The sequence below is a fragment of the Amblyraja radiata genome, chromosome 47, assembly GCF_010909765.2.
Source record: "Amblyraja radiata isolate CabotCenter1 chromosome 47, sAmbRad1.1.pri, whole genome shotgun sequence".
Lineage (NCBI taxonomy): Eukaryota > Metazoa > Chordata > Chondrichthyes > Rajiformes > Rajidae > Amblyraja > Amblyraja radiata.
The window spans coordinates 1,007,475-1,073,522 of record NC_046002.1 but is presented as its reverse complement, the minus strand read 5'-3'; the positions used below and the strand labels follow the sequence as shown (position 1 = coordinate 1,073,522).

Here is a 66,048-nt window from a genome sequence, read left to right as displayed (position 1 = left end):
AGAAACAGGGGGGAGCAACAGGGAGGGAGGGAGGGGGACATGAGAGTGGGGAGGGTTGTGGGGACGAGGATTGGACGACCCGGACAGGGTGGGCCGTGCGAGACTGGCACAGAGGGGCCGAGTGGCCTGCGGGGCAACTACACAGAAGCGTGTCGCTGAGCCAGGCACACAGGCTCCTGCTGCCTCGTACCTCGCTCTCTCTGCCTCCCCTCGTCCTATTCCACCACACCCACCCCCCTCCCCTCCCCGTCCCATCTACCAAGTACATACTCACCTGCTAGTGAGGATGGGGCTCTCGATGTATGACCTGCAATGTCAGGCAGCAGGTTTATATAGTCACCACCCCCCCCGCCCCGCCCTGTTCCCCCCCCGCCCCGCATCCCCCCCCCCCCCCCCCCCCAACCCACATCGTGACGTTAATCACACAGTGACACCTCCACTGCTGTATCTCATCTGTGGTTACGATCTCTCACGATCTCTCACGAACTGCTCAGAAACGGTGCCGCCTGTTTTCTCACCCAGTGTGGAAATGTCAAAGACCAGCTCCAAGGTGAAAAGAAGGGGGGGGGGCAACGTTTAAAAGGGGGTTTGAGCTAGGTTTTAGCTTTCGAGGGACGGCGAGGAAACAGGCCCTTCGGCCCACCGATTCCGTGCCGACCGGCGATCCAAGTCAAGTCAGGTTTATTCGTCACATACACATACGAGATGTGCAGTGAAATGAAAAGTGGCAATGCTTGCGGATTGTGCAAAAAAACTACACAACAGAATGGAACAGAATCACATATTCACATATTACATATTTGTGGGAGAAAAAATGAAAAAACAGCAATTTTTAAAAGACACCACACAACAGTCATTTGGTTCAGTAAAGTTAGTCCCTGGTGAGATAGGAGTTTACAGTCCGAATGGCCTCTGGGAAGAAACTCCTTCTCATCCTCTCTGTTCTCACAGCATGGCAACGGAGGCGTTTGCCTGACCGTAGCAGCTGGGGGGGTAGGGGTCCCCCATAATGTTGCTGGCTCTGGATCTACACCACCTGGTGTATAGGTCCTGCAGGGAGGGCGAGTGTAGTTCCCATAGTGCGTTCGGCCGAACGCACTACTCTTTGCAGAGCCTTCTTGGCCTGGGCAGAGCAGTTCCCAAACCAAATCGTGCTGTTTCCGGACAAGATGCTTTCCACAGCCCCAGAGTAGAAACACTGGAGGATCCTCAGAGACACTCTGAATTTCCTCAATTGCCTGAGGCGGTAAAGGGGCTGCCTTGCCGTACTCACCAGTGCTGCGGCGTGTGATGTCCATGTCAGATCCTCTGAGATGTGGACTCCCAGGTATTTAAAGTCCACATCTCAGAGGATCTGACATGGACATCACATGCTGCAGCACTGGTGAACCCCGCACATTGACACCACCCTGCACACACCTGGGGACAATTTCACACTTGCACCAAGCCAATTAAAATGGGAGTGTGGGAAGAAACTGAAGATCTCGGAGAAAACCCACGCAAGTCACGGGGAGAGAGTACAGACTCTGGACAGACATCACCCGCAGTCGGAATCGAACCCGCTGCGCCACCGTGCCGCCCTTAATGTATAAGGAGCATCGGGTGGATAGTCAGAACAGAGGGATCTAGGAGAGTGCAGGGGGGCAGAGAGATTCACCTACGCTAGTCCCACCTGCCTGCGTTTGGCCCATATCCTTCTAACCTTTCCTATCCATGTTCCTGTCCAAATGTCTTTTAAACATCGTTATAGTAACTCCTACATCCTCTTGCAGCTCGTTCCATACACCCACCACCCTGTACTTTGGGTGTGAAAAAGTTGCCCCTCAGGTTCCTATTGAGTTTCCCCTCATCTTAAACTGACGTCCCCTGGTCTTGATTCCTCTAGCCTGGGATAAAGACTGTTGTGACCTAGATAGAGATAAATAAAATAAAGAGCATGGCTACGATGTATGTACAGAATCTTTTATCTAGAATGGTACAGTGAAAAGCTTTTGTTGCGTGCTAACCAGTCAGCGTAAAGACTACATCATTACAATCTGGTCTGAATCATAATCATATTTTATTAGCCAAGTATGTTTTGCAACATACGAGGAATTTCATTTGCCATACAGTCATACCAATAAAAAGCAACAGAACACACAAAATACAGAAACATAGAAACATAGAAACATAGAAATTAGGTGCAGGAGTAGGCCATTCGGCCCTTCGAGCCTGCACCGCCATTCAATATGATCATGGCTGATCATCCAACTCAGTATCCCGTACCTGCCTTCTCTCCATACCCTCTGATCCCCTTAGCCACAAGGGCCACATCTAACTCCCTCTTAAATATAGCCAATGAACTGGCCTCGACTACCCTTTGTGGCAGGGAGTTCCAGAGATTCACCACTCTCTGTGTGAAAAAAGTTCTTCTCATCTCGGTTTTAAAGGATTTCCCCCTTATCCTTAAGCTGTGACCCCTTGTCCTGGACTTCCCCAACATCGGGAGCAATCTTCCTGCATCTAGCCTGTCCAACCCCTTAAGAATTTTGTAAGTTTCTATAAGATCCCCTCTCAATCTCCTAAATTCTAGAGAGTATAAACCAAGTCTATCCAGTCTTTCTTCATAAGACAGTCCTGACATCCCAGGAATCAGTCTGGTGAACCTTCTCTGCACTCCCTCTATGGCAATAATGTCCTTCCTCAGATTTGGAGACCAAAACTGTACGCAATACTCCAGGTGTGGTCTCACCAAGACCCTGTACAACTGCAGTAGAACCTCCCTGCTCCTATACTCAAATCCTTTTGCTATGAAAGCTAACATACCATTCGCTTTCTTCACTGCCTGCTGCACCTGCATGCCCACTTTCAATGACTGGTGTACCATGACACCCAGGTCTCGCTGCATCTCCCCTTTTCCTAGTCGGCCACCATTTAGATAATAGTCTGCTTTCCTGTTTTGCGACCAAAATGGATAACCTCACATTTATCCACATTATACTGCATCTGCCAAACATTTGCCCACTCACCCAGCCTATCCAAGTCACCTTGCAGTCTCCTAGCATCCTCCTCACAGCTAACACTGCCCCCCAGCTTAGTGTCATCCGCAAACTTGGAGATGTTGCCTTCAATTCCCTCATCCAGATCATTAATATATATTGTAAATAGCTGGGGTCCCAGCACTGAGCCTTGCGGTACCCCACTAGTCACTGCCTGCCATTGTGAAAAGGACCCGTTTACTCCTACTCTTTGCTTCCTGTTTGCCAGCCAGTTCTCTATCCACATCAATACTGAACCCCCAATGCCGTGTGCTTTAAGTTTGTAAACTAATCTCTTATGTGGGACCTTGTCGAAAGCCTTCTGGAAGTCCAGATACACCACATCCACTGGTTCTCCCCTATCCACGCTACTAGTTACATCCTCGAAAAATTCTATAAGATTCGTCAGACATGATTTACCTTTTGTAAATCCATGCTGACTTTGTCCAATGATTTCACCACTTTCCAAATGTACTGCTATCCCATCTTTAATAACTGACTCTAGCAGTTTCCCCACTACCGATGTTAGACTAACTGGTCTGTAATTCCCCGTTTTCTCTCTCCCTCCCTTCTTAAAAAGTGGGGTTACGTTTGCTACCCGCCAATCCTCAGGAACTACTCCAGAATCTAAAGAGTTTTGAAAGATTATTACTAATGCATCCACTATTTCTGGAGCTACTTCCTTAAGTACTCTGGGATGCAGCCTATCTGGCCCTGGGGATTTATCGGCCTTTAATCCATTTAATTTACCCAACACCACTTCCCGGCTAACCTGGATTTCACTCAATTCCTCCAACTCCGTTGACCCGCGGTCCCCTGCTATTTCCGGCAGATTATTTATGTCTTCCTTAGTGAAGACGGAACCAAAGTAGTTATTCAATTGGTCCGCCATATCCTTGTTCCCCATGATCAACTCACCTGTTTCTGACTGCAAGGGACCTACATTTGTTTTAACTAATCTCTTTCTTTTCACATATCTATAAAAACTTTTGCAGTCAGTTTTTATGTTCCCTGCCAGTTTTCTTTCATAATCTATTTTTCCTTTCCTAATTAAGCCCTTTGTCCTCCTCTGCTGGTCTCTGAATTTCTCCCAGTCCTCCGGTATGCTGCTTTTTCTGGCTAATTTGTACGCATCATCCTTCGCTTTGATACTATCCCTGATTTCCCTTGTTATCCACGGATGCACTACCTTCCCTGATTTATTCTTTTGCCAAACTGGGATGAACAATTTTTGTAGTTCATCCATGCAGTCTTTAAATGTCTTCCATTGCATATCCACCGTCAACCCTTTTAGAATTAATTGCCAGTCAATCTTGGCCAATTCACGTCTCATACCCTCAAAGTTACCTTTCTTTAAGTTCAGAACCATTGTTTCTGAATTAACAATGTCACTCTCCATCCTAATGAAGAACTCAACCATATTATGGTCACTATTGCCCAAGATGGCACGTACAACAAGACTGCTAACTAACCCTTCCTCATTACTCAATACCCAGTCTAAAATAGCCTGCTCTCTCGTTGGTTCCTCTACATGTTGATTTAGATAACTATCCCGCATACATTCCAAAAAATCCTCTTCCTCAGCACCCCTGCCAATTTGATTCACCCAATCTATATGTAGATTGAAGTCACCCATTATAACGGTTTTGCCTTTGTCGCACGCATTTCTAATTTCCTGTTTGATACCATCTCCAACTTCACTACTACTGTTAGGTGGCCTGTACACAACACCCACCAGCGTTTTCTGCCCCTTAGTGTTTCGCAGCTCTACCCATACCGATTCCACATCCTGCAAACTAATGTCCTTCCTTTCCATTGCGTTAATCTCCTCTCTAATCAGCAACGCTACCCCACCTCCTTTTCCTTTCTCTCTATCCCTCCTGAATATTGAATATCCCTGGATGTTCAGCTCCCAGCCTTGGTCACCCTGGAGCCATGTCTCCGTGATCCCAACTATATCATAGTCATTAATAGCTATCTGCACATTCAACTCATCCACCTTATTACGAATGCTCCTTGCATTGAGACACAAAGCCTTCAGGCTTGTTTTTACAACACTCTTACCCCTTAAGAAGGGTCTTAACCCAAAACGTCATCCATTCCTTGTCTCCAGAGATGCTGCCTGTCCCGCTGAGTTACTCCAGCACTTTGTGTCTATCTTTGGTTTAAAACAGCGTCTGCAGTTCCTTCCTACACATGATTAGAAGGATGAAAGTGGATCTTATAAAAACATATAAACTTCACAAGGGATTGGACAGGCTAGATCCAGGAATAATGTTCCCCATGTTGGGGGTGTCCAGAACCAGGCGTCACATGTTTAAAAATAAACGGTAGGCCATTTAGGATTGAAACTTTTTCACCCAGAGAGTTGTGAATCTGTGGAATCCTCTGCCACAGAAGGCAGTTGATTCCACAGATTCCAATTCACTGGATGTTTTCGAGAGAGAGTTAGATTTAGCTCATAGGGCTAAAGTAATCAAGGGATATGAGGAGAAAGCAGGAACGGGGTACTGATTATGGATGATCAGCCATGACTATAATGAATGACGGTGCTGACTCGAAGGGCCGAATGGCCGACTTCTGCACCTGTTTTCTATGTCTCTAAAAGGGAACACTCGCCACCTGCCTGGGTGAAGTTAGTCCATGCAGTCTACATCCGCCACATTACCTCTCCAGCACCAACGTTTGTACGTTCTTCCTGTGACTGCGTGGGTTTCCTCCGGGTGCTCTGGTTTCCGGAATCAAGGGGGACCAACATCCTGGGGGGAAGGTTTGCTAATGTCACACAGGAGGGTTTAAACTAGATTGGCAGGGGGGTGGGATCTCATACAGGAAAGAGGCAGGTGAGAGGCTAGAAGTTGGTATGGAGGGTGGTGAGAGAAATGTTAGTGGACAGAATAGGCAGGTGAAAGGTGGAGAGCGAGGAAGGAGGGTTGGTTTGAACTGGACGTATTTTAATGCAAGGGGCCTGACAGGTAAAGCAGATGAGCTTAGGGCGTGGATAGGTACGAGCGACTAGGATGTTGTAGCCATGACTGAAACCTGGTTAAGGTAAGGGCAGGACTGGCAGCTCAATGTTCCGGGGTACAGGGGCTTCAGGAGGGACAGGAATGAGGGAGAAAGAGGAGGGAGGGTTGCACTGTTGGTTAAGGAGGCAGTGGTCAGATGTGACATAACGGATGGTTCGTCTAGTGAGGCTATAGGTGGAGCTGAGGAACAAGAAAGGGATGATCACCTTGTTTTGGGGTGTACTACACACCCCTGAATAGTCAACGGGAATTAGATGTCCACCGGGTGGCGCCAGCAGTCTGCTGTCCTTTCATTCTTTATGTTTAAATAATTCAGGGTTGCCAACATTGGGTGAGAGATGAGAGTGAGAAATTGCGAGGGAGTGCAGTGACCACCGAGGGGGGGGGGGGGGGGGGGGGGGGTTGTTGGGTGTGGGAGGGGGGGGGTGGAGGATGTGGGACGGGGGTGCCCCCCCTTCCACGGTTGGGAGCTTTTGCATTTTTCAGCTTGAAATTGTGCAATCTGGTGCATACCGTAGCGGGTCTTTTAACTTACATGGTTGAATGCATCATTTATGCTTCAAATTGGATTAGTAATGAATAAGGTTAGGCTAAATTACATTCCTAATAACATTCCACAGTAGAGCCAGGCTCCGATCAACAGGTGCAGCACATGAATGACCTTAGTATATTCATAGAAACATAGAAAATAGGTGCAGGAGTAGGCCATTCGGCCCTTCGAGCCAGCACCGCCATTCAATATGATCATGGCTGATCATCCAACTCAGTATCCCATCCCTGCCTTCTCTCCATACCCACTGATCCCTTTAGCCACAAGGGCCACATCTAACTCCCTCTTAAATATAGCCAATGAACTGGCCTCAACTAACTTCTGTGGCAGAGAATTCCACAGATTCACCACTCTCTGTGTAAAAAATGATTTTCTCATCTCGGTCCTAAAAGATTTCCCTCTTATCCTTAAACTGTGACCCCTTGTTCTGGACTTCCCCAACATCGGGAATAATCTTCCTGCATCTAGCCTGTCCAACCCCTTATGAATTTTGCGAGTTTCTATAAGATCCCCCCTCAATCTTCTAAATTCTAGCGTGTACAAGCCAAGTCTATCCAGTCTTCATATGAAAGTCCTGACATCCCAGGAATCAGTCTGGTGAACCTTCTCTGTACTCCCTCTATGGCAAGAATGTCTGTCCTCAGATTAGGAGACCAAAACTGTACACAATACTCCAGGTGTGGTCTCACCAAGACCCTGTACATATTATATTCAGATATAATTATATTACATTCATAGTATATTCAGATAATTCATGCTGCTATGCATATATAGAGAGAAACAAAAACATAGAAACCAGGCAAGAGGAGTCAGACTTCCATCACTGTTCTGTGCACAAATAAATCAATCAACCTTACCCTTTGACTATAGAAACAAGACGAAAATAATGCCATATATTAGCCGTATATGGTTAAATGAAATTAAGATATAATGTAAAACATATATATATATAGAAACAGGCCATTCGGCCCACCAAGTCCACACCAACCAGCAGTCTACCATACACCAGTTGTATCCAACACGCCAGGGACAATTTACAGAGACCAGTTAACCTACAAACCTGCCCTTCTTTCGGACGTGGGAGAAACCGGAATATCCAGAGAAAACCATGTGGTCATAAGGAGAATGTACAAATACTGTACAGGCAGCACCCGTAGTCAGGATCCAATCTGGGTCTGTGGTGCTGTAAGGCAGCAACTCTACCGCTGCGCCACCGTGCCACCCCATTCAATTATTTTTTCTGTAATATATTTATTATGGTGTCACGTGAATAAAGATGAACACATGATTCTGATTTCTGCCCTTAGTTGGATAACACACCTCTCCAGTCATTGTGTTTTATGGCTGGTTTTCAACCTCTTCAGTCTGAAGGTCTCGACCCGTAACATCACCTATTCTTTCTCTCCAGAGATGTTGCCTATCCTGCTGAGTTATTCCAGCTTTTAGTGTCTATCTTCAGTTTAAACCACCATCTGCAGTTCCTTCCTACACTCTTTGTTAAGCAAAACAGGTCCTATTCTCATATTATTCACCTCATCTAAGTCTTTTCTTGTTGTTCGTTGCTGCAGAGAATTCAATCCCAGTTATCAAATCTTTCTTCAAAGTGAAAAAAAAATTCCAGCCCTGCCAATATGTTCATAAATCACCCCTGGATCCTCTCCAGAGCAATTGCAGTGTGTCATAGTCTTACAGCATGGAAACAGGCCCTTCATCCCAACATTGCAGATCAAGATGCCCCATCTAAACTAATCCCATCTATCCACATTTGGCCCGGCGTGACATCAACCGTCTGAACTTTTCCGCTCTGCTTACCTACTCGAACCTCACCCCCTCTGAACGTATAGCCCTCCGCTCACTATGCAGCAACCCTGACATTATAATCAAGTTCGCCGACAAGGGAGATGCCGTGGTAGTCTGGCGCGCTGACCTCTACTGGGCTGAGGCCAGGGGACAACTCTCAGACACCTCCTCCTCCTTATCCTTGGACCATGATCCCACAGACGAGCACTGGGCCTGAATCTCACACGCCGTTTCTGATTTCATCACTTCTGGCTGTCTGCCTTCCACAGCCTCCAACCTCATCGTTTCCTTCTCCCCAAAATCCACAAACACAACTGCCCTGGCAGACGCATTGTTTCTGCCTGCTTCTGTCCCACGGAAATGATTTCCATGTACCTCGACTCCATCCTATCCCCCCCCCGGTCCAATCTCTCCCAACCTATGTCCAAGATACCTCACATCCCCATCGTCTCTTTAATGACTTCCGCATTCCGGCCCCCCGCTCCCTCATCTTTACAATGGACATTCAGTCACTCTACACCAAAATGTTCGCCACCTCCAACGGGATCCCACCACTGGCCACATTTCCCCATCTCCACCCCGTTCCGCCTTCCGCAGAGACCGTTCCCTCCGCAACTCCCTGGTTAACTCATCCCTTCCCACCCAAACCACCCCCTCCCCAGGCACCTTCCCCAGCAACCGCAGAAGATGCAACACCTGTCCCTAGACCTCCTCCCTGACAGCCCTTTCAGGTGAGGCAGAGGTTCACTTGCCCCTCCTCCAACCTCATCTACTGTATCCATTGTTCAAGATGTGGACTCTTGTACATCGGTGAGACCAAACGCAGACTGGGCGATCCAACCTGATCTCCCGGTTGCCAAACACTTTCATTCCCCTTCCCATTCCCACACTGACATTTCTGTCCTGGGTCTCCTCCATTGTCAGAGTGAGGCCCAACACAAATTGGAGGAACAGCATCTCATATTTTGCTTGGGCAGCTTCCAGCCCAGTGGTATGAATATTGATTTATCTCACTTCAGGTAGCCCCGGCATTCCCTCTCTATCCCTCCCGCACCCAAGTCACACCAGCTTCTCGTTTTCACCCAACAAACAGCTGACAATGTCCTGTTCCCTTTATCATTGTTACTGTTTTGCATCTTTCATTTATTGTTCTTTATCTCTCCACATCACCGTCTATATCTCTTGTTTCCCTTATCCCTAACCAGTCTGAAGAAGGGTCTCGACCCGAAACTCCATAGTCTGTCCTGCTGAGTTACTCCAGCTTTTTGTGTCTCTCTCCCTCGCTCCCCCTGCTCTCCCCCCCTCCCCCCGCTTTTTCTATCCCACCCCACCCGGGCTCTCTCTCACCAGCCACACTCTCCGCCCTACCTCCTCCCCCCCCCCCCCCCCCCCCAGCACTCTAGTCTCCCCTTCCACCACCACACCACCCCCGCTCTCCCTCTCTTCCCTGCACTCGTCCCCTACACAAGGGCCCGGTGTGTGGGGGGGGGGACCGCTGTGAAGGAGGGGGACGGGGGGGAACAAGGGTGGAACCGGCACGGGATACATGGTAATTTTGTCGCTGCCCTTTCTGTGGCGAGTATAGGGCGACTCTTTGCATACCTTGGGCCTGCAAACAAAGAACATCACTGTGACTTCTCACATGTGACTATAAGGTATTCCATTCAATTCAAACCTGCATTCTTCCGTTTCTCTACCCTTTCCCCCCCCCCCCCACGTCCACCTTGCCCTCCTCGTCATCCACCCCCCCCCCCCCCCGTCATCCACCCCCCCCCCCCGTCATCCACCCCCCCCTCCCGTCATCCACCCCCCCCCCCGTCATCCACCCCTCCCCTCGTCATCCACTCCCCCCCAGAAAAACGACAGGCAGCATTTGTCCGGCTAAGTTCTCAAAGCTTTATTTATTGACGGTGAGCGGAGGGAGAGAGTGGAGGGGAGGAGAAGGAGAGAGGGGATAGATGGGGGGGGGGGGAGAGAGGGAAGTGAGGCAGGGGATGGAGGGGAGGGGAGGGAGAGAGGGAGGGAGAGTGGAGGGGAGGGAGAGGGGAGGGGAGGGAGAGGGGAAAGGGTAGAGAAACGGGAAGGAGCAGGGGAGGGAGAGGATAGATGGGGGAGGGAGGAGAAGAGAGAGGGAGAATTAGAGAGGGGCTGGAGGGAGGGGGATAGAGGGATGGGAGGGGGTGAATGGGGGTGAGGGAGTGTGTTCCCGCCGGTATGAGCTGAGCTGCTGACTCATGTGGACTTTGCACATCCACTGGATTGTTGGCAGTCTCCACTGGATTTGTTGCAGGTGGCCAAGGCAGCGAGAATTCTCATAAACTCCGGAAAGTCGATGTCTTTACTTTTGTCATGTTCTATGACCTTATCCGCAAACTGCTCCAGTTTTTCCTTCTGCGGAAGCAGAGAGAGGGACAATCAGAAACAGTTAGACAGGTACGTGGATAGGATAGGTTTGGAGGGATATGGGCCAGGTGGGACTAGTGAAGCTGGGGCATTGTTGGCCGGTGTGGGCGTTGGGCCGAAGGGCCTGATTCCACACTGTATCACCCTATGACTCTATTCCCCTGTCTTTAGACCTCCTCTCTCCCCCCCCCCCCCCCCCCCCCCTCCCTCCCTCCCTCCTCATTCACACCCCTCCGCTCCTGTCTCTCTTCCCTCCTTTCTGGATGTTCTTTCAGGAAGGAGATGAGGAGGGATTTCTTCATTGAAACGTATCGAACAGTGAAAGGCCTCGACAGAGTGGATGTGGAGAGGATGTTTCCACTAGTGGGAGAGTCTAGGACCAGAGGTCACAGAATTAAAGGACGTTCCTTTAGGAAGGAGATGAGGAGACATTTCTTTGGTCAGAGGGTGGTGAATCTGCGGAATTCTTTGCTACAGACGGCTGTGGAGGCCACAAGTCAGTGGATATTTTTAAGGCAGAGATAGATAGATTGTTGATTAGTGCGGGTTTCAGGAGCTATGGGGAGAAGGCAGGAGAATGGGGTTAGATGGGAGAGATAGATCAGCCATGATTGGATGGTGGAGTAGACTTGATGGGCCAAATGGCCTAATTGTACTCCTATCCCCTATGACAACCCCTTTCCCCTCATCCACCACCACCACCCCCCCGCTCTCCCTCCACTCCTGTCTCTTTCCCCCCACCCCCCCCCCCCCCCCCGCTCTCCCTCCGCTCCTGTCTCTTTCCCCCCTCCCCCCCCCCCCCCCCCCCCCCCCCCCCCCCCCGCTCTCCATCTGCTTCTGTCCTCCCCCCCCCCCCCTTCTCCATTTCCCTTTAAAGCTGAAATAACTCATCTTTGGAGAACAGGGATAGGTCACATTTCGAGTCGGGACCCTTCTTCAACCCAAAACATCACTTATCCCATCTTTCCAGGGACGCTGCCTGACCCACTGAGTTACTCCAGCTTTTTGTGTCTATCTTTGGTTGAGACCAAAGATCCTATAGCAGAGCATGGGGGGGGGAGACATTGTAGTGTGGGGGGAGGCGAGGGAGTGTGCGGGGGGGGGGGGGGGGGGTTGAGGGGTGGGATAGGGCCTAGTGTGTGTGACGTTGCGGGGAGGTTTACAATGTTTCTTATTTAATGTCCCTTGTCTAGTCTGAAATAATGTTCATCATTGGATATAAAGATCAGAAGAAATATAATTGTGTGTGTGTTATATGATTATATACATTTATATCACATTCATGTATGTGTGTTAATAAACATTTTATTCTTTAACAAGAATTAACAGAAGAACTAACAGAATTATGAACCCTATATCACGCACAAAAACTGTTCCCCTGCAATTTGATTACACTGCGAGTCGGGTCGGGTCGGGTCCGGTTACTAAAATGGACGGGGAAAAATGCCCAGGATCCCCTCCGTAGCGTACTACACGTCAGCCCATTGCATTTCGCAGGAGTGGGCTATCTTGCTCCGCTATAGGATCTTTGGTTTAAACCAGCATCTGCAGTTCCTCGCTACGCATTTCTTGTCTTTAGTTTACTTTCAAGATACAACGCTGAAACAGGCCCTTCGGCCCACCGAGTCCGTGCCGACCAGCGATCCCCACACACTAGCATCATCCTACACAGACGAGGGACGATTTACAATTTTACAGAAGCCAATTAACCTACAAACCCGCACGTCTTTGGAGTGTGGGAGGAAACCGGAGCACCCAGAGAAAACCCACGCAGGTCACAGGGAGAGCGTGCAAACTCCGTACAGACAGCACTCGTGATCAGGATCGAAACCTAGTCTCTGGCGCTGTGAGGCAGCAACTCTACCGCTGCACCACCGTGCTTGCCCGCATTCCATTCGGCCCATTGCGCCCATGCCAGCTGACAGTAACCCTCCCTCACAAGAATGCGTTATAACCCCCTTGCCCCGTCGCTCTGCCCAGCTTTGGGTGTGTTCCACAGTTCCAGCAACCCACACGGACGTGTACGCAGCCCATCCCGCCCCGCATGTGTCTGTGTGACCGTGAGCCAGTGTGTCTGCATGTATATCTGCATGTGAGGGTCTGTATCTGTGTGTGTGAGTGTGTGTACCTGTGTGAGTGTGTGTATGTGTGTGAGTGTGTATCTGTGAGTGTGTGTATCTGTGTGTGTGTGTGAGAGCGTGTGTGTATCTGAGTGTGTGTGAGAGTGTGAATATGTTTACGTGTCTGTATCTGTGTGTGTGTGCATCTGTGTGTGTGAGAGTGTGTGTATGTTTACGTGTGTGTATCTGTGTGTGTGAGTGTGTACTTGTGTGTGTGAGAGAGTGCGTATGTTTACGTGTGTGAGTTTGTATATATGTTTGCGTGTGTGTGTGTGAGAGAGTGCGTGTGTCTGAGTGCGTGTATGTGTGTGAGTGTGTGTATATGTTTGCGCGTATGTGTGTGAGTGTGTGTATATGTTTGCGTGTGTGTGAGTGCGTATATGTTTACGTGTGTGTATCTGTGTGTGTGAGTGCGTGTATCTGAGTGTGTGTATATGTTTGCGCGTGTGTGTGTGTAAGTGCGTGTATCTGAGTGTGTGTGTATATGTTTGCGTGTGTGTGTGTGAGAGTGCGTATATGTTTACGTGTGTGTGTGTGAGTGCGTGTATCTGAGTGTGTGTGTGTATATGTTTGCGTGTGTGAGAGTGCGTATATGTTTACGTGTGTGTATCTGTGTGTGTGAGTGCGTGTATCTGAGTGTGTGTATATGTTTGCGCGTGTGTGTGTGTAAGTGCGTGTATCTGAGTGTGTGTGTATATGTTTGCGTGTGTGTGTGTGAGAGTGCGTATATGTTTACGTGTGTGTGTGAGTGCGTGTATCTGAGTGTGTGTGTATATGTTTGCGCGCGTGTGTGAGAGTGCGTATATGTTTACGTGTGTGTATCTGTGTGTGTGTGAGTGCGTGTATCTGAGTGTGTGTGTATATGTTTGCGCGTGTGTGTGTGTGAGTGTGTGTATCTGAGTGTGTGTGTGTATATGTTTGCGCGCGTGTGTGTGAGAGTGTGCGTATATGTTTACGTGTGTGTATCTGTGTGTGTGTGAGTGCGTGTATCTGAGTGTGTGTGTAGATGTTTGCGAGTGTGTGTGTGTGAGTGCGTGTATCTGAGTGCGTGCGTGTGTGTGAGAGTGAGCGTGCTGGCTGGGTGGGGACGGTACTCACATCCAACATTGTTATCTCCTCGCGGAGCAGTTTTTTAAGCTCGGCTAGATCCAGTGTGTCTTTTTTTCCGGTTGGCTTGGCGTATTTCTTGAAGATGTCCTTGATGTTCGTTAGCGCTTCCTCCAGTGGAGTTCCCATGACTGTGCGGCTAGCTGAAGAACAAGAGAGGGCAAGAGTTTTGTCTACTTTATTTTATTTGAGTTTAGTTCATCATCACACCTGCTTTCCTGTCAGCATGAAGACTCCACATGATTACAAGGGCACAGCAGTAGAGTTGCTGCCTCACCGTGCCAGAGACCTGGGTTCCATCCTGACTACGGATTCTGCCTGTACGGGCAGGCTTGCCACACACTGTGCCGCTCTCTGTCTGTCTGTGTGGAGTTTGCAGGTGCTGGGGATGATGGATTAAATCCCCACCCCCACCAACTTTCCTCTCCCTCTCCCCCTCCCCACTGTCAATCGCTCCTCTCCTCCCCCGGGATTAAAGGTGTCAGGGTTTATGGGGAGAAGGCAGGAGAACGGGGGTTTAGAGGGGAAGATAGATGTTCATGTGATAGCAGAATTAGGCCATTCGGCCCACCACGTCTACTCCGCCATTCAATCACAGCTGATCTCCACCATTCAATTAAGACCAGCACTCATTCGGAGTTTGGGAGGAATCCGCAGGTCACGGGGAGAGGGGTAAACCCACGCAGGTCACGGGGAGCCCCTGCCCAGGCTTTCCCTCGCGGTAGGGCAGCCCTATCTGCACCCTGACAGCGAATGCAGCAACTGCGGGCAACGCCACCCAACCCGTCACCTACTCACCCTCTCACTCACACGTGCTGCATCGCTGCCCCTCTCAAGCACACTCACTCTCACACCCACTCACACACACACACACACACTCTCACACCCAGACACCACAACCCTGCCGCTCTCTCACACGCCACATCCATGCCTCTCTCACGTACACTCTCACACATGCTCACATTTTCACACACACACGCTCTCACACTCGCTCACTCTCACACCCACTCACTCTCACACTCACCTGCAGACCATGTCCCTGCCTCTCACCCGCTCTAACACTCACACACACCCACACGCCACAATGCTTCCTCTCACACTCACATACACTCACTCTCACACCCACCCACATACACGCTCTCATTCACACACTGTCTCACTCACCAAGCCGTCTCACTCACTCACTCACTCACTCACTCACACATTCTCTCATTCACTGTCTCACTCATTCTTCCACACACACTCGCTCACTCTCTCTCTGTCTGTCTCACTCACACTCACTCACTCACACTCTGTCTCACTCACACTCACTCACTCTCTGTCTCACACTCACTCACTCACACTCACTCTGTCTCACTCACTCTCTCTCTGTCTCACTCACACTCACTCACTCACACTCTGTCTCACTCACACTCACTCACTCACACTCACTGTCTCACTCACACTCACTCTGTCTCACTCACGGTCTCATTCACTATACAAGTCACTTCTCATTCTTTCTCACACTCTCTCTCACACACTGCCTCATTCTCTCTCTCTCTCTCCCATTCGCACGCGTTCATTCTCTCTCTCACTCACTTGGTCGGGTCAGGTCCGGACTGCTGTGCTGTTGGATGGGTTGGTGAGTAGACAGGTGCGTGAGTCTCAGCCTCCCCTTCCTTTTATCTCCAGCCGGCCTCCCTCATCGCCACCCCCTGCAGGGTGTGGGCCGGGTCCGATTGGAGAGAGGCGAACGGTGGCTCATCGCCAAGCACCTCGGTTGCAGTGGAAGGAGCAATTCTCATTGAGGTGTGCCCTGCACCCTGATGGTGTCCGCCCTTCAACCCTCTCTCACCAAACCTGCTCACCAAACCTGCTCACCGATTAGAGTTAATATCAGAATCACACCACATCCCTGCAGCTCATCCCACCCTATGTAGCAATGTTACAAAATGTTGAGATTTTAAAAATCAAGTCTGCAATTTATCCCATCAGATAAAGCATAAAAAGAAGTTTAATTTGACACCTAATTCACGTTCATATCTTCAGTATTAAAACAGTTATGGCCATTTTCATACTCGGACATTAGCATCTTGTTCCCTATTGCTTTTCCATTGACTTAACTCAAAAGCTGTGATCGAGGACAGTCAAAAGCCCATAACTTTCTTAAAAATTAAGAGAACTGAATGACATTTTCAGTTATTATAGATTGAAGCATTCTGAAACAAATATGAAACAATCTTACTTGGATAACCTGAAATTAAAGCATATAATTAGCTAGTTACCTAATTGTAGCTAATTACAAAATTCAATTACCAGATCTAAACATCTATCCATTTCTTAAGAAAAGGTTAACATTTTTAAATAGCCTAAGTGTCCAAACAACATTCACACAAGAATTCACAATATAACATGATTTTTAAATCCCATTGTCATGAATTTATAGGCCAAATGGAAGGAACTTAGTGTTTAATTCCCGTAAATTAATGGCCATTTAAATCATCTTGCGAGTGGAATTTTGTGGAACGCGATCGATTGGAACGTTGCGGTTTGCGGTGAATTTAAACCCCATATCGGCAGGAAAAACATTTATTGCTGTTTATCAACATGAGGACCAAATTTGTGCCAATGAAAGTCAAATAAGCCATTATGAGACTGAGAAACAAGAATAAAACAGTTAGAGACATCAGTCAAACATTAGGCTTACCAAAATCAACTGTAATGCCCCTGTCCCACTTAGGAAACCTGAACGGAAACCTCTGGAGACTCTGCGCCCCACCCAAGGTTTCCGTGCGGTTCCCAGAGGTTGCAGGTGGTTGCCGGAGGTTGCAGGTAGTGGAAGCAGGTAGGGAGACTGGCAAAAACCTCCGGGAACCTCCGGGAAGCACACTGGAACCTTGGGTGGAGCACAAAGTCTCCAGAGGTTTCCGTTCAGGTTTCCTAAGTGGGACAGGGGCTTTTGGAACAACATTGCATGCAAACGTTTTGCATGCAATCAGTCTGAAGAAGGGTTTCGGCCCGAAACGTTGCCTATTTCCTTCGCTCCATAGATGCTGCTGTACCCGCTGAGTTTCTCCAGCCTTTTGTGTACCTTGCATGCAAACGTTGCTTGTCCAAGGCCAACAGCATTATAAATGACCCCACACATCTCCATCATGGACTGTTCACTCTGCTGCCCTCGGGCTAAATGTATAAGGAGCAGAACGGCCAGGTTTTGCAACAGCTTCTTCCCCCGAGCCATCAGAATCTTGAATTTCATATAATGTGCCGCCACTATTATCTATTTTATCTTTTTATCTATTTTACCTTTTTATCTATTTTATCCTTTTGTTATTTTATGTTGCACGGTGAGCCAGATGCAACAACATTTTGTTCAGACTTGCATTTGTTGGTCTATTTTTGAATGACAATAAAAATCATTATGAAGAAAGAGAGCACCGGTGAGCTTAATAATCGCAAAGGGACTGGCAGGCCAAGGAAGACCTCCACAGCCGATGACAGAAGATTCATAGCAAAAGGATTTGAGTATAGGAGCAGGGAGGTTCTACTGCAGTTGTACAGGGTCTTGGTGAGACCACACCTGGAGTATTGCGTAGTTTTGGTCTCCAAATCTGAGGAAGGACATTCTTGCCATAGGGGGAGTACAGAGAAGGTTCGCCAGACTGATTCCTGGGATGTCAGGACTTTCATATGAAGAAAGACTGGATAAACTCGGCTTGTACTCGCTAGAATTTAGGAGATTGAGGAGGGATATTATAGAAACTTCTTAAGGGGTTGGACAGGCTAGATGCAGGAAGATTGTTCCCGATGTTGGGGAAGTCCAGGACAAGGGGTCACAGCTTAAGGATAGAGGGGAAATCCTTTAGGACCGAGATGAGAAAAACTTTTTTCACACAGAGAGTGGTGAATCTCTGGAATAATCTCTGGAACTCTCTGCCACAGAAGGTAGTTGACGCCACACAGTTCATTGGCTATATTTAAGAGGGAGTTAGATGTGGCCCTTGTGGCTAAAGGGATCGGGGGTATGGAGAGAAGGCAGGTACGCGATACTGAGTTGGATGATCAGCCATGATCATATTGTATGGCGGTGCAGGCTTGAAGGGCCGAATGGCCTACTCCTGCACCTATTTTCTATGTTTCTATGTAAGAATTCTCTCTGTAATAAAGAAAAATCCCCAAACAAGTGCCCCAAACAACATCAGAAACACTCTTCAGGAGTCAGGTGTGGATTTGTCAATGACCACTGTCCGCTGAAGACTTCATGAACAGAAATACAGAGGCTACACTGCAAGATACAAACTACTGGTTAGCCGCAAAAATAGGATGGCCAGGTTACAGTTTGCCAAGAAGTACTTAAAAGAGTTACAGATCTGGAAAATGGTCTTGTGGACAGATGATATGAGATGAAGATGAACTTATATTGGACTGATGGCAAGAGCAAAGAATGGAGGAGAGAAGGAACTGCCCAAGATCCAAAGCATACCACCTCATCTGCGAAACACAGTGGTGGGGGTGTTATGGCCTGGGCATGTATGGCTGCTGAAGGTACTGGCTCACTTATCTTCATTGATGATACAACTGCTGATGGTAGTAGCATAATGAATTCTGAAGTGTATAGACACATCCTATCTGCTCAAGTTCAAACAAATGCCTCAAACCTCATTGGCCGGCAGTTCATTGTACAGCAAGACAATGATCCCAAACATACTGCTAAAGAAACAAAGGAGTTTTTCAAAGCTAAAAAATTGTAATTTCTTGAGTGGCCAAGTTAATCACCCGATCTGAACCCAATTGAGCATGTCTTTTATATGCTGAAGAGAAAACTGAAGTGGACTAGCCTCCAAAACAAGCATAAGCTAAAGATGGCTGCAATACAGGCCTGGCAGAGCATCACCAGAGAAGACACCCAGCAACTGGTGATGTCCATGAATCGCAGACTTCAAGCAGTCATTGCATGCAAAGGATACGCAACAAAATGCTACACATGACTACTTTCATTTACATGACATTGCTCTGTCCCAAACATTATGGTGCCCTGAAATGGGGGGACTATGTATAAACACTGCTGTAATTTCTACATGGCGAAACCAAAATGTATAAAAATGGCTTTTAATAAAATCTGACAATGTGCACTTTAACCACATGTGTTTTTGTCAATTACAAATCTCAAATTGTGGAGTACAGAGGCAAATAAATAAATAAATGATGGGTCTTTGTCCCAAACATTATGGAGGGCTCTGTAACTCTCCTTCCCAACCCCATTATTCTGCCCAGAACCCTGACATCCCGTACTAATCAAGAATCTATCTATCTCTGCCTTAAAAATATCCATATCTTGGCCTCCACAGCCGCCTGTGGCAATCAATTCCACAGATTCACCACCCTCTGACTAAAGAAGTTCCTCCTCATCACCTTTCTAAAGGAACGTCCTTTAATTCTGAGACTGACCTCTGTTCCGGGACTCCCCAACCAGTGGAATCATCCTCTCCACATCCACTCATTCACTCTATGGAAAGTCTTTCTCTGTTCAGTGAGTTTCAATGAGGTTTCCCCCCCCCCCCCCCCCCCCCCCATCATTCTAAACTCCAGGGAGTCCAGGCCCAGTGCTCCTCATACGTGAACCCACTCACTCCTGGGGTCTGGGCCGCCTCTCTCCCCCTCTGATTGTGGAGCATAAACTATTCTCCTATGCCCTCCAGTCCCAGCATAATATTCATGTGCCTGTCTAAACGCCTCTGAAATGCCTCGCAAAGAATGAGACAAAGGTGTAGTTCTGCACCTTAATCCGGCATTCACCTGTTCTGCCTTAACTGGTCTATCGCCCACATACCCGAGTTGCGTAACTGTTGTTCCTTCTCTTTGTTGCAAGGGATAATTTTGTAATGGGTGGGTGCTGTTGTGCAGATACTGACACCAACCCATCCACATAGTGATCGTTCTATTGTCCTGTCCCCACCCTTGTCACGCCACCAACTATCCCTCCCTGCTGGGTCCAAAGTTCACTCCCCACTCCATAACCCCTGGGGTTGCCTAGTATAATATAGTTCAGAGGTACACCGCGAAAACAGGCCCTTCGGCCCACTGAGTCCGCACCTCTCCAGAGATGCTGCCTGTCCCGCTGAGTTACTCCAGCATTTTGTGTCAACCTACTATATATGTCTTTGGAGTGTGGGTTGGAAACCAAAGATCTCGGAGAAAACCCACGCAGGTCACGGGGAGAACATGCAAACTGCGTACAGACAGGGGAAAAGGGTTCTGACTGTCTACCCCCTCTACGCCACTCATAACTTTATATAATTCCATCATGTTGAATAGGATTGAATACTTTATGGTCACTGGTGACGAGTCACAGTGAGTTTCTTTGCCAGCATGCCCATGCCAACTAATGGGCGCGGACAGTTACAAAGTATCCCAAATGCACCAGCTATAGGAGTAGAATTAGGCCATTCGGCCCATCAACTCCGCCACTCAATCATGGCTGATCTCTGCCTCCTAATCCCATTCTCCTGCCATCTCTCCATAACACTTGACACCCGTTCGAATCAAGAATTTGTCAATCTCTGCCTTAACAATATCCACCCTCTGACTAAAGAAGTTCCTCCTCACCTTCTTTCTAAAAGAGCGCCCCTTAATTCTGAGGCTGTGCCCCTCTGGTCCTAGACTCTCCCACATGGAAACATCCTCTCCACATCCACCCTATCTCTGCCTTTCATTATTCTGTAGGTTTCAATGAGGTCCCCCCTCGACCTTTTAAACTCTAGTGAGTACAGGCCCAGTGCTGACAAACGCTCATCATATACTAACCCACTCATTCCTGGGATCATTCTTGTAAACCTCCTCTGGACCCTCTCCAGAGCCAGCACATCCTTCCTCACAAATGGGGCCCAAATTTGCTCACAGTACTCCAACTGCGGCCAGTGGGAGAGTCGGGAACCAGAGGCCACAGCCTCAGAATTAAAGGACGTTCCTTTAGAACGGAGGTGAGAAGGAATTTCTTTAGAGGTTGGTGAACAATGGCCTAGATTACAGCTCAATTGTTAGCTGTTTGCTAGCAGTACTCCACATGCTGCCTGCCCAGTGCCTTATAGAGCCTCAGCATTACAGCTCTGTTTTTGTATACCAGTCCTCTTGATGATGATGCCAACATTGAATTTGCCTTCCTTACTACGGATCCCAGGCCAGATCCACCCCTGTCCCCCCGCCCCTTCACGACAGTCCCCTCACACAGGGACCTCCTTTGTTCCCCCCCCCCCCATTCAATCTCACGCATTCCAGAGACAACAACCCAAGTCTGGCCAATCTCTCCCTGTATATAATACCCTCTAATCCAAGCAGACTTCTGGAACAGGCCCTTCGGCCCACATTGTCCATGCTGGACATGACGCCATGATTCAATTCACTGAAACTTTATTGTCAGGTGTACCTAGGTACAGTGAAACGCTTTGTTTTGCGTACGGCCCGGTAAAATCGTTCAGCAGACGTCACTGAGGAAGTGAGCAAGAGTCGCCGCGTTTCTGGCACCGACAAAGTTGCAAAAAGTTCATCGTACCGTCTTATCTTCTGCCTGACGTCGCACGCACACAAGGTCTCGGAGCAGAATTAGGCCATTTGGCCCATCAAGTCAATACTTACCATTCAATCATGGCTGATCTACAGTGCCCTCCATAATGTTCGGGACAAAGACCCATCATTTATTTATTTGCCTCTGTACTCCACAATTTGATATTTGTAATAGAAAAAAACCATGTGGTTAAAGTGCATGTTGTCAGATTTTATTAAAGACCATTTTTATATATTTTGGTTTCACCATGTAGAAATTACAGCAGTGTTTATACATAGTCCCCCCATTTCAGGGCACCATAATGTTTGGGACACATGGCTTCACAGGTGTTTGTCATTGCTCAGGTGTGTTTAATTACCTCCTTAATGCAGGTATAAGCGAGCTCTCAGCACCTAGTCTTTCCATCAACTTTTATTGCTGTTTATCAACATGAGGACCAAAGTTGTGCCAATGAAAGTCAAAGAAGTCATTATGAGACTGAGAAACAAGAATAAAACTGTTGGAGACATCAGCCAAACCTTAGACTTACCAAAATCAACTGTTTGGAACATCATTAAGGAGAAAGAGATATGCTGTGGGCCGAGGAGCTTTATTCCAGTGTTTCGTGACCCAAGTCACAGAACTACATGAAATGTTCACGTATAGTGTAAAAATATATAAATCACCCCTGAAACTCGTCATGAACAAGACTTGCACATTTTTAAAATTAAATTACAGAAAAAACGGAAAACATTCGGGTATTTTTCGTCCAATCAAAGCACATTCTACATTGAGTTGTCTGCCCGTTGGCTAATCACGCACTTTGCTTCAGGCTAGCACACAGCATGGCTGAGAGGACTTCACTGATGCCTGTTTTACTGGAGATTCCAATGAAGGTTCTGTGGAATACATGTCGTGGAAACTTGCAGCAGGGTCATTGAATTTAGTGAGAAAAACATTAAGAATTCTGAAGAATGTGCAGCTAAGTGGATAGAAGTGGAAGAAAGTCTTGAAAGCAAAGTCCCTGCTGAGATGCTGCAACACAAAGTTGTGAAACCAGTGAAACTTTGTGAATCAACTCAAACTGAAAGGTAAGATCAAAGTCTGAATTTATGAAAATTAATCTGTATGGACTTTAATTAATTTAATTGCACCCATTTATAATGTGAAAAAATGAGATTTGGAGGCTGTACATTCACTCATTCATTCACTCACACACTCATTCACTCACTCATTCATTCATTCTTTCATTGCTTCATTCATTCCCTCATTCATTCACTCACTCACTCACTCACTCATTCATTCCTTCATTCATTCCTTCATTCATTCCTTCATTCATTCACTTATTCGTTCATTCACTCATTCATTCCTTCATTCACTCATTCATTCATTCACTCATTCATTCCTTCATTCCTCCATATATTAATGATCTGGATGAGGGAATTGAAGGCAATATCTCCAAGTTTGCGGATGACACTAAGCTGGGGGGCAGTGTTAGCTGTGAGGAGGATGCTAGGAGACTGCAAGGTGACTTGGATAGGCTGGGTGAGTGGGCAAATGTTTGGCAGATGCAGTATAATGTGGATAAATGTGAGGTTATCCATTTTGGTGGTAAAAACAGGAAAGCAGACTATTATCTAAATGGTGGCCGACTAGGAAAAGGGGAGATGCAGCGAGACCTGGGTGTCATGGTACACCAGTCATTGAAAGTGGGCATGCAGGTGCAGCAGGCAGTGAAGAAAGCGAATGGTATGTTAGCTTTCATAGCAAAAGGATTTGAGTATAGGAGCAGGGAGGTTCTACTGCAGTTGTACAGGGTCTTGGTGAGACCACACCTGGAGTATTGCGTACAGTTTTGGTCTCCAAATCTGAGGAAGGACATTATTGCCATAGAGGGAGTGCAGAGAAGGTTCACCAGACTGATTCCTGGGATGTCAGGACTGTCTTATGAAGAAAGACTGGATAGACTTGGTTTATACTCTCTAGAATTTAGGAGATTGAGAGGGGATCTTATAGAAACGTACAAAATTCTTAAGGGGTTGGACAGGCTAGATGCAGGAAGATTGCTCCCAATGTTGGGGAAGTCCAGGACAAGGGGTCACAGCTTAAGGATAAGGGGGAAATCCTTTAAAACCGAGATGAGAAGAACTTTTTTCACACAGAGAGTGGTGAATCTCTGGAACTCCCTGCCACAGAGGGTAGTCGAGGCCAGTTCATTGGCTATATTTAAGAGGGAGTTAGATGTGGCCCTTGTGGCTAAAGGGATCAGAGGGTATGGAGAGAAGGCAGGTACGGGATACTGAGTTGGATGATCAGCCATGATCATATTGAATGGCGGTGCAGGCTCGAAGGGCTGAATGGCCTACTCCTGCACCTAATTTCTATGTTTCTATGTTTCTATGTTTCTATTCCTTCATTCATTCACTCATTCATTCACTCATTCATTCTCATTCATTCACTCATTCACTCACTCACTCACTCATTCATTCCTTCATTCATTCATTCACTCATTCAATCATTCATTCACTCATTCGTTCATTCACTCATTCATTCCTTCATTCATTCCTTCATTCATTCACTCATTCATTCATTCATTCATTCATTCACTCATTCGTTCATTCACTCATTCATTCACTCATTCATTCCTTCATTAATTCCCTCATTCATTCCTTCATTCATTCATTCATTCATTCACTCATTCATTCCCTCATTCATTAACTCATTCATTCATTAACTCATTGATTCATTCACTCATTCATTCATTCATTCACTCATTCATTCATTCACTCACTCATTCATTCACTCATTCATTCACTCACTCACTCATTCATTCACTCACTCATTCATTCATTCATTCACTCATTCATTCACTCATTCATTCATTCACTCACTCATTCATTCATGAAGTTGAGGGCCTAAACTATGTGTATCATTAAGGTAAATTAAACATTTTCACTAATGCCAGCTTGTTGTAATCTAATAAGTCTTTAACATCTAATCTCGGAGCTGCCTGCGATAACTTACCGGGAAAAAGTGCTCCGATCGCGAGGCCTATGTATTTAACATAGTGAAGCCGCGGTCTCAATTAAGAAGCGGCCGATTCGCGAACGCGGAGCCGCGGAACTTCTCCGTGGGGGGGGGGGAGGGGGGGAGGCTGTACATAGTGATGTCCGTAGCGGCCGTTTCCAGGCCCCGACCACGGGAGAAAAACGGAGGAATATTCATTACACTTTATAGGCTGCCATTGGAGTGAGAAATGGTCAGAAATGACTGATGTTTATGTAGAAATGAATTGGTGTATGTGAACTTTAACTTGAACTAATTTATCTATGGTAGCAACAGTGTTATTCTCATTAACATTAAGAAGAGGATGAAATGTTATGAATTGAAGTCCATGCAGACTTAATGACTATGAGATGGGGTTTTTTGGTAGCCTCTGCCTGACCCTTACACTTAATTATATATGATTACAATCATATTTACGTCATATATATATATATATAGGTATAATAATATATAGTTTAAATGGACTGCAACACGGAAATAGGCTGCCCATGTTGTAATATGGGCATTGGCTACTAGATGGCGCTTACTTTCCCGATCTCATTTTCTAATTAGTTCAATTAATTAATGTGCAACGTTTGGCAATGACGAGTTATGACGTCATTCTCAATTATATTTCATCTAAATCTGTGGAAAATTTCATGTAGTTTGGTGACTTGGGTCACGAAAACTGATTTCTAGACACATTTTTGATGCTCGGCCCACAGCCTAAGAGCCTCCACAGCTGATGACAGAAGAATTCTCTCTATAATAAAGAAAAATCCCCAAACACCTGTCTGACAGATCAGAAACACTCTGCAGGAGTCTGGTGTTGGATTTGTCAATGACCACTGTCCATTTAATGAACAGAAATACAGAGGCTACGCTGCAAGACCCCTGTATAATGTCAAAGGAGGCTCATGTTCCTCTCCCTCCACCCCTCCCCTCCTCCCTCGCCTCCTGCACCTTGAGGCAGGCAAGAATGTGTTTTAATTCTAAGCGATACAACAACTGGCTCATTAGCTGTTGGGTGGAACCTTGAGATTGGTATTTTAATCCACAAGCAGGGAGGGGAAAATATACCAAACGCCTTTCATGAATGCAACCTGTCAAAAACAAATTGGAGGAACTACACCTCATATTTCTCTGTTCGTATTTAATATTTAATACAGAGCCCTCCATAATGTTTGGGACATAGACCCATCATTGATTTATTTATTTGTCTCTGTACTCCACAATTTGAGATTTGTAATAGAAAAATATCACATGTGGTTAAAGTGAACATTGTCAGATTTTAATAAAGGCCATTTATATACATTTTGGTTTCACCATGTAGAAATTACAGCAGTGTTTATACATAGTCCCCCCATTTCAGGGCACCATAATGTTTGGGACACAGTAATATCATGTAAATGAAAGTAGTCATGTTTAGTATTTTGTTGCGTATCCTTTGCATGCAATGACTGCTTGAAGTCTGCGATTCATGGACATCACCATGTGAATATAAATCTTGAATCAGCACTGTAAAATGGTTATGTGAAGGGAAAATGGAAGTCAGGTGAACTGGATTGAAACTTAAAATGTCTGCTCACCAAAGTTGCTGACTATGTGGCTGCAGGCCTCAGGAAGTTGTGATCCTGAGAAATACACATTATCCTGCTGATGCTGCATATTCGCAACTTTGATCTTCCCCGCACTCGTCTGATTGAGGTGGCTGAGTTTCAGAAGGCTGAAGAATATGCAACCCACTGGCTCCCGAATGTCTGAGAAATGTCCCTGTCTTAGCTCTAGGATTGTTCCAATAATTAACATCTCCCATTGTGTACTCCCTGTCTTAGCTCTAGGATTGTTCCAATAATTAACATCTCCCATTGTGTATGTGCCTGTTATCATGACCATTGTACATCTCCCATTCATGTATGTGCCTGTTATCATGACCATTGTATATCCCCATTGTGTACAAGTCTGTCGATTGTTTGGGTAATGTGGAAGGGGGGCTAAACGGTGGCATTAATGTATATAAAGCATTGCAATTAAGGGCAGTCAGCTAGACTCTTTGCTAGGTTGTAACCTGTGTGAAGACTCCTGCTCAATAAACGTACGTTTAAAGCAAACCTGGTGCCTGATCGATTATTGTCGAAACAACCGATGTGAGAGAAAAAAAGTGAATCAACATTTGGTGGCAGCGGTGGGATGTCAACCGGCGACTGATCGAGCCGGCGAGTGAATCCACTGGGCGACGGGATCGATGTGAAGGGTGCGCAGCCAAGTGAGTAGATTTAGTTAAATCTCCTCTTGGTCCTTCCTCGTATCCCGGCGTAGCAGGGTAATTCGCTGACTTGCATCGGTTGGTGGGACGACATCCGAACGTTCCGGTTGTGGGCACTGGGATAGGGCCGTCTCGAGGATTATCCTAGTCTGATCGAGCGGATAAAACACCCCGTAGAGGGGGACCGTGGACGGTATATAAGAGGAGTGCACTGTGTATAGGAAGTTAACTAGTATTGAGACGTTAACTGAGACCAAGGTACCCCCATATCTCACCGAAAGTCCACTTCAAAGTGACTGAGTGAGATACGGTGGAACCAAGGACTCTAGGTTAACCCTGAAAGAGTTAACAAGTATTGAGTGTTAACCGAGACCAAGGTACTCCCATATCTCACAGAAAGTCCGCTTTAGAGTGGCCGAGTGAGATACGGTGGAACCAAGGACTCACGGTTAACCCTGAAATTTTGTTGTGATATTTGTGTGACCGTCTCGAGGATTATCCTAGTCTGATCGAGCGGATAAAAAAACCCCGTAGAGGGGGACCGTGGACGGTATATAAGAGGAGTGCACTGTGTATAGGAAGTTAACTGGTATTGAGACGTTAACCGAGACCAAGGTACCTCCGTATCTCACTGAAAGTCCGCCTTAGACTGGTTGTTAAGAGAGGAAATCCTCCACGCGAAGGTCAGGAATTGAAGTGACCAAGTGAGATACGGCGGAACCAAGGACTCTAGGTTAACCCTGAAAGAGTTAACAAGTATTGAGTGTTAGCCGAGACCAAGGTACCCCGTACCTCACAGAAAGTCCGCTTTAAAGTGGCCGAGTGAGATACGGCGGAACCAAGGACTCACGGTTAACCCTGAATTATTGGTGTGTAATAGCATAAGTGTATATTGAATCGTCGGATTAAAAAGTATTGAGTGTTAACCGAGACCAAGGTACCTCCGTATCTCACAGAAAGTCCGCCTTAGACTGGTTGTTAAGAGAGGAAATCCTCCACGCCAAGGTCAGGAATTGAAGTGACCGAGTGAGATACGGCAGAACCAAGGACTCGCGGTTAACCCTGAAATATTGTGTGTGATATTATAAGTTTAAAAATGGGTAATGGTATGGACACCAGTGGTCACCCAGACCGGCCATTACATCAGCTATGTTTCTTGCATCCAGAAATGGAGGAGACCTTTAGGCGTATGTCGGGAGGACTCATTCATAAACTGGGGAAGGATGAATGGCCTGAAGGGGGTTCCAATGATATGGGTGTGTTGTCAAGGGCTCAAAGTGTGATATGGAAAACGGATAGAAAATATATATATAAAAAGGCCATTCAGTTGTGGATCGATCATTGTAACAAAGAAAAGGCACGGTCTTTAACGGCCAGTTGGCAGAATAATGCCTTGAAACTAGGAATACCCCTGACCGAGGGGGGTCAGGAGAAGTCAGTGACAGTATTAAAACAAGAATGCAGGCATGCAAAGGAAAGTAAGGATCGTCAGGAGAGAGAGAGACAAAATAAGGCCAAGGTAGATAAAGACTTACGTAAGTCGGTGGCTGGCATAGATTTGGGAGGTGACGACGAGGAGGAGGTAGAGGATTATCCTTGGGGAGTCCGTGGAGCACCCCCGTTGAACCAGCCTGCCCCCGTTGCCAGTCCTGTGTCCGCAAATGTGCGGCTCACACGACAGGAGATTCCCCGGTCCAAATCGGTAACAGGTTGGCTGATGAAGCGGCTAAGTGTGCTTCACGCGATAGATTTAAAGTGGTGGGTAGTATGATGAGGCAGGTGAAAAGCCTTTATATGGGCTCGTCTGAATCTGAGAAACCTATGCCAACCATAAATGATGTATTGCTCTTACAGGGGGACGCCTCTGCTAATGTTATAATGGAATGGGAGCAGCTGGGCTGTCGGAAGGCTGACTCTGGATTGTGGCTCACGCCGGCCGGACAGACCTGTATGACAGACCAGTTAGCGACCTGGGTCATTGATTGCCTACATCTAGCCACTCACTGTGGGGCCACCCTGCTAGTAGACGCTCTCTTACAGGCATGGTGGCATCCTCGACTTAAGGTTTTGGCAGCACAAACTAGCGCACGGTGCCTCACCTGTGCGACACACAACCCAGGTAAAGGAGTTGTCTGCCAGACAGGTCGTACTCCATTACCTACTGCTCCGTTTGAAACCTTACAGATGGATTTTATTGATTTGCCTAAGTGTCAGTGTTATAAACATGTACTTGTTATTGTTGATGTGTTTTCTAGGTGGATTGAAGCCTTTCCCACCACTGATTGTACTGCCTCTACGGTGGTGTCTATTTTATTACGGCAGTTTGTTCCTCGATTTGGGGTTCCAAATACCATCAGTTCGGATAACGGCCCTCACTTTATTGCCGCTATCAATAAAGAATTGTGCCGACAGCTGGGAGTAACTCAGCGGCTGCATTGTGCTTATCGCCCACAGGCTGCAGGAATGGTGGAACGCTTGAACCAGACCCTGAAGACCAAGCTTGCCAAGCTGGTGGACCAATCAGGCTCCACATGGGTTAAAATGTTGCCTGTTGCTTTGTTCCAGATCAGAGTCCTTCCAGCAGGGAAGACAAGGTTGTCTCCTGCAGAGATCATCTACGGCCGACCTCTGCGCACCCCCTGGACAGACATTATCCCGGCCACAATGACATTGCATCACATGACGGAGGAGATGGTCTCTTACGTCCTTGCCCTTACAAGGGCCCTGCGTGAGATTCATGGGGAGGTCAAGGCCGCTTATGTGGGCGACATAGATTTTCCCGTTAATGGACGGATCACCCCGGGCTCTTATGTGTTGATTAAGAATTGGGTTCGTAAAGACACCCTTTCTCCTCGATGGTTGGGCCCCTTCCAGGTTCTCCTCACCACCCCCACCGCAGTAAAGGTAGAAGGACGATCGGCATGGGTGCATTTGCACCATTGCAAAGTGATTGGTGACACCAAGCAAAGGGGGGAGGTCAAGGTCAGGGAGGGGGATCCAGTCCACGGGAAGCAGGGCACGAATTAATTTTGCCATGAAATTGCACGTTCTTTTCTTTTTCCCTCCCTTGTCTTCACAGATACGAAATAAATCGCTGAGATGAGGGTCTTTGTGGCATTCATATTAGTGGTGACCACTGCAGGGTTAATCGGTGTTGGCTGGAAATGGACAAAGCCTGAACATGGACGGAACGAACGAGGAAAGAGAGGGGAACGAGAAGACTCCAATTTATTCATTCAGGCACACAACGAGCTATTCGGGAAGGGGCAGGTGGTTTGTTATCCACAAATGACATCAGTTACCTCCCTGTTTACCCCATCCCCTGCATGGGGCAGAACCGAACGATTGGTGAAGTGCCAGGGAAAAGAAATGGTCCCTGTCAAGCCCGTCAGCATCGACTATGATATGCTTCTTGCTCCACCGGCCAACTGCTTACCGCTACCTAAGAACAATAACCACTCCTACGACAATTGCTATAATGGATCTAGGATGGCGTCAAGAGCACCAGCCAGGCCATCGTGAGCAGGAGAAACTGTTACCATTCCCCAACGACAGCGACAACGATGAAGTGAGTGAGGAAGGAGAGTTGGGGGACAAGGGTCGGACGGTCCAAGAAGCCTTGGCCAGGGAACTAGAAGGTTACGAGATTCGGCGAATGGGACTTTTAAATGGACTGTGAGTGTTGCCATAAAAATGGCAAAAGGGGGGAATGTGAATATAAATCTTGAATCAGCACTGTAAAATGGTTATGTGAAGGGAAAATGGAAGTCAGGTGAACTGGATTGAAACTTAAAATGTCTGCTCACCAAAGTTGCTGACTATGTGGCTGCAGGCCTCAGGAAGTTGTGATCCTGAGAAATACACATTATCCTGCTGATGCTGCATATTCGCAACTTTGATCTTCCCCGCACTCGTCTGATTGAGGTGGCTGAGTTTCAGAAGGCTGAAGAATATGCAACCCACTGGCTCCCGAATGTCTGAGAAATGTCCCTGTCTTAGCTCTAGGATTGTTCCAATAATTAACATCTCCCATTGTGTACTCCCTGTCTTAGCTCTAGGATTGTTCCAATAATTAACATCTCCCATTGTGTATGTGCCTGTTATCATGACCATTGTACATCTCCCATTCATGTATGTGCCTGTTATCATGACCATTGTATATCCCCATTGTGTACAAGTCTGTCGATTGTTTGGGTAATGTGGAAGGGGGGCTAAACGGTGGCATTAATGTATATAAAGCATTGCAATTAAGGGCAGTCAGCTAGACTCTTTGCTAGGTTGTAACCTGTGTGAAGACTCCTGCTCAATAAACGTACGTTTAAAGCAAACCTGGTGCCTGATCGATTATTGTCGAAACAACCGATGTGAGAGAAAAAAAGTGAATCAACAACCAGTTGCTGGGTGTCTTCTCTGGTGATGCTCTGCCAGGCCTGTATTGCAGCCATCTTTAGCTTATGCTTGTTTTGGGGGCTAGCCCCCTTCAGTTTTCTCTTCAGCATATAAAAGGCATGCTCAATTGGGTTCAGATCGGGTGGTTGACTTGGCCACTCAAGAATTAACCATTTTTTAGCTTTGAAAAACTCCTTTGTTGCTTCAGCAGTATGTTTGGGATCATTGTCTTGCTGTAGAATGAACTGCCCGCCAATGAGTCGAGTCAAGTCAAGTTTATTTGTCACATACACATACGAGATGTGAAGTGAAATGAAAAGTGGCAATGCTCGCGGACTTTGTGCAAACTACAAACTACAAACAGAATGGAACAGAATCACATATTAATTTACATATTACATATTGTGGGAGGAAGAAAAAAGGAGAAAAAAACGCAATTTAAAAAAAGCAGTAGAATGGTTCAGTAATGTTAGTCCCTGGTGAGATAGGTGTTTACAGTCCGAATGGCCTCTGGGAAGAAACTCCTTCTCATCCTCTCCGTTCTCACAGCATGGCAACGGAGGCGTTTGCCCGACCGTAGCAGCTGGAACAGTCCGTTGCAGGGGTGGAAGGGGTCTCCCATGATTTTATTTGCTCTGGAGTTGCACCTCCTGATGTATAGTTCCTGCAGGGGGGCTAGTGAAGTTCCCATAGTGCATTCGGCCGAACGCACCACTCTCTGCAGAGCCTTCTTGTCCTGGGCAGAGCAATTCCCAAACCAAATCGTGATATTTCCGAAACAAGATGCTTTCCACAGCCGCTAAGTAGAAGCACTGGAGGATCCTCAGGGACTCTCTGAATTTCCTCAATTGCTTGAGGTGGTAAAGGCGCTGCCTTGCCTTACTCACGAGTGCTGCGGCATGTGATGTCCATGTCATGAGTTTTTCGAGGCATTTGTTTGAACTTGAGCAGATAGGATGTCTCTATACACTTCAGAATTCATTATGCTACTACCATCAGTGTTTCTGATCTGTCGCACAGGTGTTTGGGATTTTTCCTTATTATTATAGAGATAATTCATCTGTCATCAGCTCATCTCTTACCAATCGCAAAGGGACTGGCAGGCCAAGGAAGACAGAAGAATTCTCTCTATAATAATGAAAAGTCCCCAAACACCTGTCTGACAGATCAGAAACACTCTCCAGGAGTCAGGTGTTGGATTTGTCAATGACCACTGTCCGCAGAAGACTTCATGAACAGAAATACAGAGGCTACGCTGCAAGATGCAAACCACTGGTTAGCCGCAAAAATATGATGGCCAGGTTACAGTTTGCCAAGAAGTACTTAAAAGAGCAACCACAGTTCTGGAAAAAGGTCTGTGAACAGATGAGATGAAGAGTAACTTATATCAGAGTGATGGCAAGAGCAAAGTATGGAGGAGAGAAGGAACTGCCCAAGATACAAAGCATACCACCTCATCTATGAAACATGGTGGTGGGGGCGTTATGGCCTGGGCATGTATGGCTGCTGAAGGTACTGGCTCATTTATCTTCATTGATGATACAACTGCTGATGGTAGTAGCATAATGAATTCTGAAGTGTATAGACACATCCTATCTGCTCAAGTTCAAACAAATGCCTCAAAACTCATTGGCCGACAGTTCATTCTACAGCAAGACAATGATCCCAAACATACTGCTAAAGCAACAAAGGAGTTTTTCAAAGCTAAAAAATTGTAAATTCGTGCGTGGCCAAGTCAATCACACGATCTGAACCCAATTGAGCATGTCTTTTATATGCTGAAGAGAAAACTGAAGGGGACTAGCCCCCAAAACAAGCATAAGCACAGTGGTATCCATTGTGGGGGGATGATTTTTTTTTTTTGTCTAATGTAATCCTGTAAGTCTGTGTCCAAGATGGCTGCCGTGAAGAGAGAGTGGACGCTGGCACGAATTGGTTGCCGCTGCTCTCTCTTCACACTGTGTTTTTGATTTTCTGTTTTTGGAATGAATTCTGTGTTTAATTTGTGTCTCTGTGATGTCTTTATTACTTATTTTATTCTGATTATATGTTTTACTATGTAAGGTGTCCTTGAGATTTTGTATGAAAGGCGCCCATTAAATATAAAATTTATTATTATTATTATAAGCTAAAGATGGCTGCAATACAGGCCTGGCAGAGCATCACCAGAGAAGACACCCAGCAACAGGTGATGTCCATGAATCGCAGACTTCAAGCAGTCATTGCATGCAAAGGATATGCAACAAAATACTAAACATGACTACTTTCATTTACATGACATTGCTGTGTCCCAAACATTATGGTGCCCTGAAATGGGGGGACTATGTATAAACACTGCTGTAATTTCTACATGGTGAAACCAAAATGTATAAAAATGGCCTTTATTAAAATCTGACAATGTGCACTTTAACCACATGTGTTTTTGTCGATTACAAATCTCAAATTGTGGAGTACAGAGGCCAATAAATAAATCAATGATGGGTCTTTGTCCCAAACATTTGTGGAGGGCTCTGTGACTCTCATTCCCAACCCCATTATTCTGCCCAGAACCCTGACATCCCGTACTAATCAAGAATCTATCTATCTCTGCCTTAAAAATATCAATTGTCAATATCCATTGACTCCCCAACCAGTGGAAACATCCTCTCCACATCCACTCATTCTCTCCATGGAAAGTCTTTCTCTGTTCAGTGAGTTTCAATGAGGTGCCCCCCCCCCCCCCATCATTCTAAACTCCAGGGAGTCCAGGCCCAGTGCTCCTCATACGTGAACCCACTCACTCCTGGGGTCTGGGCCGCCTCTCTCCCCCTCTGATTGTGGAGCATAAACTATTCTCCTCTGCCTGCACGTGATCCATAGCCCTCCAGTCCCAGCATAATATCCATGTGCCTGTCTAAACGCCTCTGAAATGCCTCGCAGAGAATGAGACAAAGGTGTAGTTCTGCACCTTAACCCGGCATTCACCTGTCCTGCCGTAACTGGTCTATCGCCCACATACCCGAGTTGCGTAACTGTTGTTCCTTCTCATTGTTGCAAGGGATAATTTTGTAATGGGTGGGTGCTGTTGTGCAGATACTGACACCAACCCATCCACATAGTGATCGTTCTATTGTCCTGTCCCCACCCTTGTCACGCCACCAACTACCCCTCCCTGCTGGTTCCAAAGCTCACTCCCCACTCCCTAACCCCTGGGGTTGACTGGTATAGTTTAGTTTAGAAGTACAGCGCGGAAACAGGCCCTTCGGCCCACCGAGCCCGTACAGACCAGCGATCCCCGCACACTATCCTGCACGCACTAGGGACAATTTACATTTATACCAAGCCAATTAACCTATAAACCTGCAGGAAGGAACTGTAGATACTGGTTTCAACCGAAGGTAGACACAAAATGCTGGAGTAACTCAGCGGGACAGGCAGCATCTCTGGAGAGAAGGAATGGGTGACGTTTCGGGTCGAGACCTTTCTTCAGACTGATGGGGGGGTGGCGGAGAGAAGAAAGGAAAAAGGAGGCGGAGGAGCCCTAGGGCTGAAGGATGGGAGGAGACAGCCCAAGGGCTGAGGAAGGTGAGGAGACAGCAAGGGCTAACAAAATTGTGAGAATTCAATGTTCATGCCCCCAGGATGCAGCTTCCCCAAGCGGAATATGAGGTGCTGTTCCTCCAATTTCCGGTGTTGCTCGCTCTGGGCATGGAGCTTTTTTTATGGCCATTGTTAGCTGTTTGTTGGGTGAAAACGAGAAGCTGGTGTGACGTGGGTGGGGGAGGGATAGAGGGAGAGGGAATGCCGGGGCTACCTGAAGTGAGAGAAATCAATATTCATACCACTGGGCTGGTCAAAGTGGACGTTCAAAATAATATTCATCAATATACAAATGTCAAGTCTTACCAAGACGTGTAAGGAAGTAGAGACCTATTGGAAACGATACGATAGAACTTTATTTATCCCAGGAGGGAAATTTGTCGTAAATCACAGCAAGATGCATGAAACATGAAATTATAGTGATCAGGAAAGTCCAGGATTGGGGATGAGCAAAGGTTTGGGGGGGGGGGAGGTCAGTGTTAGTCTACCCCACGACAGAAGGGGGAGGAGTTGTACAGTTTGATAGCCACAGGGAAGAAGGATCTCCTGTTGCGTTCACCTGGAGTATTGCGTACAGTTTTGGTCTCCTAATCTGAGGAAGGACATTCTTGCCATAGAGGGAGTACAGAGAAGGTTCACCAGACTGATTCCTGGGATGGCAGGACTATCATATGAAGAAAGACTGGATAGACTCGGCTTGTACTTGCTAGAATTTAGAAGATTGAGGGGGGATCTTATAGAAACTTACAAAATTCTTAAGGGGTTGGACAGGCTAGATGCAGGAAGATTGTTCCCGATGTTGGGGAAGTCCAGAAAACAAGGGGTCACACACAGTTTAAGGATAAGGGGGAAATCTTTTAGGACCGAGATGAGAAAATCATTTTTTACACAGAGAGTGGTGAATCTGTGGAATTCTCTGGCAAAGAAGGTAGTTGAGGCCAGTTCATTGGCTATATTTAAGAGGGAGTTAGATGTGGCCCTTGTGGCTAAAGGGATCAGGGGGTATGGAGAGAAGGCAGGTACAGGATACTGAGTTGGATGATCCTCCATGATCATATTGAATGGCGAATGGTGAAGGCTTGAAGGGCCGAATGGCCTCTACTCCTGCACCTATTTTCTATGTTCTGTGCTGCATCTTGGTGGAACCAGTCTGTTGCTGAAGGTGCTCCTCAGGTTGACCAGTGTGTCACGGAGGGGGTGTGAGCTGTATTGTCCAGGATGCGCCGCAGTTTGAGGAGAACATCCTCCCCTCCAAGACCAACCTCCAATGAATCCAACTCCAACTCTGCCCCCAGATCGGAGCCGGCCTTCCCGATGAGTTTGTTGACCCTGTTGCCGTCCACGGCCTTAGTCCCGCTGCCCCGGCACACGGCAGTGAAGAAGATGGCACTGACCACCATTGGTAGAACATCTGCAGCATCTTACTGCAGATAATGGGCTTTCTATTTGCATTAATGTGCTGAGTCCAAGACAGATCTGCATGCCCAGGAACATGGTTTTTGACTCTCTCCACCATCGACCCATCGATCAAGACAGGTTGATTAAGAAGGAACTGCAGATGCTGGAAAATCGAAGGTACGCAAGAATGCTGGAGAAACTCAGCGGGTGCAGCAGCATCTATGGAGCAAAGGAAATAGGCAAAGTTTCGGGCCGAAACCCTTCTTCAGACTGATGGGGGGGGGGGGGGGGGGGGTGGGGCGGGGAGAAGAAAGGAAAAAGGAGGAGGAGGAGCCCGAGGGCTGGGGGATGGGAGGATACAGCAAGGATTAACAAAATTGGGAGAATTCAATGTTCATGCCCGCCGGATGCTGACTCCCCAAGCGGAATATGAGGTGCTGTTCCTCCAATTCCCTGTGTTGCTCGTTCTGGCAATGGAGGAGACCCAGGACAGAGAGGTCGGATACGGAGTGGGAGGGGGAGTTGAAGTGCTGAGCCACCGGGAAGTCAGGTTGGTTATTGCGGACCGAGCGGAGTTGTTCGGCGAAACGATCGCCCAACCTCCACTTGGTCTCACCGATATAGATCTGCTGACATCTAGAGCAGCGGATGCAATAGATGAGGTTGACAGGTTTGTGGAACCTCATCCGTCCTCTTCCAAAGTCAACCATTCCCACACTGACATTTCTGTCCTGGGTCTCCTCCATTGTCAGTGAGGCTAAACGCAAATTGGAGGAACAGCATCTCATATTTCGCTTGGGCAGCTTACAGCCCACTGGTATGAATATTGATTTCTCTCACTTCAGGTAGCCCCGGCATTCTATCTCTCTCTCTATCCCTCCCCCACCCAAGTCGCACCAGCTTATTTTCACCCTACAAACACCTGACAATGTCCTGTTTCCTTTATCATCTTTACTTCTTTGCACATCTTTCATTCATTGTTCGTTCAGATGATGTACACAGGCAGGCAATGATGGTCCAATTCTACACGACCATCGTAGAGTCTGTCCTCACCTTCCCCATCATGGTCTGGTTTGGCTCAGCCACCAAGCACGACACCCGGAGGCTGCGGCGAATCGTCCGATCAGCTGAGACCTTCCCTCCATTGATGAACTGTACACTGCAAGGGCCAGGAAGCGAGCGGGCAAGATCATCTCTGACCCCTCTCACCCTGGCCACAAACTCTTCGAATCGCTTCCCTCTGGAAGGCGACTCCGGACTGTCAAAGCTGCCACAGCCAGACATAAAAACGAGCAGTAGCTCTACTCAATAACCAAAAATCTGTAGCCCCCTTTTCTCTGGTATTTTATTTAATTCACATGTTTAATCGATAATGTTTTATTCTTAATGTTTAATGCTTTATGTTTTATTCTTAATTGTTTACTGTATGTCTTGTTGTTACTTGCGGGCGGAGCACCAAGGCAAATTCCTTGTATGTGAACATACATGGCCAATAAACTTATTCATTCATTCATTTATCTCTCCATATCCCGTCAATATCTCTGGTTTCCCTTACCCCTAACCTGTCTGAAGAAGGATCTCGACCCGAAACGTCACCCATTCCTTCTCTCCAGAGATGCTGCCTGTCCCGCAGAGTAACTCCAGCATTTTGTGTCTATCTTCGGTTTAAACCAGCATCTGCAATTCCTTCCTGTGTCTTTTCGTGTAAACCACAATTGTGAGCAACTTTGAGGCACCATATCCGAGGAAGGATGTGCTGGCTCTGGAGAAGGTCCAGAGGAGGTTTACAAACTTAATCCCAGGAATGAGATATGATGAGCGTTTGTCAGCACTGGGCCTGTACTCCCTGGAGTTTAGAAGAATGAGGGGACTAATTTGAGGAAGGACATCCTTGTGATTGAGGCAGTGCAGCGTAGGTTCACCAGATTGATCCCTGGGATGGCGGGACTGTCATATGAGGAAAGATTGAAAAGACTAGGCTTGTATTCACTGGAGTTTAGAAGGATGAGGGGCGAATCTTATAGAAACATATAAAATTATAAAAGGACTGGACAAGCTAGATGCAGGAAAAAATATTCCCAATATTGGGCGAGTCCAGAACCAGGGGCCACACACAGTCTTAGAATAAAGGGGAGGCCATTTAAGAATGAGATGAGACTGAGAAAAAACGTTTTCACCCAGAGAGTTGTGAATTTATGGAATTCCCTGCCACAGAGCAGGGCTAGAAATTAACTGGTTGCCCGGGTGCCATTGACCACTCAAAGTGCCACCGGGCAACTAAACACCGAGTCATTTTGCCCGGCTTGGCAACCAGATACTGGTTTGTACTGAAGATAGACACAAAAAACTGGACAAACTCCTCTTTTTCAAATTGCAACAAGTGTTATATTTCAGCATCTAAAATAATGAAAAATGTGTTAATATTGGAATGTGCATGAAAAATGAAGAAGTTAGGCAGCATCTCTGGAGAAAAGGAATGTGACGTTTTGTGTCGGCGGTGATGGTTGTATTGCGTGAGAAAGATACTAGGTGCGGGGTGAGGAAGTGTCGGAGCGAATGACGGGCCCCGAACAGCGGCTCCATCTCCTCCTCCTCCCGCTCCCCGCCTGCCCTGATAAGGGTCGCTGCTTGCAAATCCACCACCTGGCGCTTTAAAAAAAATCCCTCCCGCACGCTGAGGCCTCCCCCTCCCTCCCTCCTCCCGGCCTCGGCGTGCGGGAGGGTTTGTTTTTGAAAGAGGTTATCCCGTTGTCGGATTTGCAAGCAGAGGCCGCTATCAGGGAGGAGGGGGAGATGGTGCCGCTGCTGCCGCTGTGCGGGGCCCGTCATTCGCTCCGACACTTCTGAAGCAGCTGCACAAAAGATACTATAGCTATAGGATCTTTGAGCTGCTCCGCTCGGCCCCGCACCTTGCTGTTGGCTGGCGGAGGAGGGAGGCGGTGGGGAGGAGTTCCCAATGGCCAAGGCAGCGGGGCGATGTTGTCCAAGGAGCGCTGACCTTCCTTCCTCCCCACCTCGCCCCCCTTCTCTCTCTCTCTCTCTCTCTCTCACGCCCCCTCCACCCCCCCCCCCTTTATCCTGGGACCCCTCCTCTACATCCTGCACTGATATCCATTCTCACCTTTATTCAGTCCACACTGACATCCCCTGTGCCCCCCTCCCCATCTCTCCCCCCCCCCAATCTATTCATCCTGCGCTGATCACCCTATCCACCTCGCATTAATTCTCCTGCTACCCCTCCCCCCCCATCCATCCATCCTGCACTTCTCCATCCATCCTGTACTGATCCCCCATCCATCCTGTACTAATCCACGCATTCATCCCGTACTGACCCACCCTCCATTCACCCTGCACCCTCCCCCATCCACCCTGTAGTAATTTCCCATTCAAGAAGTATGGGGGGAACAGTCTGAAGAAGGGTCTCGACCCGAAACGTTGCCTATTTCCTTCGCGCCATAGATGCTGCCTCACCCGCTGAGTTTCTCCAGCACTTTTGTCTACCCCCATCCATCCCGTACTGAAGCCCCCCCCCCCATTCAACACCACTGACATCCCCCGTGCTCTTCCCTCACAATTGTACCTACTCCAACCAACACGTACTAATTCACCTGCCTCAATCCATCTATTCTGCACCGACTGCCTTCTAACCCCATCCCCCCACAGCCATCTATCCACCCTGCACTGATTCACACACACACACCCCCTTCCCTGACCCTATTGTCCTGGAAATGTCTTCAGAGCGAACATTGACTATGTTTGATAACGGAATGCAATCAAATGTGTTTTAATTCCCAATGTTATTATTTGTTTTAATCCATAAAGATGGATTAATTAAATTGTGAACACGTGAAACATTAAAACCGCAGTGTTCGATTGTCACTGCTGCCGTTGACACGTTATTACAGAATTCATTTTAACGGCTCTTAATATGGAGTATCAGTACTGTAGTTATTTAATGAGCAACATTCACAACTATACGTACGCATATATGTTACCATGGTCCAGGATTTATTGACACAGGTTGATCATACGCTGAATAATCCAACCACATTTTTGTTTGGAAGTGGAAAGATCTAATAGAAATTGCATTAATTGCAATGTGTAAAAAGAGTTGAGATACCGTATTATAATTTTGCTGCATGTCATAGTGGGATATATCATGCCTTGATTGGTGAATGTTTAGTTTGTGACTTTATTTGAAGCAGAAATAATATGCGAATGCTTCATTGAGTATAATTCCGACTGGTAACTACGCACTTCGTCCGAGCACATTATCGCACGCGCCATGCAAGCCGTCTTAAATGACCACCTAAACTGTCATTTGGCAACCGAATAAGCTGCCAAGGTTGCCCGGCTGGCAACAGGGAAAAAAAGTTAAGCGAGAGCCCTGCAGAGGGCAGTGGAGGCCAAATCACTGGATGGATTTAAGAGGGAGTTAGATAGAGCTTTTGGGGGCTAGTGGAGTCCAGGGATATGGGGAGAAGGCAGGCACGGGTTATTGATAGGGGACGATCAGCCAGGATCACAACAAATGGCGGTGCTGGCTCGAAGGGCCGAATGGCCTCCTCCTGCACCTATTTTCTATGTTTCTATGGGACCTAAAGGGCCTGTCCCACTTGCCGATTTTTTCGACGACTGCCGGCATCAATGACTGACGTATCAGGTCACCGATAAATCTGCTGCGTGTCGGGGCGATGACGAAAGGCGCGCGGTGTTTTTTCAAGTGCCGCAACATTTTTTTTGTCGCCGCTGGATTTTGAAACGTTCAAAATCTTTTAGCGACACTGACATAATGCCGGCAGTCGGCGAAAAAATCGGCGTGGGACAGGCCCTTCGCCAGTCTGAAGAAGGGTCCCGACCCGAAACGTCACTCATTCCGTCTCTCCAGAGATGCTGCCTGTCCCGCTGAGTTACTCCAGCTGGCAGGCAAAAGTGCTGGAGAAACTCAGCGGGTGCAGCAGCACCTATGGAGCGAAGGAAATAGGCAACGTTTCGGGACGAAACGTTGCCTATTTCCTTCGCTCCATAGATGCTGCTGCACCCGCTGAGTTTCTCCAGCACTTTTGTCTACCTTCGATTTTCCAGCATCTGCAGTTCCTTCTTAAACACGAGTTACTTCAGCCTTTTTGTGTCTCTCCCCCTCCTGCTCTCTCTCCCCCCCCCCCCGCTTTCTCTATCCCATACACCCCCACTCTCTCTCACCCCCCACGCTCTCCTCCCTACCACCACCCCCCCTCCCCCAGCTCTCTCTATTCTCCCCTTCCTGCTGTGAAGGCGGGGGAGAGGGGGGAACAAGGGTGGACCCGGCGCAGGATACATTGTCACTTTGTCACTGCCCTTTCTGTGGTGAGTATAGGGCGACTCTTTGCATACCTTGGGCCTGCAAACAAAGAACATCACTGTGACTTAGAAACATAGAAACATAGAAAATAGGTGCAGGAGTAGAGGCCATTCGGCCCTTCGAGCCTGCACCGCCATTCAATATGATCATGGCTGATCATCCAACTCAGTATCCTGTACCTGCCTTCTCTCCATACCCCCTAACTCCCTCTTAAATATAGCCAATGAACTGTGTGGCCTCAACTACCTTCTGTGGCAGAGAATTCCACAGATTCACCACTCTCTGTGTGTAAAAAATGATTTTCTCATCTCGGTCCTAAAAGATTTCCCCCTTATCCTTAAACTGTGTGACCCCTTGTTCTGGACTTCCCCAACATCGGGAACAATCTTCCTGCATCTAGCCTGTCCAACCCCTTAAGAATTTTGTAAGTTTCTATAAGATCCCCCCTCAATCTTCTAAATTCTAGCGAGTACAAGCCTTCTCGCTTGTGACTATAAGGTATTCCATTCAATTCAAACCCACATTCTCCAGTCCACCCACCCCTTCGTCATCCCCCCCCCCCCCAAGAGAAAAACGACAGGCAGCATTTGTCCGGCTAAGTTCTCAAAGTTTTATTTAATGACGGTGAGCGGAGGGAGAGAGTGTGGAGGGGAGGAGAAGAAGAGAGGGAATAGATGGGGGGGGGAGGGAGAGAGAGAGAGGGATGGAAGGGGAGGGAGGGAGGGGGTGAATGGGGGTGGGTAGGGCAGTGGAGGGGGTGGGTGAGGGAGTGTGTTCCTGCTGAGCTGAGCTGCTGACTCAATTGGACTGTTGGCACGATCATTTGGATTGTTGGCACTCTTTTTCTTTGCAGTTGATCAAAGCAAAGAGCATTTTCAAAAACTCCTGAAAGTCGACGTCTCCGCTTGTGTCGTTTTGTAACATTGCCGTCGCCAGTTGGTCAAATGTAGTCGCCTGCGGAAGCAGAGAGTGGGACAATCAGAAACAGATAGACAGGTACGCGGATAGGACAGGTTTGGAGGGATATGGGCCAGGTGGGACTAGTGTAGCTGGGGCATTGTTGGCCGGTGTGGGCAAGTTGGGCCGAAGGGCCTGATTCCACACTGTATCACTCTATGACTCTATTCCCCTGTCTTTAGACCTCCTCTCTCCCCCCCCCCCCTCCCTCCCTCCCCCCCTCCTCATCCACACCCCTATCTCTTCCCTCCTTTCTGGATGTTCTTTCAGGAAGGAGATGAGGAGGGATTTCTACATTGAAACAGTGAAAGGCCTGGATAGAGTGGATGTTGAGAGGATGTTTCCACTAGTGGGAGAGTCTAGGACCAGAGGGCACAGCCTCAGAATTAAAGGACGTTCCTTTAGAACTTTCTTTAGAGGGTGGTGAATGTGTGGAATTCATTGCCACAGAGGGCGGTGGAGGCCAAGTGTGAGAGTGTGTGAGTATATTTGCGTGTGTGTATCTGAGTGTGTGAGTGTGTGTGAGAGTGAGCGTGTGTATTTGCGTGTGTGTGTGTGAGAGTAAGCGTGTGTATTTGCGTGTGTGTGTGTGAGAGTGAGCGTGTGTATTTGCGTGTGTGTGTGTGTGTGTGTTTGCATGTGTGTGTATGTGTGTGTGAGAGTGAGTGTGTGTGTGTGTGAGAGTGAGTGTGTGTATTTGCGTGTGTGTGTGTGAGAGTAAGCGTGTGTATTTGCGTGTGTGTGTGTGAGAGTGAGCGTGTGTATTTGCGTGTGTGTGTGTTTGTGTGTGTGTTTGCGTGTGTGTATGTGTGTGTGAGAGTGAGTGTGTGTGTGTGAGAGTGAGTGTGTGTGTGTGCGTGTGCGTGTATGTGTGTGAGAGTGAGTGTGTGTGTGTGAGAGTGAGTGTGTGTGTGTGCGTGTGCATGTATGTGTGTGAGAGTGAGTGTGTGTGTGCGTGTGTGAGAGTGAGCGTGTGTGTGCGTGTGTGTGTGTGCGTGTATGTGTGTGTGAGAGTGAGTGTGTGCGTGTGTGAGAGTGAGCGTGTGTGTGTGTGTGTGAGTGTGTGTGTGTGTGTGTGTGTGTGAGAGTGAGCGTGTGTGTGCGTGTGCGTGTGTGTGCTTGAGCGTGTGTGCGTGCGTGTGTGTGTGTGCGTGTTCGTGTGTGTGTGTGTGTGAGCGTGTGTGTGTGTGAGTGTGTGTGTGAGCGTGTGTGTGTGCGTGTTCGTGTGTGTGTGTGTGTGTGTGTGTGTGTGTGTGTGTGTGTGTGTGTGTGTGTGTGTGTGTGTGTGTGTGTGTGTGTGTGTGTGTGTGTGTGTGTGTGTGTGTGTGTGTGTGTGTGTGTGTGTGTGAGCCTGCAGGCTGGGTGGGGACGGTACTCACAGAGAACATTTTCATCTCTTTGCTGAACAGCTCTTTAAGCTCGGCTTTATCCAGTGCATCTTTTTTTCCGCCTTTCTTGGCGTAATTATTGAAGATGCCCATGATCTCCTTTGCCGCTTTCTCCAGTGGAGTTCCCATGACTGTGCAGCTAGCTGAAGAACAAGAGAGGGCAAGAGTCTTGTCTACTTTATTTTATTTGAGTTTAGTTCATCATCACGCTTTTTTCTTGCCTACTTTCCTGTCAGCATGAAGACTACACATGATTACAAGCAAAGATCCCGAGTTACTCCAGCCTTTTGTGTCTGTCTTCAGTTTAAACCAGCATCTGAAGTTCCTCCCTGTACAAGGTATGTGCCGTTTTAACTGAACTCATAACTGAAATCGGGTCGGGCCAAAGATATGGTCGGGTTTACTAAAATGGCGGAAGGTACGCTCCGTTGCATACTACACGTTAGTCCATTGTTTTTTTCAGGAGTGGTCCATCTAGGATATTTGATCACAAGGGCAGCGCGGTAGAGTTGCTGCCTCACCGCGCCAGAGACCCGGGAGCACATGCAAACTCCGTACAGACAGCACCCGCAGTCAGGATCGAACCCGGGCCTCTGGCCCTGATTGATGCATAAAAGGACACACAGTGCTGGAGTAACTCAGCGGGACAGGCAGCATCTGTGGAGAAAAGGAATGGGTGACGTTTTGGGTCGAGACCCTTCATCAGACTGGGAGGAAAGCGAGAGATATGACAAGGTACAGAAGCCAACACCAATGACCAAGGAAAGGTGGAGCCCACAATGGTCCATTGTTGGCTGTGGAGGAGGTGATGACAGGGGGATACAAACAGTAAAACTACCGGATGGCTCGGGGAGGGACGGAGAGAGAGGGAATGCAAGGGTTACTTGGAATTCGAGAAATCTATATTTAGGAAAGCTGTAAGGCTGGGGCAGCATCTGTGGAGAATGTGGACAGGCCCTTCTTTCCTCTCCTCCCCTCTTCAGTCTGTAGAAGGGTCTCCACCCGAAACATCACCCGTTCCTTCTCTCCAGAGAGGCTGCCTGTCCCGCTGAGTTACTCCAGCATTTTGTGTCTTATCTTCGGTTTAAACCAGCATCTGCAGTTCCTTCCTACCATATATAACCATATAACAATTCCAGCACGGAAACAGGCCATCTCAGCCCTACAAGTCCGTGCCGAACACTTATTCTCCCCTAGTCCCATCTACCTGCACTCAGACCATAACCCTCCATTCCTTTCCCATCCATATACCTATCCAATTTATTTTTAAATGATAAAATCGAACCTGCCTCCACCACCTTCACTGGAAGCTCATTCCACACAGCTACCACTCTCTGGGTAAAGAAGTTCTCCCTCATGTTACCCCTAAACTTCTGTCCTTTAATTCTCAAGTCATGTCCCCTTGTTTGAATCTTCCCTACTCTCAGTGGGAAAAGCTTATCCACGTCAACTCTGTCTATCCCACTCATCATTTTAAAGACCTCTATCAAGTCCCCCCTTAACCTTCTGCGCTCCAAAGAATAAAGCCCTAACTTGTTCAACCTTTCTCTGTAACCTCTCCCTACACCCCTCGTTTTCCTGCCACATTGCTCAGGATACCAGAGGGCACCTGATCCCTCACCCCTGCCCAGGCTTTCCCTCGCCGTAGGGCAGCCATGTCTGTACCCTGGCAGCGAATGCAGCAACGGCGGGCAGCGCCACCCAACCCCTCACCCACTCACCCCCTCACTCACACACTCACACTCTCACTCACACACACACACACACACACACACACACACACACACTCACTACACCCACACCCTCACCCACACACCCGCTCACTCACACACACACTCACCCACACACACACTCACCCACACACCCTCACTCACACACACACACTCACCCACACACACACTCACCCACACACACACTCACCCACACACACACTCACCCACACGCACACACTCACCCACACACATACACACACGTGCCACATCCCTGCCTCTCTCACGCACACTCACATTCACACCCACTCACGCAGGCACTCACTCACACACACACCACATCCCTGCCACTATCGCACACACATCCTCAGACACACACTCACAACCCACGTGCCACATCCCTGCCCCTCTCACTCATACACTCACACTCACACATACACTCACGCTCACACCCACACCCTCTCACTCACAAAGGCACTCACTCTCACCCACACACACGTGCCACACCCCTGCCTCTCTCACGCACACTTATTCTCACACCCACTCACACACTCACTCCCACACCCACACACCACATCTCTGCTTCTCACACTCACACACGCCACACGCCTGCCTCTCACATACACTCACACACACTTTCTCACCTACTCACTCTCGCGCTCGCCCCTGCCTCTCACCCACACTCACTCACACTCACACTCACACTCTACAACGCTTCCTCTCACACTCACATACACTCACTCTCACACCCACCCACACACACGCCCTCATTCACACACTGTCTCTCACGCACCAAGCCGTCTCACTCACTCACTCACTCACTCACTCACTCACTCACTCACTCACTCACTCACTCACTCACTCACTAACTCACTCATTTTGGTCGGGTCAGGTCCGGACTGCTGTGCTGTTGGATGGGTTGGTGAGTAGATAGGTGCGTGAGTCTCAGCCTCCCCTTCTTTTTATCTCCAGCCGGCCTCCCTCATCGCCACCCCCTGCAGGGTGTGGGCCGGGCTGGATTGGATAGCGGCGAGCGGTGACTCATCGCTAAGCACCTTGGTTGCAGTGGAAGCAACAATTCTCATTGAGGTGTGTCCTGGATGGTGTCTGCCCTTAAGCTCTCTCTCACCGAGCCTGCTCACCAAACCTGCTCACCGATTAGAGTTAATATCAGTCACACCACATCCCTGCAGCTCATCCCACCCTATGTCCCTGGACCGCCCCAACGTAGAACAATTATTGCATCCAATGTCTCTCTCTCTCTCACACTCGCTCTCCTGATCTCTCTCTCTCTCTCTCTCTCTCTCTCTCTCTCTCTCTCTCTCTCACACTCTCTCTTTCTCATACTATCCTTATTCTCTCTCTAACTCTCACTCTCTGCCTCCTCCTCCCCCCCCCCCCCCTATTAGTAAAAGTCCAGCCCAATATACAGGCCCTTCGGCCCACAATGTCCGTGCCGTACACAACGCCAAGTTAAACTGATCCCCTCTGCCTGCACGTGATCCATATCCCTCCATTCCCTGCATGTCCGTGTGCTCTTAAACACCACTGTCATATCTGCCTCCACCACCACCCCTGGCATTTCTCTCTCTATCCTGCTCTAGCATTCTCTCTCTGATACACACCCCTTACCCTCTCTTTGACAATCTCTTTCTATCTCCCTCTCTTTCTTGCCTCTCTCTCTCCCTCTCTCTCGTCACTCTAGAAACATAGACAATAGGTGCAGGAGGAGGCCATTCGGCCCTTCGAGCCTGCACCGCCATTCATTGTGATCATGGCTGATCGTCCCCAATCAATAACCCGTCTCCCCATATCCCTTGATTCCACTAGCCCCTAGAGCTCTATCTAACTCTCTCTTAAATCCATCCAGTGACTTGGCCTCCACTGCCCTCTGTGGCAGGGAATTCCACAAATTCTCAACTCTGGGTGGAAAAGTTTTTTCTCACCCCAGTCTTAAATGGCCTCCAATTTATTCTAAGACTGCGTGGCCCCTGGTTCTGGACTCGCCCAACATTGGGAACATTTTTCCTGCATCTAGCTTGTCCAGTCCTTTTATAATTTTATATGTTTCTATAAGAATCCCCCCTTCATCCTTCTAAACTCCAGTGAATACAAGCCTAGTCTTTTCAATCTTTCCTCATATGACAGTCCCGCCATCCCAGGGATCAATCTGGTGAACCTACGCTGCACTGCCTCAATCACAAGGATGTCCTTCCTCAAATTAGGAGACCAAAACTGTACACAATACTCCAGATGTGGTCTCACCAGAGCCCTGTACAACTGCAGAAGAACTTCTCTACTCCTATACTGAAATCCTCTTGTTATGAAGGCCAACATTCCATTAGCTTTCTTCACTGCCTGCTGTACCTGCACGTCAACTTTCAGTGACCGGTGTACAAGGACACCCAGGTCTCGCTGCATCTCCCCATTACCTAACCTAACCACATTAAGATAATAATCTGCCCCCTTGTTTTTGCCGCCAAAGTGGATAACCTCACATTTATCCATATTATACTGCATCTGCCACGCATCTGCCCACTCACTCAACCTGTCCAAGTCTCTTATTCTCTTTCTCTCTCTCTCGCCTCTCTCGCTCTTTCCATTTTTTTTTACCTTCTTTAGTTTTCTTATCGGCACGGTGGCGCAGCGGTAGAGACCCGGGTTTGATCCTGACCACGGGTGCTGTCTGTACGGAGTTTGCACGTTCTCCCCGTGACCAACGAGGGTTTTCTCCAGTTTCCTCCCACACTCCAAAGACATGCAGTTTTACCGAACCCAATTAACCTACAAACCTGCTCAACTTGCCTCTCTACCTCTCTCTCCAGCTCTCTCTTTTGCCTCTCTCTATCTCTCTTTCTCTCTTGTCCCTCTCCCTCTTGCTCTCTCCCCTGGTTCCTGAACCTACCTGATCTCCCGGTTGCCGAACACTAATCCTCCTTTCCTTTCCCACACTGACCTTTCTGTCCTGTGTCTCCTCCTTTGTCAGAGTGAGGTCAAATGCTAATTAGAGGAACAGCATCTCATATTTTGCTTGGGCAGCTTCCAGCCCAGTGGTATGAATATTGATTTATCTCACTTCAGGAAACCCTGGCATTCCCTCTCTCTCTCTATCCCTCCCGCACCCACGTCACACCAGCTTCTTGTTCTCACCCAACAAACAGTTAACAATGGCCTGTCTCCATTATCATCGTCACAGTTTTGCATATCTTTCATTCATTGTTATTTAACTCTCCACATCTCGTTTTCCCCGACAAGTCTGAAGGAGTGTCAACCCGAAACGTCACCCATTCCTTCTCTCCAGAGATGCTGCCTGTCCCGCTGAGTTACTCCAGCATTTTGTGTCTACCTTCGGTTGAAACCAGCATCTACAGTTCCTTCCTGCAGGTTTATAGGTTAATTGGCTTGGTATAAATGTAAATTGTCCCTAGTGCGTGCAGGATAGTGTGCGGGGATCGCTGATCTGTACGGGCTCGGTGGGCCGAAGGGCCTGTTTTCGCGGTGTACCTCTGAACTATATTATACTAGTCAACCCCAGGGGTTATGGAGCGGGGAGTGAACTTTGGACCCAGCAGGGAGGGGTAGTTGGTGGCGTGACAAGGGTGGGGACAGGACAATAGAACGATCACTATGTGGATGGGTTGGTGTCAGTATCTGCACAACAGCACCCACCCATTACAAAATTATCCCTTGCAACAAAGAGAAGGAACAGCAGTTACGCAACTCGGGTATGTGAGCGATAGACCAGTTAAGACAGGACAGGTGAATGCCGGATTAAGGTGCAGAACTACACCTTTGTCTCATTCTCTGCGAGGCATTTCAGAGGCGTTTAGACAGGCACATGAATATTATGCTGGGACTGGAGGGCTATGGATCACGTGCAGGCAGAGGAGAATAGTTTATGCTCCACAATCAGAGGGGGAGAGAGGCGGCCCAGACCCCAGGAGTGAGTGGGTTCACGTATGAGGAGCACTGGGCCTGGACTCCCTGGAGTTTAGAATGATGGGGGGGGGGGGAACCTCATTGAAACTCACTGAACAGAGAAAGACTTTCCATAGAGTGAATGAGTGGATGTGGAGAGGATGAATCCACTGGTTGGGGAGTCCTGGAACAGAGGTCAGTCTCAGAATTAAAGGACGTTCCTTTAGAAAGGTGATGAGGAGGGACTTCTTTAGTCAGAGGGTGGTGAATCTGTGGAATTGATTGCCACAGACGGCTGTGGAGGCCAAGATATGGATATTTTTAAGGCAGAGATAGATAGATTATTGATTAGTACGGGATGTCAGGGTTCTGGGCAGAATAATGGGGTTGGGAAGGAGAGTCACAGAGCCCTCCATAATGTTTGGGACAAAGACCCATCATTTATTTATTTATTTGCCTCTGTACTCCACAATTTGAGATTTGTAATCGACAAAAACACATGTGGTTAAAGTGCACATTGTCAGATTTTATTAAAGACCATTTTTATACATTTTGGTTTCACCATGTAGAAATTACAGCAGTGTTTATACATAGTCCCCCCATTTCAGGGCACCATAATGTTTGGGACACAGCAATGTCATGTAAATGAAAGTAGTCATGTGTAGCATTTTGTTGCGTATCCTTTGCATGCAATGACTGCTTGAAGTCTGCGATTCATGGACATCACCAGTTGCTGGGTGTCTTCTCTGGTGATGCTCTGCCAGGCCTGTATTGCAGCCATCTTTAGCTTATGCTTGTTTTGGGGGCTAGTCCACTTCAGTTTTCTCTTCAGCATATAAAAGACATGCTCAATTGGGTTCAGATCAGGTGATTGACTTGGCCACTCAAGAATTAACCATTTTTTAGCTTTGAAAAAACTCCTTTGTTGCTTTAGCAGTATGTTTGGGATCATTGTCTTGCTGTAGAATGGACTGTCGGCCAATGAGTTTTGAGGCATTTGTTTGAACTTGAGCAGATAGGATGTGTCTATACACTTCAGAATTCATTATGCTACTGCCATCAGCAGTTGTATCATCAATGAAGATAAGTGAGCCAGTACCTTCAGCAGCCATACATGCCCAGGCCATAACACCCCCACCACCGTGTTTCACTGATTTTTCAATTCGATTCAATTCAACTTAATTGTTATTGCACAAATACGAGTAAAGGTACAACAAAATGCAGTTTAGCGTCTGGTCATAGTGCAAGATAGTAGAAATAAAAACACTGGTTAACAATGTGTGGACTGTGGATGAATTAGACTGGTACATAGGCAAATAAATGTATGCAAATGGTCTAAAGATAGCTAGCGATGGGATTGTGAGTTCAGCAGTGTAATTGTGTTATTGAAAAAGCTGTTCCTCATCCTGCTTGTGCGGGACCTGAGGCTCCTGTACCGCCTCCCTGATGGGAGGAGGGCAAACAGTCCATGGTTGGGGTGAGAGGGGTCCTTGATGATTTTCCCGGCCCGTCTCAGACACCGTGTGCGGTGGAGGGCATCCATGGCAGGGAGCGGGGCACCGATGATGTACTGAGCGGTTTTCACCACCCGTTGTAGTGCCTTCCTGTCAGCCGTGGTGCAACTGCTGTACCATACCGTGAAGCAGGTGGTCAGGATGCTTTCGATGGTACAACTGTAGAAGTTGGTCAGGATCTGGGAGGACAGGTGAGCTTTGTTGAGCCTCCTCAGAAAGTAGAGGCACTGCTGTGCCTTTTTGATCAGTTTGGTGGTATTGAGGGACCAGGACAGATCCTCTGAGTTGTGTACCCCGAGGAATTTGTAGTTGGAGACGCGCTCCACCTCAGTCCCTTTTATGTGGATGGGGGTATGTCTGCCCCCTCTGGTCTTCCTGAAGTCAACGATGATTTCCTTCGTCTTCTTAGAGTTGAGGACGAGGTTATTGTTGGTACACCAGGCTGCCAGGTTCTGGACCTCCTCCCTATAGGCTGATTCGATGTTGTCCCTGATCAGTCCTACCACCGTGGTGTCATCGGCAAATTTTATGATGGGGTTGGAGCCATACTTAGGGACGCATTCATGGGTGAAGAGGGAGTGGTATGTATCTTGCTTTGTATCTTGGGCAGTTCCTTCTCTACTCCATACTTTGCTCTTGCCATCAATCTGATATAAGTTACTCTTCATCTCATCTGTCCACAAGACCATTTTCCAGAACTGTGGCTGCTCTTTTAAGTACTACTTGGCAAACTGTAACCTGGCCATCCTATTTTTGCAGCTAACCAGTGGTTTGCATCTTGCAGCGTAGCCTCTGTATTTCTGTTCATGAAGTCTTCTGCGGACAGTGGTCATTGACAAATCCAACACCTGACTCCTGGAGAGTGTTTCTGATCTGTCAGACAGGTGTTTGGGGACTTTTCATTATTATAGAGAGAATTCTTCTGTCTTCCTTGGCCTGCCAGTCCCTTTGCGATTAGTAAGAGATGAGCTGATGACAGATGAATTCTCTCTATAATAATAAGGAAAAATCCCAAACACCTGTGCGACAGATCAGAAACACTGATGGTAGTAGCATAATGAATTCTGAAGTGTATAGAGACATCCTATCTGCTCAAGTTCAAACAAATGCCTCGAAAAACTCATGACATGGACATCACATGCCGCAGCACTCGTGAGTAAGGCAAGGCAGCGCCTTTACCACCTCAAGCAATTGAGGAAATTCAGAGAGTCCCTGAGGATCCTCCAGTGCTTCTACTTAGCGGCTGTGGAAAGCATCTTGTTTCGGAAATATCACGATTTGGTTTGGGAATTGCTCTGCCCAGGACAAGAAGGCTCTGCAGAGAGTGGTGCGTTCGGCCGAATGCACTATGGGAACTTCACTAGCCCCCCTGCAGGAACTATACATCAGGAGGTGCAACTCCAGAGCAAATAAAATCATGGGAGACCCCTTCCACCCCTGCAACGGACTGTTCCAGCTGCTACGGTCGGGCAAACGCCTCCGTTGCCATGCTGTGAGAACGGAGAGGATGAGAAGGAGTTTCTTCCCAGAGGCCATTCGGACTGTAAACTCCTATCTCACCAGGGACTAACATTACTGAACCATTCTACTGCTTTTTTTAAATTGCGTTTTTTTTCCCTTTTTTCTTCCTCCCACAATATGTAATATGTAAATTAATATGTGATTCTGTTCCATTCTGTTTGTAGTTTGTAGTTTGCACAAAGTCCGCGAGCATTGCCACTTTTCATTTCACTTCACATCTCGTATGTGTATGTGACAAATAAACTTGACTTGACTCGACTCATTGGCGGGCAGTTCATTCTACAGCAAGACAATGATCCCAAACATACTGCTGAAGCAACAAAGGAGTTTTTCAAAGCTAAAAAATGGTTAATTCTTGAGTGGCCAAGTCAACCACCCGATCTGAACCCAATTGAGCATGTCTTTTATATGCTGAAGAGAAAACTGAAGGGGACTAGCCCCCAAAACAAGCATAAGCTAAAGCTGGCTGCAATACAGGCCTGGCAGAGCATCACCAGAGAAGACACCCAGCAACTGGTGATGTCCATGAATCGCAGACTTCAAGCAGTCATTGCATGCAAAGGATACGCAACAAAATACTAAACATGACTACTTTCATTTACATGATATTGCTCTGTCCCAAACATTATGGTGCCCTGAAATGGGGGGACTATGTATAAACACTGCTGTAATTTCTACATGGTGAAACCAAAATGTATACAAATGGCCTTTATTAAAATCTGACAATGTTCACTTTAACCACATGTGATATTTTTCTATTACAAATCTCAAATTGTGGAGTACAGAGGCAAATAAATAAATCAATGATGGGTCTTTGTCCCAAACATTATGGAGGGCTCTGTATTAAATATTAAATACGAACAGAGAAATATGAGGTGTGGTTCCTCCAATTTGTTTTTGGCAGGTTGCATTCATGAAAGGCGTTTGGTATATTTTCCCCTCCCTGCTTGTGGATTGTGGATTAAAATATCAATCTCAAGGTTCCACCCAACAGCTAATGAGCCAGTTGTTGTATCGCTTAGAATTAAAACACCATACAGGGCGATTCTTGCCTGCCTCAAGGTGCAGGAGGCGAGGGAGGAGGGGAGGGGTGGAGGGAGAGGAACATGAGCCTCCTTTGACATTATACAGGGGTGGCACGGTGATGCAGCGGGTGGAGCTGCTCCCTCACTGCGCCAGAGACCCGGGTTCCATCCCGACCACGGGCGCTGTCTGTACGGAGTTTGTACCTTCTCCCCATGACCCTTCGTTACTTGCTTCAGCTTAACAATACCTTAACACAACAAAAGTGTACTGTGCAATAATAAATGAAATAGAAACATAGAAACATAGACAATAGGTACAGGAGTAGAGGCCAGTCGGCCCTTCAAGCCAGCACTGCCATTCAATGTGATCATTGCTGATCATCCACAATCAGTACCCCGTTCCTGCCTTCTCCCCTGACTCCGCTATCTTCACGAGCCCCATCTAGCTCTCCCTTAAAGGTATCCAGAGAACCGGCCTCCACCGCCCTCTGAGGCAGAAAATTCCACAGACTCACAACTCTCGTTGTGAAAAAGTGTTTCCCCATCTCCGTTCTAAATGGCTTACCCCTTGTTCTTAAACTGTGGCCCCTGGTTCTGGACTCCCCCAATATCGGGAACATGTTTCCTGCCTCTAGCGTGTCCAAACCCTTAATAGTCTTATATGTTTCAATAAGATCCCCTCACATCCTTCTAAATTCCAGAGTGTACAAGCCCAGCCGCTCCATTCTCTCAGCATATGACAGTCCTGCCATCCCGGGAATTCACCTTGTGAACCTACGCTGCACTCCCTCAATAGCAAGAATGTCCTTCCTCAAATTAGGGGACCAAAACTGCACACCATACTCCAGGTGTGGTCTCACTAGGGCCCTGTACAACTGCAGAAGGACCTCTTTGCTCCTATACTCAACTCCTCTTGTTATAAAGGCCAACATGCCATTGGCTTTCTTCACTGCCTGCTGTACCTGCATGCTTACTTTCATTGACTGATGAGCAAGGAGCCCCCAGATCTCGTTGTACTTCCCCTTTTCTCAACTTGACACCATTTAGATAATAATCTTCCTTCCTGTTTTTGCTACCAAAGTGGATAACCTCACATTTATCCACATTAAACTGCATCTGCCATGCATCTGCCCATTCCCCCAACCTGTCCAAGTCACCCTACATTCTCATAGCATCCTCCTCACAGTTCACACTGCCACCCAGCTTTGTGTCATCTGCAAACTTGCTAATGTTACTTTGAATCCCTTCATCTAAATCATTAATATATATTGTAAATAGCTGCGGTCCCAGCACCGAGCCTTGCGGTACCCCACTAGTCACTGCCTGCCATTCGGAAAGAGAGCTGTTAATCCCTACTCTTTGTTTCCTGTCTGCCAACCACTTATCTATCCATGTCAGCACTCTACCCCCAATACCATGTGCTCTAATTTTGCCCACTAATCCCCTATGTGGGACCTTATCAAATGCGGTTGTTAAGGGATTTTCTAAACTCAAGAAATAATGAGTCACAAGTTGCTAAATTAGTTTAACAAAGGGAATCACAAAGCATCTGCCAAATGTTTCATCAACACCACACAAAACTACACATGGGTTGAACGAGCGTTTGTCTGCACTGGGCCTGTACTCGTTGCAGTTTAGAAGGATGAGGGGGGGGACCTCATTGAAACGTACCGAATAGTGAAAAGCCTGGATAGAGTGGATGTGGAGAGGATGTTTCCACTAGTGGGAGAGTCTAGGACCAGAGGGCACAGCCTCAGAATTAAAGGATGTTCCTTTAGGAAGGAGATGGGGAGGAATTTCTTTAGCCGGAGGGTGGTGAATCTGTGGGATTCTTTCTGTGGGAGCCAAGTTAGTGGATATTTTTAAGGCTGAGATAGACCGATAGATTCTTGATTAGTGCTGGTGTCGGGGTTATGGGGAGAAGGCAGGGGAATGGGGTTAGGAGGGAGAGATAGATCAGCCATCATTGAATGGCTGAGGAGACTTGATGGGCCGAATGGCCTAATTCTGCTCCTATCGCTTATGACCTGGGATGTCAGGACTTTCATATGAAGAAAGACTGTATAGACTCGGCTTGTACTCGCTAGAATTTAGAAGATTGAGGGGGGATCTTATAGAAACTTACAAAATTCTTAAGGGGTTGGACAGGCTAGATGCAGGAAGATTGTTCCCGATGTTGGGGAAGTCCAGAACAAGGGGTCACAGTTTAACGATAAGGGGGAAATCTTTTAGGACCGAGATGAGAAAAACGTTTTTTTTCACACACACAGAGAGTGGTGAATCTGTGGAATTCTCTGCCACAGAAGGTAGTTGAGGCCACACAGTTCATTGGCTATATTTAAGAGGGAGTTAGATGTGGCCCTTGTGGCTAAAGGGATCGGGGGTATGGAGAGAAGGCAGGGATGGGATACTGAGTTGGATGATCAGCCATGATCATATTGAATGGCGGTGCAGGCTCGAAGGGCCGAATGGCCTCTACTCCTGCACCTATTGTCTATGTTTCTATGACCTTATGAAAACTACACCTGAGACATTGTCTTTCTTCAGTAAACGTGACATGCCGAACTTCCTAGTCCTTCGAAGGGAGTAGATGCGTTGGTGAGCTTTCTTGGTCATTGCTTCAATACGGGTGTTCCAGGAGAAGTTGTTGGTGATATTGATCCTGGGAATGTCTAATTTGGCACCGTCAATACAAAGTGGGGTATGAAACGTCACTTCCTGAAGTCGATCACTATCTCCTTTGACTTGCTTGACAGATACTGTAGGTTGTTGCCTCGACACCAGGACACACGGATCGCAATCTCCTTCCTGTATTCATTTCTCATAGAAACATAGACAACAGGTACAGGAGTAGGCCATTAATATCATCATGACACCATCCAAAATCGTGAAGAAGGGTTTTGGCCCGAAACGTTGCCTATTTCCTTCGCTCCATAGATGCTGCTGCACCCGCTGAGTTTCTCCAGCACTTTTTGTCTACCTTCAATCTTCCAGCATCTGCAATTCCTTCTTAACCATCCAAAATCAGTTCATGCTTTTTCCCCATATCCCTTGATTCCGTTAGCCCTAAGAGCTAAATCTAACTCTCCCTTGAAAACATCCAGTGAATTGGCCTCCACTGCCTTCTGTAGCAGAGAATTCTACAGATTCACAACTCTCTGGGTGAAAAAGTTTATCCTCATCTCAGTCCTAAAAGACCTACCCCTTATTCTTAAACTGTGACTCCTGGTTCTGGACTCCCCCAACAACGGGAACATTTTTCCTGCATCTAGCCTGTCCAATCCCTTAAAAAATGTAAATATTTCTATAAGAATTTCGATCCTTCTAATTTGCAAACCCAGTTGGCCCATTCTTTCATCATATGTCAGTCCCGCCATCCCGGGAATTAACCTGGTGAACCTACGCTGCACTCCCTCAATAGCAAGAATGTCCTTCCTCATATTAGGAGACCAACATTGCACACAATACTCCAGGTGGGGTCTCACCAGGGCCCTGTGCAACTGCAGTAGGACCTCCTTGATCCTAAACTCAAATCCTCTCGCAATGAAGGCCAACATACCATTAGCTTTCTTCACTGCCTGCTGTACCTGCATGCTTACTTTCAGTGACTGACGTACAAGGATACCCAGGTCTCGCTGTATTGTAGAGGTGGATGTGGGTTAGGGTTGAAAACTGTCTCGTATTAGCTGGGAAATCCCATATCTTGGGCTAAATTTGGTCTTTCCGGACAGGACCGCCCTTGTCCTGTATTTGACTGCTACAACTCAGGTCGGGTCGGGTCGGAGGGCCACGTCGGACCCCGCCTCACCCATCCCGATGTAGTGCAGCCCATGGAGTGCAGCAGCAGCAGCAGCAGCAGCAGCAGCATCGCCTCGCCCGTGGCCCCATCGCTCGGCAGCCCGGCCAGCTGTCCGAACCTCAGACCTTCGCTTACCGCCGACACCACCACCACCCCTCCTTCTCACGGCCGATCATCAGTTCATGAGTTGGACGGAGCGGCGGACTGTGCGGGCGGCCCCCCCGGGCCAAAACTCCTCAGCTGGCCCGCCGGCTGGGCTTTGTGTGCAGTCCAGCACCCGGCACAACTCGTCATTCACCCAGCCACGGCCCAGTCGGTCAACGAATTGTCGTGGCGAATTTGTCCCGTATTTTGACTTTTTGTCCCTTATTTGGGAGTGTGAGAACGTTGAGTTTTCGTGTTAATGTTGTGCATGACCGATCGCATGTTGCACGTGGCCAGCTGCTTTATTTACTTAGAATTGCGAGCTAGTGGTTTTGCAGAATTGCAAAAAGGTGTTGAGACTAAGAAGGGAAGCGGCACGATACCAAGTAGTACCGCAGAGAAAAACAAGTTTGTTCTATTCTATCGCTATCAAAACATGGGGGGGGGGGGGGACATACACACGCCGGAGGCTTCGGCCGTGGGCCCTGTGGACGGTAACATCGGGAGCTGACCTGGTTGGTGACCGACTCCAAACTCCAGCAACGGCAGCTTCGTTCGCCCCGAATCGCGGGGCCTTTCACGCCCGGCGCGGCTTAAAATCGGCCGCAGGATCTTCCAGTGCTCGTCGGGGACTTCGACATCGGGAGCCTCGATCGCCCGCGCAGCAGTTTGACTGCCTGACCGCGCGAGGGGCGATGCAAGATCCCGCGGCCGATTTTAAGCCGCGCCGGGCGATGAAAGGCCCCGCGAACGGGCTGATTCAGCTCCTTAGAAAGCGTCTGATAACTGCTTGAATCTTTCAAAGGCTACAATGTGGTAAATAACACTTAAACAAATAAAACTGAAGCAAATAAAGGCAAATTGAAGAACCAAACTTGGAGAGGGTGTAGAGAGAGAGAGAGCGAGAGAGAGAGAGATGGGAAAAAAATACTAAATAACGCTAGTGGCCGTGAATGAGAGACTTACCTACAAGCCAGCCAGGAAACCCGTTTGACTGGAGCCCTTAATGACCTGACCCGTTTAAATCCGATACCCGTTTAAATTTTTCCCATCCACCAATACATCCAATTAAGGGCCTGTCCCACTTGGCGATGTTTTCGGCGACTGCCGGCATCGTTGACTGACGTATCAGGTCACCGAAAAATTAGCAGCGTGATGCGGCGTGATGACGTATGAAGCGCGGTGTTTTTTCAAGTGTCGCAACATTCTTTTGTCCCCGCTGGATTTTGAAATGTTCAAAATCTTTTGCCGACCCTGATATGAAACCGGCAGTCGCCAAAAAAATGGGCACGTGGGACTGGCCCTTTAGTTCAAATGTTAATTGTACCCGCATCAGACAGATTTAAGAAATTCTCCGTGAATACCTTCAGTAATACTTGAATGTCAAAACACAATTGGTGACACATGGTGTTAATATGATGTTAATAGTGACATTTAACAAGCCCTTAACAGTGACCGTTAACAGATAATTTTCATCTCAGAGGAATCAAGTGATAAACGACTCCAATCACTCGAGTCTGTGGACGGATGAGCATGGGGGGGGGGGAGGGGGGGATTGTCCCCCACCTCTCAAAACATGGGGGTTTTGTTCTCTCAATGTGTGGATTGTTTTCTTGCTGACATTGATATTGTCTCTCGGCTCAAGTCATCGCTTTTAAAACATGGGGGACACAATTTCCTGGGTTTTACTCACACTCACCTTTACTCACACTCACCGGGACTCCCCCCTCTGCTCACCAAGGCTCACACGCGCACGCACACACACACGCACACACACTCAGCACACACACGCACACACACCACAACTCAGCTGCACACACACACTCCGCACATCACAACGCGCACGCACGCGCACACGCCACACACACACGCACACACACAGACACGCACACGTCAGCCAACAGCTCACTACACAACGTGCGCACACACACAGCACCTAACACACACACGCGCGCGCACACACACACACACACACGCACACCAAGAACGTGCGCACACACACACGCGCGCGCAACACACACACACTCACACAACACATGAACTCACACACACACGCACACACACACTACGCGCGCGCACAGCACACGCCCACACGCGCGCGCACAAACACACATGACGCACACACACACAGCAATACTCGCGCACACACACACTCGCACGCACACAACAGACACAACACCCGCGCACCGCACAACACCACACACACATTACGCACACACAACACGCACACACACACGCGCGAGTCGCACACACACAACGCGTGCACACACACACACACACACACACTCTTCTCGCGCTCACGACACACACACGACCACAACACACACCACACAAGACACACACACCTCTCGCACCACACACACACACACACTCTCGGCGCAAGCCAGCTACACACACAGCACCACACCACACACGCGGCGCGCACACACACACCGCGCGCACACACACCACACACCACACACACAACGCGCGCACACACACACGCACACACACACGCCGGCAGCGACACACACCCACACTTCTCCACACACACACACGTGCGCGCACACACACACACACACACACCTCTCTCACCACACACACACCACACACACACACACACACCACACACAAACACCACACACACACACACTGTCTCGCGGAAAGCGGAGATTTTTAATTAAAATAATTTCACCGAGTTTCAAAATCCGGACTACAAAACATGGGGGGGACTGTCCTCACCTCTGTGCTGATTGTGTGATTAGCTGGACCCATGACTACTCATGTACATACTGCCTGTGCACAGAATAATTGCGTGGACAGCGAGTAGCAGGCAACTATGTGACCATACTTGTGGTGACTCGCCCACTCCCTCGAGCGTAATAAACTTGTGTCTTTACAATGAGCATCAGTGTTTCGAAAAATGCAATTAACCTGACATGCTCATTCAAGTAAGATCTATTAGAACAAGTTGCCCGACAACTTTAGGCTGTGCACGCCATACGCAAGAAGAAGAAGGAGTCGTGTCTGAAGGGGTTTGTTATTCCAGAGTGTGGGTGAGCAGAGTATTCGGCAGGATCTCGCTGGGATCGTCACCAAGTGTTTAACAGCACCCCCCCTTTTCCTTCTCTGACACCATTCAGATAATGTGTAAGAAGGAGACCCTCCTTCAGACTGGGGGGGGGCTGGTGCTGGTCAACTGTAACACTGACACCTCCGATCTACCCTTCTCCCTCTCCAATTGTAGATTAAACCTGACCATGTTATGGTCACTGCCTCCTAATGGCTCCTTAACCTCAAGTCCCCTTATCAAATCCGGTTCATTACATAACACTAAATCCAGAATTGCCTTCTCCCTGGAAGGCTCCAATACAAGCTGTTTAAAGAATCCATCACGGAGGCACTACACAAACTCCCTTTCTTGGAGTCCAGTACCAACCTGATTTTCCCAGACTACCTGCATGTTGAAATCTCCCATAACAACCACAGCATTACCTTTGCTACATGCCAATTTTAACTCCTGATTCAACTTGCATCCTATATCCAGGCTACTGTTTGGGGGCCTGTAGATTAGTCCCATTAGGGTCTTTTTACCCTTACAATTCCTTAGTTCTATCCATACTGACTCCACATCTGCTGTAAGGGGCAGAAAACGCTGGTGGGTGTTGTGTACAGGCCACCTAACAGTAGTAGTGAAGTTGGAGATGGTATCAAACAGGAAATTAGAAATGCGTGTGACAAAGGCAAAACCGTTATAATGGGTGACTTCAATCTACATATAGATTGGGTGAATCAAATTGGCAGGGGTGCTGAGGAAGAGGATTTTTTGGAATGTATGCGGGATAGTTATCTAAATCAACATGTAGAGGAACCAACGAGAGAGCAGGCTATTTTAGACTGGGTATTGAGTAATGAGGAAGGGTTAGTTAGCAGTCTTGTTGTACGTGCCATCTTGGGCAAGAGTGACCATAATATGGTTGAGTTCTTCATTAGGATGGAGAGTGACATTGTTAATTCAGAAACAATGGTTCTGAACTTAAAGAAAGGTAACTTTGAGGGTATGAGACGTGAATTGGCCAAGATTGACTGGCAATTAATTCTAAAAGGGTTGACGGTGGATATGCAATGGAAGACATTTAAAGACTGCATGGATGAACTACAAAAATTGTTCATCCCAGTTTGGCAAAAGAATAAATCAGGGAAGGTAGTGCATCCGTGGATAACAAGGGAAATCAGGGATAGTATCAAAGCGAAGGATGATGCGTACAAATTAGCCAGAAAAGCAGCATACCGGAGGACTGGGAGAAATTCAGAGACCAGCAGAGGAGGACAAAGGGCTTAATTAGGAAAGGAAAAATAGATTATGAAAGAAAACTGGCAGGGAACATAAAAACTGACTGCAAAAGTTTTTATAGATATGTGAAAAGAAAGAGATTAGTTAAAACAAATGTAGGTCCCTTGCAGTCAGAAACAGGTGAGTTGATCATGGGGAACAAGGATATGGCGGACCAATTGAATAACTACTTTGGTTCCGTCTTCACTAAGGAAGACATAAATAATCTGCCGGAAATAGCAGGGGACCGCGGGTCAAAGGAGTTGGAGGAATTGAGTGAAATCCAGGTTAGCCGGGAAGTGGTGTTGGTAAATTAAATGGATTAAAGGCCGATAAATCCCCAGGGCCAGATAGGCTGCATCCCAGAGTACTTAAGGAAGTAGCTCCAGAAATAGTGGATGCATTAGTAATAATCTTTCAAAACTCTTTAGATTCTGGAGTAGTTCCTGAGGATTGGCGGGTAGCAAACGTAACCCCACTTTTTAAGAAGGGAGGGAGAGAGAAAACGGGAAATTACAGACCAGTTAGTCTAACATCGGTAGTGGGGAAACTGCTAGAGTCAGTTATTAAAGATGGGATAGCAGCATATTTGGAAAGTGGTGAAATCATTGGACAAAGTCAGCATGGATTTACAAAAGGTAAATCATGTCTGACGAATCTTATAGAATTTTTCGAGGATGTAACTAGTAGCGTGGATAGGGGAGAACCAGTGGATGTGGTGTATCTGGACTTCCAGAAGGCCTTCGACAAGGTCCCACATAAGAGATTAGTTTACAAACTTAAAGCACACGGCATTGGGGGTTCAGTATTGATGTGGATAGAGAACTGGCTGGCAAACAGGAAGCAAAGAGTAGGAGTAAACGGGTCCTTTTCACAATGGCAGGCAGTGACTAGTGGGGTACCGCAAGGCTCAGTGCTGGGACCCCAGCTATTTACAATATATATTAATGATCTGGACGAGGGAATTGAAGGCAATATCTCCAAGTTTGCGGATGACACTAAGCTGGGGGGCAGTGTTAGCTGTGAGGAGGATGCTAGGAGACTGCAAGGTGACTTGGATAGGCTGGGTGAGTGGGCAAATGTTTGGCAGATGCAGTATAATGTGGATAAATGTGAGGTTATCCATTTTGGTGGCAAAAACAGGAAAGCAGACTATTATCTAAATGGTGGCCGACTAGGAAAAGGGGAGATGCAGCGAGACCTGGGTGTCATGGTACACCAGTCATTGAAAGTGGGCATGCAGGTGCAGCAGGCAGTGAAGAAAGCGAATGGTATGTTAGCTTTCATAGCAAAAGGATTTGAGTATAGGAGCAGGGAGGTTCTACTGCAGTTGTACAGGGTCTTGGTGAGACCACACCTGGAGTATTGCGTACAGTTTTGGTCTCCAAATCTGAGGAAGGACATTATTGCCATAGAGGGAGTGCAGAGAAGGTTCACCAGACTGATTCCTGGGATGTCAGGACTGTCTTATGAAGAAAGACTGGATAGACTTGGTTTATACTCTCTAGAATTTAGGAGATTGAGAGGGGATCTTATAGAAACTTACAAAATTCTTAAGGGGTTGGACAGGCTAGATGCAGGAAGATTGTTCCCGATGTTGGGGAAGTCCAGGACAAGGGGTCACAGCTTAAGGATAAGGGGGAAATCCTTTAAAACCGAGATGAGAAGAACTTTTTTCACACAGAGAGTGGTGCATCTCTGGAACTCTCTGCCACAGAGGGTAGTCGAGGCCAGTTCATTGGCTATATTTAAGAGGGAGTTAGATGTGGCCCTTGTGGCTAAGGGGATCAGAGGGTATGGAGAGAAGGCAGGTACGGGATACTGAGTTGGATGATCAGCCATGATCATATTGAATGGCGGTGCAGGCTCGAAGGGCCGAATGGCCTCTACTCCTGCACCTAATTTCTATGTTTCTATGTTTCTATGTTTCATTGTCACCCCTTGCTAGGGACTGAATTTCATTCCTCACCAACATAGCTATCCCACCCCCACTGCCCACCTGTCTGTCTTTTCGATAGGAGGTATACCCTTGAATATTCAGTTCCCAGCCCTGGCCCTCGTGCAGCCATGTCTCAGTAATTCCCACAACATCATACTTGCCAATTTCTAACTGAGCCTCAAGCTCGTCCACTTTATTCCTTATACTTCGCACATTCACTTAGACCTCCGTATTCACTTCCTCCGTCACACTGCTCGCAACTGGCCCTGACCTTACTCTTTTATCCCTTCTCAAACTTTCCTTCCCATTAATTCGAGAATCTTTTGTAACTTTTCCTGTAGCCACTTCCCCTTCAACTCCATCTTTATACTCCCAATTTGTCAATCCCTCCCCACCCCACCACCATTTAGTTTAACCCCACACGTGTAGCCCCGGCAAACCTGCCTGTCAGAATGTCGGCCCCCCTCCAGTTAAGGTGTAACCCGTCCCTTTTGTACAGGTCACGCCGATCCCAGTGGCCTATAAATCTAAATCCTTGCTCCCTGCACCAGCCTCCCAGCCACACATTCAGATCCCCTATCTCCCTGTTCCTGCCCTCAATAACACGAGGTACAGGAATCAATCCAGAGAGAACCACCCTAGAAGTCCTGCATCTCAGTCTTCATTCATTCAAAATAATCTCTTGGTTAGCTGAGCAGCTGGGCTGCGGAATGGCTGATGAATGTGAGGTGCTGTATTTTGGGAAGTCAAACCGGGCAGGACCTTCACCGTGAACGGCAGAGTGTTGTAGAGCGGGGGGTTATGGAGTGCAGGTACATCATTCCCCCAAAGGTAAATGAGAAATGTTGTCGAGCTGGAAAGGGTGCAGAGATGATTGATGAGAATGTTAATAATAATAATAATAATACATTTTATTTATGGGCGCCTTTCAAGAGTCTCAAGGACACCTTACAAAAATTTAGCAGGTAGAGGAAAAACATGTAAGGGGAATGAAATAAATAGTAGAGACATGACTAGTACACAAAGTAAAGACAGAATTCAATTCAAAACACAATATGAGGCAATTAATGCACAGATGAAAAGGGAGGGGGACGTGGGGCTAAGGATAGGCAGAGGTGAAGAGATGGGTCTTGAGGCGGGACTGGAAGATGGTGAGGGACACGGAATTGCGGATCAGTTGGGGGAGGGAGTTCCAGAGCCTGGGAGCTGCCCTGGAGAAGGCTCTGTCCCCAAAACTGCGGAGGTTGGACTTGTGGATGGAGAGGAGACCGGCTGATGTGGATCTGAGGGACCGTGAGGGTTGGTAGGGGGAGAGGAGGTCAGTGAGATATGGGGGGGCCAGATGGTGGAGGGCTTTGTAGGTGAGGATCAGGATTTTGTAGTTGATCCGGTGGGAGATGGGAAGCCAGTGAAGTTGTTTGAGGACTGGAGTGATGTGATGCCAGGATTTGGTGTGGGTGATGAGTCGGGCAGCTGCGTTCTGGACCAGTTGGGGTCGGTTGATGTAGGTGGAGTTGATGCCAAGGAGAAGTGAGTTGCAATAGTCCAGTCGGGAGGAGATGAAGGCATGGATGAGTCTTTCAGCAGCGGGAGGTGTGAGAGAGGGTCTGAGTTTGGCCATGTTGCGGAGATGAAAGAAGGAGGTTTTAATGACATGGCGGATGTGAGGCTCAAGGGAGAGGGTGGAATCAAAGATCACGCCAAGGTTGCAGGCCTGGGGAGATGGGGAGACAGTGGTGCCGTCGATGGTGAGAGTGGGGTTATTGATTTTGCTGAGTGTGGCTTTGGAGCCTATGAGGAGGAATTCTGTCTTATCGCTGTTGAGTTTGAGGAAGTTATGTTGCATCCAGGTTTTTATAGCTGACAAACAGGAGTTGATATGGGAGAGGGGGGGGTTCTGGTGCCGAGGTAGATCTGGGTGTCATCGGCGTAACAGTGGAAGTCCAGGTTGAAGTGGCGGAGTATCTGACCAAGGGGGAGGATGTAGATGATGAAGAGGAGGGGGCCGAGCACGGAGCCTTGGGGAACACCTTGAGTGACTATGGCTGTAGCAGAGGTGTGGTTGTGGAGAGAGATGAAGTGGGATCTGTTGGAAAGGTAGGAACGGAGCCAGCTGAGTGCAGAACCTTCAATGCCGAGGTCTTTGAGTCTGGTGAGCAGGATGTTATGGTTCACTGTATCGAAGGCTGCGCTCAGGTCGAGGAGGATGAGGATGTTGAGGGAACCAGTGTCAGCAGAGGTGAGGAGGTCGTTGAGGAC

At 47.7% G+C, this 66,048-nt stretch overlaps 1 protein-coding gene and 1 long non-coding RNA gene across 4 annotated transcripts; both read right to left on the bottom strand.

Annotated features, from left to right (window-relative positions):
- Nucleotides 1-10,537: 10,537 nt before the first annotated feature.
- LOC116968938 (protein S100-A6-like) lies at nt 10,538-46,740 on the bottom strand. 3 transcript variants are annotated; one of them, XM_033015932.1, is made up of 3 exons: nt 46,492-46,740; nt 14,018-14,169; nt 10,538-10,787 (listed from the first exon to the last, which is right to left on the bottom strand). In XM_033015932.1, exons 1-3 carry the CDS (start codon nt 46,493-46,495, stop codon nt 10,629-10,631), a joined length of 315 nt encoding a protein of 104 aa, XP_032871823.1. In that variant the 5' UTR covers nt 46,496-46,740; the 3' UTR covers nt 10,538-10,628. The 3 variants fall into 3 exon arrangements, with proteins under 3 accessions (XP_032871823.1, XP_032871824.1, XP_032871825.1); XM_033015933.1 differs by lacking the exon at nt 46,492-46,740 and adding an exon at nt 15,601-15,913; XM_033015934.1 differs by lacking the exons at nt 10,538-10,787; nt 14,018-14,169 and adding exons at nt 42,154-42,517; nt 43,900-44,051 and having other exon boundaries at nt 46,492-46,684.
- On the bottom strand, nt 44,979-45,701 carry LOC116968939. Its single transcript, XR_004410558.1, has 3 exons — nt 45,474-45,701; nt 45,194-45,197; nt 44,979-45,017 (listed from the first exon to the last, which is right to left on the bottom strand). It is a non-coding gene; the product is annotated as an uncharacterized LOC116968939 (long non-coding RNA).
- Nucleotides 46,741-66,048: the final 19,308 nt, after the last annotated feature.

Excerpts from the sequence above, each read along its gene's own strand:
- LOC116968938 (XM_033015932.1), bottom strand. Across the intron at positions 10,788-14,017 it reads AGGAGATAACAATGTTGGAT|AAGGAAAAACTGGAGCAGTT; the intron begins GTGAGTACCGTC and ends CTGCTTCCGCAG.